This window comes from Numida meleagris, chromosome 1 (genome assembly GCF_002078875.1).
Source record: "Numida meleagris isolate 19003 breed g44 Domestic line chromosome 1, NumMel1.0, whole genome shotgun sequence".
Taxonomy (NCBI): Eukaryota; Metazoa; Chordata; class Aves; order Galliformes; family Numididae; genus Numida; species Numida meleagris.
Window position 1 is genome coordinate 174,880,621 of NC_034409.1, and position 60,948 is coordinate 174,941,568.

Below are 60,948 nucleotides of genomic sequence, written 5' to 3' on the forward strand. Positions count from 1 at the left end.
TGTTGAATCTCATCGGGTTCACGTGGGACCACTTTCCAAGTTTGTCCAGGTCCCTCTGGATGGCATCCCTTCCTTCTATTCTATCAACTGCACCACTCGGCTTCGTGTCATCAGCAAACTTGCCAAGGGTGCACTCAGTCCCACTCTTGAGAGATTGACATTGAATTGAGAGAAGACTAGTTGCACTGCCTTTCACCTACTGACACACTGGATAGAGAGACTGCTCCAGGACTGAACTCAAACTACTATGAAGAGTTGCTTAGGTACTTTCATAGCACAAAGTTCTCTTCAAACACACAAACTAAAACAGAAAAGCAGCGATATTAGTAAAAAAAAATTCAAAGTTTTACAGCAAGTAAAGGTAACTCAAACACTCAACAGGAGCACTTTGAGGACCTCTAATCTTCATTCTAAACTAAGAACAAACTGATGGAAAACACATGGAGGGGAGCTGAGGCATTACCTAAGCGACCCAGGATGGCATGACAGAACACTTCCTATACACTGACTTGGGCAAAACACCGAAGTGCTCACATCTAAACAAAAGCTGTAACATCAGTATACCCACACATGCCACATCCCCCCATCTCTCAGCTGTTGAAAATAAAGATGCAGAAACAACATAAAACTACCTTCTGGTGGGTAATAAAACATTCTTGTTTCAGAATTCTGGAAACGTTACTTATTAAATAGGACACAAAATAAAAAACATTACTAGCCTTACACATCATTTGTACACACAAACTAAAGAGCTTATGCAATTCAGACACTGTACATCAGAGTTTTGGACATAAAAAGTAAAAGTCAACATGCTTCAGAATAATCAAACTGTCACAGAATTTTCAACTCCATGATCCCAGTCTAGATAATGATTTTCATGAAAACTATTTTATGAAGAACAAAATAAGAATTACATTTAATCTTTTATGTTCCTGGTTACCACCTTCTGCATCTGTGACTCCTCAGATAGCTGAAAATAATTATAATCTTACTGTGTCCAACTCATTCGCACTGCTACAAAGAGGCTGCAACATTATTTGAAAATGTTACTATGAACAAAAGTGTAAGGAGTGCAAGTTTTGACTTGTTTGATGTTAAAAAGACAAGCTAAAGAAGGCTGATGCTTACGAACTGCATGCTGCAAAGTCAGATTTCTCTCAAAAAAGCACTAGGGTGTTACACCTTCATGCTGCCGTACAGCCAGTTTAGTGAGCCATTTACTATGGTTATAATAATAGCAGTTAAAGCTTCTTTTTTAAAAAGCAATGGTGCTACTAAAATCTAATTCCAGGAGACATGATACTTCTTCAGTCTGTCACTGAAGAAAGGCTAGTAAGCTACACAATTCCAAAAGAAGCTCTAGTTTAAGTAAATAGAGATGCAAGCTATAGGAGTGCCTGTAAGATTTCAGCTGTCTGAATTAAGAAACTACATCCATCAACAAAATAAAACAAAAAGTGAGATGATGTTGACACGATTAGCTCAATTGTCAGAGAAATATTTTCAATTTGAAATAATTAACACATGAATTACAGGCATACAGAAAGATACTTATAATTTGCTATTCAGAATATACAGGAGAAGAAAAGCAGTTTTAAGGAAGCCATCCAGACATTTTAAATTTTTTTTTTAATGTAGGAAGTGGAATTACCGATATATTTGTCACTAATTTATGCATTAATTTCAATAGCTCAAGCAACAGTATGGCCTATGCATTCAAGCAGTAACTGCATTTCTATGCCTCAGACTGCATCTGATCCAATCGGATGCATCTGTTCTCCTCCTTCAACTTTGACAGACGTCATTAAATGAAAAACAACGCTCACTTAATACTTGAATTAAAAAAAAAAACCAACCAACCTGCACTTAGACTTCCTGATGGTTTACTTGTTGTTCCAAACCCAAATGACGATGCTCCTGTGGCACTGCTTCCAAAGGCAGAGCTACTTCCAAATCCTAGCAGAACAGTAAAGACACACAACAAAAAAATTATAGGCACAGCAATTAAGGACATACACGTTTGGGGCAAGTATTCTAAAAACAAACATAACTCTAAGCATTATTTGGTAAAGAAATATTCCCAAGGCTACCGCCACAGGAGCATCTTATTCTCAACATAGCATTGCTTTCTATAAGAAAATAGTGTGAACAGGAAAGCTTTGGAGAAAAATATTTCCTTCAAAATACAAGATGGAATAAAACTAGCTATAAGTGATTATTAGTGAAGTATCTGAGTATACCACATTGCTAACGAATTGCTGTTAAATCAGCAAGAGAACAGTATAACAGATGAGCCAAAACTAAGAAAATGCAAACAAGTTTATGACTTCTATTACAGAAAGTCGTGATCTTCACCCACTACTCCAAGAGAAAAATTCCCTAGGCTTAAAAGAGAGCAGACTTCTCCTTGAGTTTACATTTAGCTCACTTCAGGGGTTATTTCATTCCCCCCCCTACTCTAAGCTTGAGGGTGATGAGCTTTACATAACAAAATAAGTTAGAATCTAGAATAGAAACATTATTTCATAATTTTTAATGGAAAGATCACCATAAAAAAGGGCAGCCACGAATGTTTAACTGTATTAAACTCATTCATTTTGCAATTCCTATTTACTATCTCAAACTATAAATTTCAGAATTTCAAACTGTGCTATTGGCATGAACTAACTTCAAGGTAAAGGAAAAGCAAGCTGATATTTGCAGTTTGAGATTAAGGACAGATCAATGGAAGAGAAATACAGAATATATTTTTTGCTGTCTTAAGAGATTATCAGAATGAGAACAGTATAGTCAAGGAAACGAGGCCCCCATGTTAAGTGCAACGTGTCAGGTAACGTACTTTACTGGAAATGGAATCTTTACCATTCCTTTCGCAAAACAATTTTTACATTTTTAAACTAGTAACGACTGGGTACTATCTGAGGCTGTGTTCCACAGTCTTCTGTAGTTTTTAAACCAAGTAGTTTTAATTTAATATAACAACAAATATCATTTAAATGCAAGGCATTTTATTTTGAATGATGCACCTTTTTTCTCCTATCTAGCCTGCAATAATCTACCAACGGACAGGTCTCTATCAGCAAATATTTCATGAAGCATTGGATCTATATGCTGCTTATCTTACATACTGAAGTGCAAAAGCCTGGATGCTTATTATTGACAAATTCATAAATATTTGTTTCCCAGACACAATGCAGTTTCAAGAATATGTTAAAAATTGTTCTGATTAAGAAAATTCCTTATGTCTGAAATATTTATTCTGCTCATTGCATTCCAAGCGCATTACTGCAGGACAGTTTGCATGTATTCCTTCATTCTTCTACAGTTGCTTCCGTGAGACAGCTTTCTTGATTTGTCAAAAGACCAAATCTTTACAAATTAACATAGAACAGATGAAATGCAAGCAATTGCATACTTGGTTTACGAGGAAGGCAAGGTAGGCCTCTAGTACTAAATTAGAAGCAGATGTTCACCAATTTAAAATAAAATGTTCTTTAATTTATATTGGTAGGATTGGTAAACACAAACAATCTTTAGCCTACAATCTCTGGCTCAAAAGTTTTATGGTTTTAAAGCATCTAAAACATTGCAGGAATAACAATAATCCAGAATTATTCTCCATTCAGCCCACTGCTTTTAGTTATTTCTCCTGTTTGTTGTCGCATAGACTTTCTTCTATCTGAGCTTAAATTCCAATGAGAAAACATACTGGTAGATTTAAAGATAATTTCAAGATAATCATTTAAGGTAAAACTGATATAATCTTCAAGTATTATGTATCACAGCCATTAAGCGTTTCCAATAGCCAGTGATGTTTATTATTTTAAATATGTTACAATAGCAGTTCTCATACTTTGAGAACACTCAAATGCAGGGATACAGAATGCAACTGCAGAAAGGACATAACAAGAAAAACCACAATACACCCTTTGTGCTCATCGTATGTGATTGTCTTTGCAGAGCTTACCCAAAAGCTTCAACAATCACTACTGTCTTTTGATTTGCATTGTAGGAACCCCTGACTGGTACAGGTAGGAATATTTGTACGCAAATATCACATTTCCAGTTGTAGTTCTACGGCTGAAAATGCACTACATTCAGATGAAAAGGTCTGTATATATTTTTCTTGCACGTCTCTTACTAGCACTATTAATCAACATTTTGAAAGTATTTTACCTCCTCACTTTCAAATGCCGCTTCGCTTTACAGCTTCATACTTTCTTTTCCCTACCTTACCACTGATGAACAGAGTTAACAGCTAGAGCAAACATTTCAACCAGCAGAATCCCAGAACTGCACTGTTTTCTAGCAGTCATATCTTACTCCAATCAGAAACTGGCACCCACAGTTAAGAGCTGTACGCAACAGGTGAAACATTTCTATGTATTACTTATAGCACATTTCCATGTGTTCACTTTCAAATACACAACAAATTAGGGCAAATTGTAGTTACAAAACGACGTTCTTGATTCACTTTCCTACAGCTCATGGAATGGCTTGGGTTGGAAGGGACCTCAAAGATCATCCAGCTACAACCCCCCTGCCGTGGGCAGAGTTGCCAACCAACTCCTGTGTGAGAACTTCAACCTGGGTTTTTACTACAATACAGCATTAGCCTTAGCTAACTCTTTCTGCAAGGCACAAAGAAGTTTGGGAAGTGCAGACTGCCAACTGTAAAGGTCTTGCCCCAAAACAGATCACCCTCTTGGTGGAGTTTAAGGTTTACAAGAGATTCAGATGTGCGGTATAATAGTTCAATGAAATATTAGAAAAGTTAAAGTGTACCTCCGAGGCTTGAAGAACCTAAGCCACTTGATTGCAAGCCAGTGCCAATACCTGAGCCGAATGGCGTTCCAAAACTAACTCCCAGAGATGGCTGTGGCCCTGGTATAAAAAAAATGAGAACAAACTTGCCTTACTCTTTCACAGTAAAGAGGTCCTTCATTTATTTAAGTACTTGACCATGTGAACATCACTGCTTTCATCAAATCCCATTAAGACCCCAAATTTTACCTTACCAAAACTCCTCACTTAACTGTCTGCCTTTATGTCCACCTGATAAAAATTTAAGAAAACACTGATCATAATGAGACGAAACTTGCCCCAAACTAGTAACATGACAATAGTACCATTTACCATTTCCAAAAGTTTCACCTTAAACTTTAATACTTGAATCAGTAATCAAAATCCTGACAGAACTATAGGTAACATGTTGCCACTTGTATTAATGGAATTGGAAAAGTGGTAACCTTCAAAGAACAAAAGAAATGACACTATTCTATTAATTTAATAAGTAGGAATCTTCAAAATTACTCAAGTATTCCATCCAAATTTAAAGAGAACACTAAGATAAAAAACAAGACAATGACTTTATTTTATTAAATTTATTGTTCATTATTTAAGCAAGTCAATTACACAGTAACATGACAATTCGATTTTTTTTCCACACAAGTGATAACTGAGTTCTGTTAAGCTCTGCTACATTACACCGTTCAGTAAGTTAAACTAGTCAAACCACCTGTTTTGATAAACATTTACAAAAGGCACAGTTTTGTGTACCTTAAGGAATTAGATACATTCAAAATTTCAGAGTTTGTCCCATAACTAAAAAAAGGTGACAGTGGTTTCCCTGCACACTCGCACTACGATGCAGGACTGTCACAAAACATTTTCACTCTGCCAAGATAACGTTTACAGCCTCAGTTCATTTCATTCTTCTTACCTTTTTTATAAACCATTGGGAATAAAGAGTCAACTTGCTAGCCCATTACTAACACATTTTAAAATAATTAATTCTGATAAATTAATATATTCTAACAGTTTTCACAGTACAATTTTATATTCCTGTCTTTTTCAAGCAGTTTTCAGTGCACTAGTCAGTTTCATCACAAAAATACAGTGCCAAACTCTTAATCCATAGACATTTGCACCTTTCCTCAAGACAGCCTTCTTTGTCTTTGAACACTCTTTATTTACTGTCTGTGAGAGTCATGATTTACTCAAATACTACTACAAAGATCCGATGATTAAGTCTTTTTCTTGAACAATTACTAAAGTTTGGGTTTAATTCCAAACATCCTTCTTAATACCACAGGACTTTCTGTAACTAATATTTAGCTCAAGTTTTAAATTGTTAAGTAGTTCAAGCTTTTTAAATCACGTTTTTGAAGCTCTCAATGGAAAAAATCACTTTGAATCAAGTGAAAGGCACTGTACATTAAAAAGAAACATTTTCGCAAGGAACACAATTCTTACGTGATCCAAGCTGAATGACATCTGCATACTCAAAAGTAGTGTTCAACTAAATTTTAAGAGCAACTAAAAGTTGTTCGCTTTCAGTCTCCGCTTGGCGGGGAATAGTTGGAAAACTCAAGCTAGTCTTTCCACTGAAGTCTACCAGATGCTTTAACTACAAATTTTCACAAATTCCAAACTAGAATTGTTTACATCCAGTTTAAATACTGATACATCTACCTAGCAGCTCTTAAAAAATAATAGTTTTCATCAATGAAAAGAAACCCTAAACAAGTCAGTCATCCATTAAACTAAAAGAAACCCCAAACACGTATCCAGTTCTTTCTCAAATAGAGTGCACAGATTTTCTATCTCAGTAGGAGGCACTGTTAGTGGAAGACCTTAAAACAAAGCGCTACAGTCTTCCAGCAAGGCTTTTATTCCCCCCTCCAAATGCAATATGCTTTTAAGAGCCGGTAAAAAACATTATCCTAAAACACCTCAGATTATATAAAACAGGATCACATCTCTTAGGCTAACAAGCTTTTCATTGAGCAATAGTATACGATATTTGTTGATTTTGTACCATAATGTGCTGAAGGCATCATCACTATTTAAAGTTCTTTTGAGTAAACAATTTTTCAATAGCAAAAAAACAGTAATAAAAGATTCCTCGATGCCAAAAGTACTAGCAAAAATTAGCACTTCCGGTTATTATATAGGTACGAGACAAATTCTTTAAAACATGTAACTTAACACTTCTATAACTTGCTATACTCGCCCTGTAGAGCATTTCAGTTTAATTAATTGGACCCACAACAGAGTCCAGACAGGTCAGTAAGATTTCCCAAGTGACATTCCGCGACTTTTAAATCACAGCTGGTCCTAACAGTGAACAAATTCAGTCTCACAACTTCAATCTGATTCTGACAAAGTAATACATTGACTAGATTTAATCAAGGTTAGTATCAAATTACACAATTAAAAAATTAAGTGCTATGAAGATTTGAGTATCATTTTCTATTAACTCTTTCAAGTCAAAACACAACAAAGTATGCTACACTTTGACCAACTCTGCACTTCACCAGTCAAGGAGAGAGTAACTAAGTTCTGGGGTTATTTTTTTTTTCTTGAAAGCAGAGGTAAGGTGAACTTGAAAAGCATTTCTTTAAGACAACTTAGTCTTGCCAGAAAAACATCAGTTTCAGTCTCGTGGATTTACAGCTCTTAGCTCGCTAGGCAGTAACTTCCATTAAAGTCTTTCATTTCAGACTCATTAATAGTAATAGGTAAACTAGCCACCATCATTTTAGCCTCCGTGCTGTTAAAAATTGCTCAGGGAAGATGCAAGTGGGGCTACAATAACTGCAGCTACTACTGCACAAAAGCATATACTACTATACAAAAGCATAACCAGCCCCACTGCTACCAAAAAATGTGCTCAGAGTAAAAGTGCTAAACCAGGGAGAAATGCTGCATGCAGAGAAGATAAATGTAATTTTAATAACTCTAGCTTCAATAGAACAGCACAAAAATTGTGCACAGTGAAGCACATCACAATCCTGGTATCTGAGTACCCATCCCAGTAGATCGCTGCGGTGCATCTTTGCAACCTTATTTCCATATGGCCAGGATCTACTGGCTTTGTTTCAATGAAACGTCAGACACGCCTTGACATACAGAGAAAACAGATGTGGTGCATATCAACCTCCAGGGACTGGGGAAACAGCCCCTGATCCCACAGATCCAGATTTAGATGTAGCTACTAAACCTTTGACTTCTGAACACAAATTTCAAATAAATTACCTTTTTCAGAGAAAGGACAGTAACAATAATTTAACCTTATGAAATAGACTTAACCATGTAAACATCAAATACTTTTTATGAAGAGACTAACCTTCCTGATCCCCCAATATTACAGTACCACACATTAGATTTTAAGTAAAAAACTAAATTTTCAAGTCCAGATTAATTGTTTTGCTTTATTTTTTTTTATCTTCAAAAACAGCAGCAGCTGGTCAGCAATTACACAGACCATCCCTATTCTCCATTCCATACACCTTACTTCATAATCTTCTCTTTCATAACCTTCTACTATCTCTCCTCTATCCCACTCTAAAGGATCTAAATCTTCCAAAGGAATACGCATGACTAACTTCCAGTGAACATTTATCAAATTTATAATACTAAGTTAAATCAAGCAAATATTTGCAGTTTTACTGCAGGAAATGGCACTGAAATTTTTTCCTCAGGCAAGGAAAAGGAAACTAAGAGGAAGCAATCTTCAAATATTTAAAGATTCCTGCAAAACCAAAATAATAGATTCTTCTTCTCCATTCAGAAGATCACAAGTAGTGATCTTAAGTTGAAGCTAAAAAGTTTCAGGTAAGGTGTTGAGAACAAATCAAGAACTGTCATCAGTAGTTTAGGAAGATGATGAAATGTTCCTTCACAGCAAGTTTCTAAGACTTGAAGATCTCTCTGGAACAGTTCAGACTTGCTTTTAAGCCAGACGGCAGGTAAGATGACCGCAAGTTCCATCTAACTCTATTTTCTATGAGATTTTAAGTATTCCAGAAGTGCCACTCAAAACATCATTCTAATTCTAGTTTGGTAACCTGGAGAACAAGTGTCAAGGAGGGCAACAGTATTTCAGCTGAAAAAGCAGTAAACTGAAGTTCTTGTCTACTTCTGTTGGCATGTGCAAGGTAAGTTTTGATGGCTTTGTGCTATCTGCACCAGTTTTGCAGTTGTTGCATTTTTTGGCTTTTGAGATACTGTCAAACAAAAACACCATAAAAATAAACAAACAAACCAACCTAATAAAAAAAACAAAACCAAAAACAACCAAAAACCCAAAGAAATGTTGTGCCCTTTTGCTCCATCCACTACTAAAGTAGTGCAAAAAAGCTTTGAGGTATAGTCACCTTACCTCACACGTGTTGATACACGTCAAGTCTGCATTTTGTTCATTCCTACTCCTATGAGAATATTCATGTCTTACCATCAGTGGCATCAAATTACTGAAGTTACTATCAATTATCTCAAAACAGGATCAAGAAAAGGAAATTTGAATCCCTTGTCACAATTCGTGAAAACACAAGTAAAAATTTAAATTCAGCGTCTCAATTATGCGACTTGCACACACAATCCTATAGTGACCACAGACAGTGTTAAAAAAACAAAAGAGACAAGGAGAAAGATGAAAGGAAAAGGAACTATTTTGGCAACATTCATATGAATGGTAGTGTGGAAGTCTAAAAGAAACAACCAGTGCAACTACATTACTTCATAATGCTTCTGTTTAAAAGCAGAATCTTTTGTTGGCATCGCTTCAACAGAACTTCCATGGATTAAGATAGCAGCAAAACCAGGAAGACCAAGGACCACAATAGAAATTTAGAATATAAACATTTCACAGCTTCCTTTCCTGCTGCATTCAAACTATTTTGACATCAGTGTCTTTTAAGCCAATCTCCTAGCTGTATCTATTGGCCAGGGCTGGAAGCACATTTTAGTTTCCTTCTATGGAGAGGACAAGGATCGTCTAATAACATATCAAACTCCTAGGGTAATTGCTGAGCAAGTCTCTTATCGAAATCTTTCGAAGTTTGACCACTGCTATAAGACAAGGGAGGGAGAAGAGTAGCTAATTTGACTTCCAGCACAAAGAGGTACACATGTTAAAAAAGAAGCATTAGAATTCAGCTAACTAAACTTCTCATAATTTGCCGATGCATGTTCAAGTAAAATTAAATGAAAGGATATTATTTCTGCCAAATAATTATAATACCCATTAAGTTCTCTATATTCAAGAATCCCTCTCTGAGAAGCATTGGTTAGGATACCGATGTCAATTAAGGTGCCATAAGTTACTTCTTTTGCTATACATACTAATTTTTTAATAGCAGCGGATCAGGTATTTCCTCTGCTTTAGTTTCCTCTTACACATACATGCACTACACAGAATCACCAATCCACTTTACTTTCTCTACTAATATTCACAACAGAACAGCCAGCAAAAACTACCCCCAACATCACCCTTACAAAGGGGTTGGCTATAAAACAATAAGCCAGGCACCCACACTCCTATCCTACAGATTTTTGTTCAACTATCCTTCCTGTTCTACAGCATTTTTCATTTTACAGTTCCAAAGTGCCATATAAAAATGCGTTATTCATTTTATACATGAAAAAGGTAATGTGTCTTTAGATATTCTCTCCTTACTGATTCTTAAATAATTTACTATAACCACACAATTCTGTAGAGAGGCTATGCTAAATGTATTCAGAGATGTTACTGAAGAGCAAAGACTCACATTCCAAGGGGGTAAATTAGAACAATACAGTAAATATCACTAATACAAATAAATCCACAAGTATCTGTTATATAATTATTGCTAAGTCTACCCTGCTTTTTTCTATTGGCTATGCATCAGTAACTTTACTCATCACAACGTTTAGAGTTTCAGTCTAACACAAAGGAAGACTGCATAGAAAATGTTACACAAATTTACTACTGTTGTAACACTAATAATCTATAACTTGAATGCACTCAGACCTGTAGCAGGCTGTTGCTGCTGAGTAAGTGTTGCAGCCATCGCAACGGCTGCTGCATTTGGTATGTTGCTGAAAGGGGTCGGTCCAGTGGTAACACGTGGCGCGCTCTGCCACTTCTTAGCTTCTGTTCGTCTTGCCTCAAACACATCCATGGCATCTCCCAGAAAGGTTTTCCTGTAGCCAAGGTATTGGTCTTTGAGCATCTGAAGGGATGGGGGAAGCCATTTTAGTTCAATACATTTGACAGAAAACCATAACTTACTACGAAAAGAAAGAAATCAAGTTGTACATATTTCCTTAAATTCCTCAAAAAGACCTGAAAGGATCTAGTCAAGTTAGAAACTCCATAGCTAAAAGTTTTTCTTTACTTCTATGCTGCAAAGTGGTTAAGTGTAGCAGAGGGACATTCTGAATGATATCAAAGTCTTTTGAAGTTGGTGTAAATCAACACAATTTGTTTTTTGACATTATACTATCTGACCTAAGGCAAAATACAGAAGCATTATTAGTTTATTACATGATATAACAACTTTCCTTCTGTGCTACCCTTATCGCATAAAGACATCTCTTGCTCTATTTCACTTCTGTCTTTTCTTTCTTGCATTTCCTTCTTAGTACAAGCTCAAAGAACATACCAGAATTTTAAGAATCATTCTTGCTTCTGATACATTTTGTTAGCTAAGTAACATACTGCATTTGCACTAAATCATTCTTTTGCTTTGGACTACCAAGTAGCCCAGATGTGTTCCTCTTTCCTCTCACCTTCAAGATCCCATCTTCTGTCACAATACCTCGCTTTGTCTTTTGAGACATTTCTACCTCTGTCGCAAATGAGGGAAACATGGAAACCTCAGATAACACAGAAAGACTAAATGGCTTCATTTAATGAACTGGTAAAATTTGCTTTCCATTTACAGAATATCCTGAAATACAATACGCTGACTAAAAACAAAACCAAACCCAGTAGATTTAACTGAATTTTATGGAAGACATACTATTTCCCAAGTTTCTGGCTAGGAATATGCTTGTTTCTGAGAAAAGTAACACATTTAACTTTAGTAAAAAAAAATTCTTACTCTGGATTTTAACAGCTGTCAGTCTGAATCTATCAGAAACAAAGATTTCTCTCGTGAGAAAAGATGCGTCTGGAACTTTGATGAGAGCTAATACAATGCCAGAGCTCACATAAATGCCATTAGATAACGCAGAGCATGCCCTAAGGCAGAATGATTTAATGAAGTTCTCCATCTGTATTGTGCCCAAGCACATTTTACTCTTCACTGAATCTAGATATAGAATGTATCTATGATAGAAATACAGTTATCAGCTAACTCTGCACAAAGAATTTTCAGGCCACATCATACAACAACTTCAGACCTTTGACGCAAAATATATATGCAAGCCAAAAAGCCTTCTGCAGACAAAGGAATGAGTTGTGGACATAGCTCTGCCTTCATGAATCATATTAGAGCCACTAAATGAGGCAGAGACAGCAGTTTCAAAACTGCTCCTCTCCTAGATCTAATAATTGATAAACCAAATCAGACTGTGTGAATGTCCTTCTGCAGTATGTTCATTTCCCTCATTTTTGAAGCTTTAGTTGTAGTTTTGTCTTCCAAAATATCAGCCATCACGCTCACGAGACTGGATCTCCCAAAAAGAAAGAAAAATCCTCCAAACAACCCCTTATTTTCAGGCAATAATAAAATAACCTCTTTCATACTGAATCAGGCTGACCAGTTACTTGAAGATATCATTGCTAATACTTGGATACTAATCCAGCTCCTCATATTAAAGAAAGATGTATCACCACACAGATCAGAACACAACTTAGGGCACACTCAGATCTCAGGAGCGATAAGCACAAAACATTTTAGGGATCCTTTTTGTTCCATTATGCTGAAATTATAAAAAAAGCTGATCTATTCTGTACCTGCTATCAAAATGAGTTAACCAGAGCACAAATACCTGATGGTAGGTAGCGGTAATCCAGTAAATATCCACGCTGACAGAAGCAACAAGATACAAAGAATTTAATTCCTACAAGAGCCTCAGCATTCCTTAACTTTTCCTTAAAGAAAATGTCTGGAAGCGTTTATAGAACTAGCAAAACTGTGCAGAATAAGCTTTGGAAGGAAAAAAAGGCAGAATTTTTACCTATTTAAAAAGCCACTTCGCAAAACCAAACACTTGTACTTTGTTGTTTCATTGTGTTAGAGGTTGTTTTTTCTTGTTACCATGAAGAGTTCTGATACTTACAGACTGTAAAACACTGACATTGTCAGTTCGTCCAGAACTGTAGCAAGAGACTTGAGCTGGAGCCTATGGTGGAAAACTCAAGCCTAACTAGGCTCCTCTGATGCCCTACTGCATTAGCAGTCGTCTTTATGTATGTACCAAAAACTTTCCATGAAAACCAGGTTGAAAAAAGACATTAAGCCAGAATACACTTTTCAACAACAGCCTTTATGTAAAAAAAAAAATCATGAGTATCTTCTTTTTCCTGTTACCTATTTGAGTAAGAGCATATGTAGATTGTTTTTGCTTGACATCAAGATGTCACTAAAGAGCACAACGTACCTGCATGAGCTAAAAAAAAATCAAGAACTAATTAACAATGAAAAAGAAATTACATGAAAAGTATTTTATAACTTAAGTGACTGCTCCAGTGCCACCATCACATAGGCAAGTGTTTCAAATTAGACTACAGCTGAATGAAAGTTACCCTTTTAATCCAAGCATATCAGACAACTGTTATTTTTTTAACTAGTAATTTAACAGAAAAAAGCATACTTGAAGATACAGTATCAGTTATTAACAACAACTCTTCAGTTCTTTCACTAAACGCAGAGGAACGCAAAGCAACATACCTTTACATTTTCATGTATGGACTGAAGTTGTGCTGCTAAAGCTACAAATGTTTGATAGATTTTCTGCATAGCCATAGACAAATCTGCAAAAGGCATATAAAATATTGGTAAATTACGACCTTACTTTCAGGAGAAAAGGTTTAGTGTTTATACTACAGCAAGAAGCCCCCTCTGAATCCATACAGAACAAAGTGCAAAAAGATCACATGAAAATAAATGAGAAACCCAGAATTTGTGATGTAAGACCTGTCTTCCTTCATATAGAAGGAATTTTTGAAGCACTAATTCTCAGGGCTCCAAACTTAATTTTGTAGGAAAAACCCTAAAACACAAATGCCCTACCAAAAACAAAAACAAGAAAACCAGAGAGTTAAATCAGACTTCCTCACATTTGCATATATTTTCTACTCTGAGTTAATCCAGTAGAGCGCTCAGTCATTTTGCAAAGAGACAACAGGAGTACAGAAACCTTACTTACATTTAAAAAAACATGATTAACAAGCATCACAGAAACTCTTTCCTTCTACTTACATCATAAACTGAGTGAATTAAACCAGTGGGACTTTGCTGCCTACATAAAGCCCTAGATTTCCAATATCCTACTTTCCACACATATGACATTGTTCTCAGTGTACCTCAACTATTGCAAGACGTTAGGATTAAAGATGAAATCTCAAAGGTTTGTGCAAAACAAGGTACTGACAAAAAATGCTTTTAGAAAAGCAGCACTGAATGCACCAAAATGAAGGATGAAAAAGTGATGTAGGGATCTTTCAATGAGATTAGATCAGCTTCATTTTTCTTGAAGGAGACATAAGCCATTGAAATCTGAAAAGTAGATGTCAAGTTCCAGAAGATGAGATTATTTGAGAACCAAAAGGATCTGCAACTCCACAAGGGAACTTCTCCATTATAACTTACAATTCTTTTTGGAAAAGAAAAGCTGTGGAGCTTTTGTATGTCATCCTGCAGGTACGTGGAGGCAGTGGGATCTAGGAATACTGCTTTCAGACCCTTTGGAAAGATGTGGCCGATTTACTGACACTGAACTCAAAGACACTTCGAAATTCAAGATATCCTGGGTCATAATTTCTGAGTACTCTTGTATGCTGAAAGGTAAACTGTCTACACATAGAATACGCTGCTGACTAGATGGGGTGACAACAGACCAGCACAGCACATCAGTGCTTGACCATGCAAACAGAGAACCTTTACACTGCAGCAAGATATTGCTGAAAACCTGTGGAAGATTGACTTGGGAAAACCTCTCATTGGAGATCTGGATAAAGTGACATGGCAGCGAAAAAGACTTAGTCTGCTTAGTCAAAACCAACTTGCTCCAAACTAATGAGAAGTTCTCATTTTGACCATGAGAGGTCAGAGCAGACACTAGTGTTGGTCTAGTCAGACAGTGCACTGCAAGACACGGGGTGCCAGATACCAGCCTAGCTAGATGTTGAAGGGATGGAGATGGGTGTCAGAGACGTTAATGCTCCCACTTTTATGCTTTGCCAGAATCATCCATCAAGCACAAAAGACTTATGGCAGAAAGATCACAGAACATCATTCCCAGAAGTCACCTTAATTCCCGACCTTGCCATTTTGATAGGATACTCTTTAGAAAGGAAAATTACATCCTAGAGTCAAATCAACTTCATCACTTCCCACACTCATGTACAATGGTGAAGCTGTTTTAGTATTTCCCACAGAAGAGGACCTTTGTTGCATTAAGACCTCATGTTAAAATAGCAGGTAGATACACAAGTCTCATTAATGGCAATGGAAGAAGGAAGGAATGTAGAAACCCAATGGAAAGGAATCAGATTTTCTCACTACTACATCAACCCCTAAGAACACTACACAAAGTGAAATAACGGTGGTCTGGAAGCAGAACAACAAAAAAAAAAAACAACAAAACACCAAACTAAAAGACCAGGAAATCATGGGCCAAATTAATGAAAGACTGAAGAACAGGGCGATTCCTCCGATGCATACGAGTTCATTAGGAATGTAAATAAGGAAAACAAGATGGCAAATGCATACACACTGCCAAAAAGGGGACCACAAAACTGGTGTTAAGTATTCACAAAACGTCTCAGATGTGCCCTGGCCCCATGGAGAGCCCTGAACTTCCATTCCCAATCCTAGCTCTTACATAGGAAAGACTCAGAAACCACTCTTGTGAAAGAAGAAAAGTCAGACAGAACACGAGTATAAGAATATAACACATTTCTTATCTTCCTAGTTTTCAGATGTACAGAAATTGTGATTTGTATTCCTAGGCACCTTTCAAAGTTTCCAAATGACACAAACCAAGCACACAAATGGCAACGCAGGAAGTGGATTCATTTTATGATGTTTAAAAGCTTTTACAAATTCAAGGTTACATTCCAAACCACAGAATTTATCTGAACACTTGCTTCTGTACATTAAACAAGAAAAATCAACAGTAATTAATCTCCTCTTCTGTTATTAAGCCTATTATAGGCACAATATTAACTTTCGTGTATGAAACATTTAAGTAGAAACATTTACCTTGTGGAGTTATATGGGAATTATTTGCTTGAGTAGCAAGATGATTTTCCAGTTCTTCTATTTGTTGCCTATACTGCTGCAGTTGTACTTCAAACTGCTCTACCAAGACTCTGAAGTAGCTAGGTGAGTAAAACAGTGAAGTTTAATCATCTGATTTTATTAATTTGCCACTATTTGAAAACAAACACACCACTGCATTAGCTGCCTATTTTCATTTTATTACTTGCTGCAGGTATGTTTTAATGACATTCTTGACATTCTTCTACTAGTAGAAGAGCAAGGACTATATTTCTCATGTCTATGAGATAAAATAAACACTGATTCTCTGAAGCATTCGGTACAGACATTACAAGAACAAAAATGTCATCTTAAAAAGTTACATTATTGCCCCCCCTTTTTTTTTTCAAGCAACAGTAACTCACTCTGCTGGGGCTGTGTTTTCATGCTGGAGACCAGGAGGAGTTTTCTGTGTTCTTAATGCTATTTCTGCATTCTTTAGCTCCTAAATAAATGAGAAAAAAATAATAAAATATAAGGTTCTGAATTAAGTGTTAAAAAAATTACAATTCTGCAGTTCATTCACAAATATAGGAAGAAAACATTTTGTAAGTTAAAACTATGATAGAATCTGACCAGAAATTCTTCAAATAATAGATTGGTGTGAGGTTGAAGAACTGCAAATATCAAAACGTTTAGAGAAGAAACAGGTAGCAGTACATCCTGAAAGCTTGCTGATCATCTAGATCTTTAAATATCACCTAGTCCAACCATCCTGCTATGGGCAGAGACTGTCATGGGTAAGGTTTGGATTCTGCCGTACTTCAAATATCCTGTTGATTTACTGAAGACTAAGTGAAAAAGAAATATAACAGTCAAATACAAGAAAGTAACGTGCCTAAAAGAAATAACAAAAGGTTATTTTGCCTTTAAAGACGACTTAATAGTGTGATAATGCTTCTTTTTCTATAGAAAAGATCCTTTTAAGCATGATGATTACACTAGACATTCTGTTTAATATTTCCTACTAACGCTATCATTAATCATTTCTCAGTGCCCGGTTCTGTTACTAATCGTAAGGAAGTAACATTACCAACAAGTCTTTTGCTTTCACAGCAAATAATAATAATTCCTTTCAAAATTTAGGAGCATATTTTCACTTTAGAATAAAATACACTTATAAAAAAGCAAGCAGTCTTGACAAGACAGATGAAAGAAAGAGTGACACAGAGCTTAAAGGCACAGGAACCAAAACTTGAGCTCACACTAGTCAGACAGTTAAGGTAAAGACCAGTGAACAGAGGTATCACTTCATTAAACACCAGACATAATTAGACAGTTCAGTCCCTAGTATTTTTTAATTTTTTTTTAAGTGATAAGAAGAAAACATACTTGCATCTCCACTGCTCCCAGAGTTCAGAAAGTCACTGCAAACAAATCTACACTAGCAGCTGAACATACAACTGAAATCAAATTACAGTAGGTGCATATTCCCTTCTGTTGCCTATGTTAAGTGGGGTGCTTTCCTGAATCAAGTTCCCCTTGCTGTTACACTTATTTGAAAATACTAACGTCACAGATTTCAGTCAGTTGCCTCCAGTAATTTCCAAAAAGATTGGAAGGGATTCAACTTTTCACTTTGTTTACAGCTGCTTCAGTTTGGATATCATGGAGTGTCCATGCCTTGACTGATAAAGGAAGGGTATATATCCTACAGGAAACAACGAGCATTCAAACTCTACTTAACAAAAAGTACGAGATACCTGCGCAGTTTCCATTTTCAGCTTGTCAATATTAAGAGTGTTTCTCTGTAATCCACTGGCAACTACAGAGAGAAGCTGTTTCAGAGCTTTAATATCCTCCTGTACTTTAAGCATTGCTTTAGATGACATTCTACTAATTTCTTCCTGAACTTGTTTTTGTTCTTTCACAAATTTCCTAGAGAAAGGAAAAAAAGGGGGTGATATGAAAGAATATACTCAATCTAAAGTATCCAAGTGTTTACTTTAGTTACATTATTTCAATAACAATGAAGTTAAATTTCCCAAAATCAAGTACCGAACAGTAATATTATGCAGTGTAGCATTAACTCTAATATGCTAATACTGTAAAAAAACCAGCAAAAACACAAGACTGCAATAGTAATTGTATAAACATGTTACACTGCACCCTGATAAAATCTACATGAAGTGATTACTACATTGAATTCACAAATACCATAACATACACAGCCTCTGACTAGACTATAACCTGCCTCCTTCCTGCTTGAGTCAAGGCCAGCCTGCAGTTCTCTTGACTCCATGCAAGGTCCATAGTGCATACATAAATAGAATCTGATACTACACATGCACAAGAGGCTTAATGCTCCCAGGGAGAGCTGGATCAGCTTCCAGGAGCATATTTCTTGGGCATGCCCATTTGTGGAGATGGGACTGAAAACTGAAGTGGCAAAACATAGCCCTAGACATCAGCCACTAGAGTTATTCACCTACTGTGATCCCATCATTAATCTGCTGACAGCCTCAGACTAATAAGTTATCCAGCACGCAGTCTGTACTAGTGCTTTTTGTTGTTGTTACAGAGCATTAACAGAATATAATACTTAGCAACACAACCGTCATAAATAAAAAAAAATAATACTTACTGTAGATTTTCTACATCTTGACAGATTACCGGAGGTAGATTTTCATCCTTTAGTGCTTTGCTGTCTCTACAAGAGACAATGCATGTTTAGATGGTGCTTCAATACTGCCAAGCATATTTACATGATTATTAAGTACCACTTTCAAGAGACCAATTACTCAATTTTGCACCTGTTGCATGCATGCAGCATCTAGGAATGGTTTGAATTAATGAACAGCCAGAGACTATGACAATATCTAATGACTTGGTGTAAATATTGCACACAATTTACAGAAACAATCTTTCAGGCTATGTGATCAGCTTATAGTGGAAAACAGATGAGCAGTAGGTAGTGTAATTTTCTCATCAAATGCAACAAAGCACCTTTACTAAGTGACCCATATTGCAAGAACTGGTTATTTACATTTAAGCCTTTTCAAAGATGAGAGACGTAGAAAAGGTAGCGTATCAGAAAACAGCTAAGCTTAAGATACTGAATGCAAAGAGAATCTGAACACTTACTCTGGCCTTGTTCCTGTTTTGTCACCTAGAAAATAAAAATTGTGGATGAGAAATAAAACTTAGAAGAATTGACAAAAAACTTTAATGAGATTTTTTTCCATTAAGAAATGATTAGTGCAATCTGCTCGATTTCTCTTGATAAGAGAAGATACTAGGCTAGCATATAAGAAAGAAGGTTTTAACTTATTCTCCTTCACAGATAAGTATCTTTTTAAGAACAATGATTTACCTGTTCAGGTGCTAATTTCTAGGCACAGAAATTAATGTAAAACATCTTGTGTCACTATACATGTCGCTTCAAATGCACGAGCAATTGCACTTACATAAGAAATCCGTCCCTGGATTTTCCTAGGAGTTCCACTATTGCACATTGTTCAGGAATAAATGTGATTTTACAGAACCAAAGGTGTTACTGTTTACCTACTATGTATAGACTCCAAACTAGACATCTGTGCATCTAGATGAGAAAATTAACCAAGATGCCAAACGCTTCTCTCGAACAACAGAAAGGAGCTGAGAGCAGTATCACAAGTACAGGCAAGCCATGACTATTCTAGTCACAGCCACGGGCAGTAGTTGCATCTCATATCATAGCAGTCCGCTAGGAAGCCTGCTCAGACTAAGAACCAGGCCGCTTCTTGAACTGGATGCCATTTAAATCCTCACAGCACCATCAAGCTAGAAGGTAGCCATGAAGGTAACATGAATGCCAGAACTTAGGCTGCACAAGCCAGTACTCCTGGCAGGAGAAGCTGCTTGTTTTAGAAGCAATTACTTAAACCACCTGCACTCTGTCATCCAGTACCAGAACCTAGAGTCTCACACTCACTCCCTACACCTTTTGCAAAACAAACAAACAAGAATCAACCAATGCCCCATCCCTCCTCCACTCAACCCAAACAAAACCAACAACCAAAGAGAAGCTGCACAAAACTGGGAAAAGAAAAAAAAAACAGGTAAATACCAGAATTCAGACTCCTTTCTCAGCTAACAGCCTAGGCAGTAAGGTAAGTTTACTTTGCTTTCTCAGTCACTAATTTTTCTAGCTGTACTTCGTCTGAACAGTATCTACAAAGTGAAAGACAGAGATCTGAAATCATACCTAACTACTTATCTGAGCATATGCTCTCTTTTTTTGGTCACACACAAAGAAAACTGATGTATAAGAATAGCTCCCAGCAGCCATCTGTAAAGAAATACTAGGCAGCCACTCAGTCTTGAGCAGAAAAATCTACTATAACCAATTCCAGAAGACAACATAAAGGTGCCTATCTGTCCTGAAGTTCCATGGGCAGTAATCTCCCAAGTACTTCTTTTTAGAAGCCACATCTCCTCCTTCCTTTTCTTCAGGAAGGAAGAAAGGTTAAAGCCATAAAACCATCACTCTCAAACCTCACTTAGCAGCTTCTCAGGTAGTTCTACAAGCAACTGGACCACCAAGAAACTAGTAGTGTAGAAGTAGGAATATTTGTCAAGTCTGCTTAAGTCAAATACTACCCATTACAAGAAACATTTCTAAATTAAATTCTCAATTTTGAAAAGTGAAAACTCAAACAGTGCTCTTCAGCATTTTCTATTGCTTTGTTAAACAATCTCTTTGCTCATCAGCCTGACAACAACAACCACACCCCCACACCCAGTTTCAGCACACAACAGGAAGTTGGGTAATCAGCTCCTTTGGGATTACATCCTAAGAACCGAGCAAAACAATGCTGAAGAAGTCCATGGTTCTCTAGGCCTCATTTTAAGACACTTGTATATTACTAAAGAGTTGTGCAATCCTAATATTACAGTAACAGAAGCCCCATGAGAACCTACAGATTGGAGCTTTTTCATCACTTTCAGCAATAAAGTAAAAAAAAAAAGAAAATCAGCATCATGCTGAGCACTCCAGTTTGGACAGCCAATATGCCATCCCTTCTGCAAGCATGAGGAGCTCCGTCTCCACAACTCTCATTCCTCTTTAAAGATGGCTTCATGAACCTTCTATTTTAGTTTTCATAATATCTGAATTCAGAAATTTCACATTTGGCTCTTGAATGAAATAGTTTTGCTTCTCCAGAGACAACAGGCATTTTATAATCAACTTTAGTTAAGATGCTTTAGATGTATAAAATCAAGGCAAATTAGTGAACATCCATGTGTCAATATTCAATAAGTATTCCCTTACTTGAGTACTTTGGAGCTACCTCAGAGTTAGGTTTTAATAATTCATTTCAACAGCCTAACGGAACCTAACAGATCCTCAGCACTAGAAATACAGCGTTGAAGAACAACAGGTGAACAACAGGACATCTTTATTCTGTAGGCTTTGAAGAGGAGGACAGAGGAGAAAAAATGAACTAAATGCATAAACCTCCACACCACAAGTTTAAGAACTGCTACTGTTGGAGAACACTGTTTTCAAATGAGAACTTTTTGTATCTACAATGCATTTCTTAAACATCTCTCTGCTCCCCATCTAGTGGCCAGTAGACCCAACTGTTAGGAAATCTGCCGTGGCTTTTCAATAAACAGCCCTATGAGTCTTTTACTCCTGGAAGGCCGCAGTGTTTTGAACCCTGGTTCTCTAGTATGAGGCTTGCTTATACTTATTTTAAAGGAAGTCATATTACACTTCATTTGCAACCAAGATTTTTTCCATACAATATTCACAGATGAAATTAACTGACATGCTTCATAAAAGCAAGAAGTTAAAACTGACAGCTTTGATTCCACATTCCGAACAGTGAAATAGCGTCTCTGCTGTAGCACTCAATTTTGTCAACAAATTACAGCATACATTATCAGCCATAAATATTTTAAAAACAAACTTACTCTTTTTATCTGAAGAACTACTAAAATCAATGCCACCAAGACCTTCATTAGCAGTACTTGAAGGAGCTGCAGTTGTCCCCAGCGTCAAGCTCAAAGCATTTTGCCCAAGTCCTATTAAGAAATCCAAACAGAATTTCTGCATTTAAAATGCTGATAGTAAACTAAAACCACAGACTACCTTGCTTGCAATTTCAGAGTCCATTAACTGCATTTGGATTAAGAAATGCAAACAAAAAACAGATTTTATCAAGTTCAATACAACTATACATGGTTTTTACGTGATTTCCTCACAATATTTGTGAGATAGTAGCTAACTTATCATTGGGATTTTGAACACCTTTCTGTTTCATTTTGTTTGAGAGCAGCACGTTCCCAACACTACAAGATATTCATTTTTCCTCTAGAACTGAAAGACAGGAAGTCAGTAAATAACTAAAGGGACAGTATTAAGTTAAAGATTTTATGCAGACCAAAAGCCATCAATGTAAGAAGCAATCAACTTCTCCACGGCTGAGTGAGATACTAAGACAACATCACGCTCTCTCGTTTACAGTCAACTTCCTTGAGTCAATTATTACAAAGATTTTTCTTGTATTTTCATTAAAAAAATAAGAACAAACAAATTTAAACATTAGGAAGAAGCAAATGACTTCAGATTACTTTCTATAGATGGCAACGGTTTCAAACTGTGATATTTAAACACTACTTTCACAGTGTTAAGATTATATGAAGTAAATCTTAGATTACAATTTAATACAACTACACAGTCTCAATATTTTGAGGCAGGAGAAGGAAAAAAAACAAGTCAACTTTTACCTGTTGCTGCTGTGCTTGTATTCTGGAAGAGTGAACCTCCTAAACCTGCTAAGGTCCCTCCCAAGGACAGGCCTGTGGAGGCAGTTGTAGTTGGAGCAGTTGTTCCACCTAAATTTAACGTAAAGCCACTAGTACCTGCAGAGAAAGAAAACCAACAAAAAACCCAGCTTCATGTAGACACTGCATTCAAATACATCTATAGGAAATCTGAAATAATTGAGTTATAAAGATGGTTTCAGTAATGAACTCAGCTATTGTTTTTTTCCCTGCAATTTTCTGAACAAACCTAACTGGAGACTTTCAAATTGTATGTGATTTTGTTTCACAATACTGTAAGCTTCATTAGTCTATCTGCAACTATAGCAAAATTCTGAGAGCTACCCAGAATGCCAGATAATCTAGAACTTTACACTGATTTTACAGCATGATGGATCTAACAACTACTACTGACTTTTTAAATGCTGAAATGTTTATGTTAAACATTAAAGTACTTCACTTCCAAGTGCAAGGTCCTGCGCCTGGGTCAGGGTAATCCCAAACACAGATACAGGTTGAGCGGAGAATGGCTTGAGAGCAGCCCTCAGGATTTGGGAGTGTCGCTGATGAGATTCAACATGAGTCAGCAATGTGTGCTTGCAGCCCAGAAGGCCAACCATGTCCTGGGTTGCATCAAAAGAAACGTGACCAGCAGGGTGAGGGAGGTGATTCTGCCCCTCTACTCTGCTCTCCTGAGACCCCACCTGGAGTATTGTGTCCAGATCTAGGGCCCCCAACACAAAGAAGGACACGGAGCTGTTGAAGCACATCCAGAGGAGGGCGACAAGGATGATCAGAGGGCTGGAGCACCTCCCCTATGAGGACAGACTGAGACACTGAGGCTCATCAGCGTGGAGAAGAGAAGGCTCCAAGGAGACCTTATAGCAGCCTTCCAGTACCTGAAGGGGGCCTACAGGAAAACTGGGGAGGGACTTTTTATAAGGGCAAGTAGCAATAGAACGAGGGGAAATGGCTTTGAACTGCAAGAGGGTAGATTTAGACTAGACATTAGGAAGAAATTCTTTACTGTAAGCATGGTGAGACTCTGGAATGGGTTGCCCAGAGAGGTTGTGGATGCCCCCTCTTCCGGATCCATTCATGACCAGGCTGGATGGGGCTTTGAGCAACCTGGCCTAGAGGGAAGTGTCCCTGTCTATAGCAGGGGGGTTGGAACTACATGATCTTAAAGGTCCCTTCCAACCCAAACCAGTCCATGATTCTACAATTCACATGAGGCAGATTAGAAAACAACAAACATCTCATTGTTAATTTAAGTCTTCTGGAATTAGCATCTCAGCTACAGCAGGAAAGGGCAGAATCAGACAAGGACCATTGGCATAAAGCAACAGAGTGTAGAAGGCACAAACAACTGTGTTTAAATATAGACTCCTAGGGTCAAGAAAAACTCCAGTCTCAATTATCATCATGCACGGTGCAGTTTAGGTGAGTTATAGTATGGTGGAATGTGTTGGACAGTACAAGAAACTACACGGGGAAAAAAAATCTCATCAACACTTCCAGTTAACTATTTCACACTACCTACAACATGTAGACATTTTTTAGCTACAGAACATGACAAATCAGCTGTTGCTACCTTCCTAAAGACTTGAATTACAGGCTATATTGCCGTCTATATAAACATAAACCTTGTGTGCATTAGGCCCCTCAAATTTAGAGCTAGTAAAACCCAATGAACCTTCTAACTAAAAGTACTACAAAATTATGTAAATACTAGAATAAGATAGAACATAGCACTGTTTTAGAATGAAGTTACATTGTAAAAACCAAGCAGAACATTTTCCTACCTGCTGCAGGAGTTGATGTTAGAGCAGAAGATAGTGACAGGCCACTCGCTGAGGTAGAAGTAATAGACAAAGCAAACGGCGTGGCTGAACCTGCAGGTTTGTTGAAGCCTAAACTAAAGCCTGTGGTAGCTGCTGATGTGGTGGCAGGTGTGCCTAAAAGAAATCCCAAAAATAATTATTTTTTGGATATTTTGAGAATGAGTATTTAATCTTATCTTCTAAGCGAGGTCTGTTTAACTGTCACTAGCATCACTGCATGAAAGATCACTTGCAGCCAATGAAGTACTTCCATAGCACCTTCAGATACATTTCAAAAGTATGTTTCCTCCAGAATTTCAAGTAATCTTGGAGTATAGATTCAAGAATCAAGAGGTAATTTAAAAGACTAAAATAAGAACTTCCACCAAACAGATCTGACTGAAAAATCCAAGTATTGGTAGATGGAGCTAGAGTGTCCAAATAGAGACAAAGTTCTCCCTTGGATGTGCATATCAGCATGGAAGCACTTTCAATTTGTGAACAAGAAAAACGTGCTGAGATGTTACTCCCTCCAACTTTGCCTCTGAACACTAGCAAAGTTAAACAAAGCTTCTACTTCCTGCTAATTTCATGGTAAGAATATGCCGTCTGTTCCAGAACATGTATTCCAAAGGAACAGAGGAGCGTACTTATACATACACACATCACAATAACAAGCATAAGAAAAACACACAGCAGTTATTGAGAATATGGTATCTGTTTTCAATGGCATTTCATTCAACCATTGAAAAGAATTAATATTCATATGCATAGTACTGACTGCCATATATGATTACACAGATTCTGGGTTAGCTGCTCCTCTCTTCTCCCATCCACTTCATTTGCTTCTGTAACCATTACCATTTTCTCCCAGTTAGCACAGCTTCCAAAGCTCTTGGACACGAGTCTGTCTTGTAGCAATACCACTGCCACCCTGACCCACACACTTCTGATTATGACAAGCTCAGTTGCTGGTGTTTCAACAACAACAAAACCACCTACATATTCCTGTATTTCTAACGATGCCTGAAAAACAGTCATTATATATGCATCAGAGAAACAAGAGAAATATGTTCTTAATATCCCTTCCCAGTTCAAACCTCTTTCCTCTTTTCTACTCGAGGGAATTAGCAAACAGATCTGTTCTCTCAAAGTGTCCATGAGAGAAATAAATTCTGTCCTAAGAATTCTTTGATAATAGATTCCACTTCTCTGCTGAACGACGGAACTCATCAGGAGATTTAAATGCAGGTCTAACATTGCAGGCTGCAAATTAACAGTGAGGAAAAAGCTTGCACAAATGTTAACCTTCTACATTATAACAACTAAACAGTTTTTCTTCTTTGCCTGTACATCATTAACATCCCAACGAGGTCCTTACCCAGTGTCAGTGCTGGAGCAATGGTTGTTGCTGTTCCTGCTTCAAGAAGAAAAACAGAGGAAGAACAGTGAGGACCACAAAGCAGTTATGTTACTAACAATCAAACAAAACACCGGAATAAATATTTACTACATATCTTATGTTACATTATGCAGCATCTTGTAAGCAAAGTAACACTGAAACCACTATTTGTAAACCCTGGCTACATAAATCAAAGTATAAAGCCTTCAAAACAAACACAATTTCTTCTTATAAGAATCCATCAACAGTGAAGCTGATGTGACATAACAGTACTAAATTTCAAATAACTGAAGGTAAACAAAAATATGAAGGCTGGTAATTCTATCAAGTATTTTTTTTTTTCAGCCATCTGACAGTACATAAAACGGATTTATAATACAATGAAGAGGACTACAAAGATTTGTGAAACGCTGTGCCTTAGATTATGATGACTACCCCACTGGAAATTTGAAGTGCTGAACACAGAGCTATGCAATTTCAGACTTTAAACAATTAGAAGATCAAAGCAATGATGCAAAGAGCCAAGACAGAAGTGATCCCAACACAGCAAGGCAGGCTTTTGGTCCACTGATGAGTTCATTTCTAACAGTGGAATCTCTCAGAACCAATCTATTTATTCATATAGATGCAGAAGAAAAGCATTCTTCAAATATATCGAAGCCAAAATACAATTCCTTTTTGTGCACAATTGCTGAAAAACAACTCAAGACTGAAAAGGTTCATTATTTTATACTCCAATTTTTAGAAGACTATGGACTTAAATAAAACAACGAATTTTTTTTTTTAATGTTGACAATACAAATAAACTCACTGATCCAAGACTGTTAACACTATTTCACAATGGTTTTAAATATTTTTTCAGATTAAAATATACCTCAATCTCAAATCACAGTTTTGAGTATCTTCAATGAAGAGGTAAATTGCAAAAAAAATTATATTTATACACAAAAATAATCAGGATTCAAGTGATGGCACAATTTACATATACACCCAGTTGCAGTTTTCTGGAAGGTGTATTTGTGTTTCTGCATCATTGGTACTGTATGCTTCTCAGTAACTTTTTAAACAGTTCAATTACATTGTTTTTTAAACTTTATTTATTAACAACGTGACATAATATTCTGACATACAGATCTGAGCTACTATGAGAAAAGAACATTACGATAACCCTGTTTTTGTGTGCATATGGTATGTGCCTTCGCCACTGCTTCACAATTCTGCTGTACAAGTTTTTTTCCTACCTGTACTGGTGCCTCCCAGCGTAAAGCCAGTGGCTGGTTTTGATCCAAAAAGTCCGCTCCCAAATCCCACGGAAGGAGCCGATGTAGTTGCTGTAGCAGTGGAAGAACCCAGAGTTCCAAAATTAAGTCCTCCTGTAGAGCTATACAAAAATAAGATCATTAACATTTATTAATTCTCAAAAGGAAAAATCCAAACCCCCTTATTCCTGCTTCCCCCACTATCATTCACCTCTCTGATTTGACAGAACACAGCTGACCAGAACATCCAGAGCTCACTCCAACCAAAGAGGAATCCACCTTCCCCTCTAGTACAGCTACCTAGATACTACTGCTACTGTGACACAGAGTTCAGCTGAATCCTTTGCTGAGCTGATACACCTGGCTAGACCAGCCAAAAACTTGCACTTCTCCGTCAGTTGCCTAATGATTTGCCCTGAACTACAGGAACAGGGGAACAAGTACTAGAGCCAGAACAAAGATAACAAACCTACAGGAATATCTTTTCAAAGCATGCGGCAAATACAGTTAGAAATGTCAAACAAGAAACCTCAAGCAGTGCTACTTCATTCTGAAATGGTAAGCATACAGATACGCATCTCTCATCACATCAGCAGCACAACTTTGTCGTGTCTTAGCAAGAAACAGGAACGAAAATGTTATCACTGCCTGTAAATGCAAACCACAGGTGACCAATACCCACATTTCAGGTATTTTCTAACAATACATTGCGCAATCCAATTATATAAATTAACTCCCAGAGCTATTTTCATAGCTAAGAGCTGGTAATTCTCATAGGGAAGATAAAGGAAAAAAAGGATAAACTCAGAGTCTAGCAATCTAAAGGAAAACATTTATTTATTTTGAGTAGCTACACACTGTAGAAATCTTGTGGCAAACACAGGACAAGCCTTATGTTTTGCAGTGAATGCATTAAGTTACTGCACAAAATACATGGGGAATACAATAATCACGGTTACCTCTAACATGTGAAATCACAGGTACTAGCAGCCACATGAACCTAAGACTACAAAATTTTGGTTCTTAACTGATGAAAAGTGATGTGAATGATTTCTCTATAGTAACTTCCTGCTCTCACCTGTGACCCTCTTGATAAACCAGCTTCAATTCCTTTAACTGAGACACTTGGCATAGAGTACAACAGCAGCAATGAAATGAAGCATAATTTAGACTTCAACGTAACCATCTTTACAGATTGTTTTAAGTTACAGATGTTTCATATCCTCTCTTTACTCCCTCAGCTCTTCTCTTTTGGTACAAGCACAGCTCCCGTGCCTAACAAATTAATCACAAGAGTTAATCCTTCAGAAGGCCATCACAGGTTTCTGCACTTTAAGTTTCAGAAATACCTACACAACTGATCCTGGCAAGTCCAGCAAAAAAGTGGTGCAAGTTCAAAACCTACGCGTGAGTCATCCTTAAAGGTAGGTAACTCAGGAAACAGAGACCAAGAAGTTCAGAAAGATAAAAGCCAACTAACTAACCCATTTCAAAGCTTTCACCTTTCTTTACTCTCAGAATTTTAAAATGTCTAATTGCAGCAGCCTAACTGTTGACCATCTTGGATATACAACATGGTGCTTCTCTCACTTGCAGAGAGCTTATGTTTCTCATCTTTTCCTAGTATAGAAAAGGATGATTTTTCAGCATGTCACTGCAAAAAGCTAAGGTGCAACATATGCAGCTCAGCAATATGGGGAAAACAAAAAAAAACAACAGGAAATACAGAGAAATTTAGAAATAAACTTTAACTAAGCCAAAACATAGAGACAAACCAACGGCAGTAAGGGAAAGCATGGACCACAGGGATTATTTACCACCTGCCCACAGATGGAAGGCATCACCTTGGCATGGTGGCTCCAAAGGAAAATCCTGACTTTGGAGCTAGAACAAATCACACAGTCCTTAAACTGGAAGGGACCTTACAGCCCATCCAGTTCCAACACATGCCACAGGCAGGTCTGCCACCCACCAGATCAGGCTGCTCAGGGGCCCATCTAATCTGGCCTTGAACACCTTCAGGGATGCAGCATCCACAACTTCCCTGAGCAACAAGTGCCTCACAAAGCACCGTACCTGGCTAAAGCTAGCTATGGAATACACTGATAAACAAAGAATTGGAACTGCTAGTGATCTAACACAGGAATTACACAGGCTGCCATACCACACTCTTTAAGACACAAGAATAAACTGTGACTGGTCACAGTGATCGCTAGTAACCTATGCTTAGACAACAGAATGAAGTCCCCTTCCCCCAACACCTGGCAACATTGCCTTAGGCCCTACTGAGAAGAGAATCACCTTCTTCTTAAAGCCTTAAACACATTTTCAAGTAAACCATCCCATAAGGATGCTCAAGATTCTTTTACTAACCATCCAACAGTAAAAAGGCCTCTTTTTCTGTGATACTTCCTGACCAAGAGCCCTAAAGACTCATCCTACCAGTAGAAATAAAGATATAAAAATGCAGAGTATCATGCTGATTGTTAATTAGCACTTTTTTCTTTGTTTACAGATTTTAAAAGTCAGGTAGAATAGTAAAAAAAATTAACACCTATAAAACATTTAAACGCTACAGGTAATTTGTACTAACCGGACCAACAAGACAAAAGAAATTCTCAATTATGGTAGCGCATTTAAAATAATAGTTTGGAATAAAAAAATATGGACCGATTCATTTTCCACATAGGAACTCAATATCAAATAGGCACGGAACAAAAGAATCTTTGAAAAATTATTTACAAAGCCCACAGAAGCTTTGGTGTAGGGGAAAAAAATAAAAACAAAAACATCACGAATCCGTGAGGATGGGACAATTAAGGTAACACAGAAGAGACATCTGAAGCCTTGGAAACACTTATGGGAGGGACAAACAGTAATAATGTCCTTTAGCCCATCGAATCATACAATGGCTTGGGTTGGAAGGGACCCCAAGGACCATCAAGTTTCAACGCCCCAGCCGAAGGCAGGGCCACCAACCTCCAGAAGATGCTCTAGGATGATGGAAGGGACCCTTAAAGGTGATCTAACTCAAACGACTATTAAGATGTCCTGTCCCCTTCCCACTGCTAACTCCTGCCAATGCTTGGGGGCGGGCATTCTGAAACATACCCGTTCCAGATGAGCATCCCGAGTAGCTCACTTACGTTACAGCAAAGTGTTTGGCACGATCAGATTTGGGAAGAGCTCCAAAGCTCCCCTGTAACAGTCCTAATATTCAACGGAACCACAGCAGCAAGATCAGAAGCAGCAGCATACACTAACACAACTGTACGTACATATACGAAAAAGAACAAAAAACTAGCCCTGGAACTTCGCTATTACTCTGAAACCCCTGCACACTAAGAGGGCCTTCAGCAGAGCCAGGCGCGGCTCAGCGCACAGGGCCGGAAGGAGCCCCGTGCCGAAGGGCCGCAGCACCCGGGGCCGAGCGGCCACCAGGGGCCCTTCCGCCGGCGGGGCCGGGGCTGCGGCCGCGTGGAGCAGCCGGAAAAGCGTCGAGAGACTCAAACGCGGGGCTGCCTGCCTCCCGCCCACCCCAAGCCCCACGCAGGCCGGGCTGGTAGGGGAGGCCGGCGGCTGAGCCCGGCCGATGGGGGTTGCGTGGAGAGGGCCGCGTTACCTCGGCGCGGTGGTGCCGAACGAGAACCCGCCGCCCCCGCCTCCTCCTCCAGCCCCGGCGGCGGCGGCCGTTGCGGAGCCCAGGGTCCCCGCGCCGAAGGAGAAGCCCGCAGACATGGCGGCGGCGGCGGGAACGGCGGCGGCGGCGAGCTGAGAGACGGCGTCAAGCGGCGGCAAGGTCCCGGCAGAGCGGCGGGGGCCTCCCGAAGCGCGGCGGTGCCCTCAGCGCCACATGGCGTCCCGCAGCGCCTCCGAACGCGAGGGGGGCAGCGACAGAACGCGCGGACACACGGCACGCTCCCTCCGCGCGCCCGCCGCAATGCACCACGGGATGGCGCCGCCGCGGCCGCCCGTCCTTAAAGCGACAGCGCCCCGCGGTCCCGCCGAGTGGGCGGCACTGCGCCTCGAGGATTGCGTGGGGCGTGGCCGGGCTGCTGCTCTCATGTCGGTGTAACAGGAAATGGGAGGAGTTAAGGTCATGATTTTAATAACCTGCGATGGCCTGCGGGTATCACCACTTGATCACTTGAAAACTCGACATTTAAGAAGTCAATAAAGTTCATTATGTATAAAATCTGTACACCGCACCATTTTTAATTGAGTTGACAACACGGCAAGGTAGTAGTCCATTGTTTAAGCTGCTTTATCATTTAATTACTGTACCAGGGCTATGCACGCTGGCACCCACACAGCAGTGAGGCGCATGACTCACAGCACCGTGTGCCTGTTACTTCAGTACAGCCTAAAACTAAAAATTCCCCTTTTGCCAGCAAGCATTATGCCAAAAAGGGCCTCTATCGGGGAGCTCCCCACCTGCAAGCCTCTGGCAGAAGGTTGAAGAGGAGGTTCAGGTTGGATATTAGGAAAAATTTCTTTCCAGAAAGAGTGATGAGGCACTGGCACAGGCTGCCCTGGGGGGCAGTGCAGTCACCATCCCTGCAGGTGTTCAAGAGCCGTGTGGGTATGGCACTGAGGGACGTGGTGAGTGGGCATGGTGGGGATGGGTTATGGTTGGACTAGATGATCTTTTCCAACCTTAATGATTCTTTGACGGCCTGCACTCCACATGAGGCCTGGGGAACCAGGGAATGATTATTTTTCCCCCAGTCTCCCTCACAGCAGCTGCCAGGAGCGGTTCTGCAGCCAGCACTGAGCTGCACAGCTCCTAGGACAACACCCTTGTTCCCTTCTTTCCCGACCCCAGCTCCCGCTAGGATCCCTGGAAGCAACACAGACCACACGCCACGAACAGACACCCCCCACCTCCACACAAGCACTCACGCCCCCTTCCCGCCCCCAATAAGGGACCACCTTCTGAAGGTGCATGCGCAGGAGGTGGTGAAGACGCGCTACGCACCCTCCCGCCGCGAGGGGGCGCTACAGGCAGCTAGGGTGGGCCCCGCCCCGCCCCTCCCCGCCCCGCCCCGCTCCGGAAGCGGCAGTAGGTGACGGCCGGCCCGGCCCGGCGGCAGCGCGTCCTGTTTCTAGTTGTGCGTTTGGGGCCGTCATGGAGCACATCCGCACCACCAAGGTACTACGGGCTCCCCGCCGGCACCGCGGGGGGAGTGACAGTGCTGCTGAAGCTGGCATGGTGTTTTGTGGGGGGGTACTGGGGCGCGTTCGGGCCCGTGACGTCCCTGCCCCTCCGGTGTGTGAGGGCGTTGGTGCCTCTCCCGCAGCCCTTATCGCTCTCCCTCCGCCTCCTGCCCGGTTTCAGAGCGGTCGGTGCCGCCGGGCCTCTCGGTCGGGCCTCTGGGAGGGTCGCAGCTTCCTGGGCTGAGCTGTCCCCTTTGTGGGGGCTCATCTTTTTTTTTTTTCTTTTTCCCCTTCTATTTTTGTCCCGTTGATTTCCTTTATAATGGAAAAAAAAGAGGGCTTATACCCATACATATACACCGGAGTTGTTTCCGAGTCGTATTTTAGCAGTGTGTTTCTTATCTTGCTCATCAGCCCAGACTGCCAGGTCTGCTGCGAGGACTGCCTTGTTCTCTGTGGTGCCTTGGGAGTTGCCAAGCAGGCAGTTTGTAGCCTGGCAGCCTGGCTGCAGTCTAGGTTCATGGGGTGTTTTACCACTTTCTCCACGTATTGAAGTCCAATAAGTTTATAACCAATATGAAGGAAATAGCTTTAAATTTTGAGGGAGTAATACCCGAGTTAAAACTTGATGCAAAATCTATATATCTTATTTCTTTTTATGTGTTCATATGCGTATATATAAAGCTATAGGTTGATCTCTAACAAAGCTACTCTAACACTTCTGTTAACTGGATTGAGATTTTTTTGCCTAATTGGCAGGTTGGGAATAAGGTTTCTTTATCAGCCTATTTACTTATAAACCTGTCACTCCTTATCTGGAAACTCGATATTCTATTATTACAGTCAGTAGTTAATTTCAAAATAAAAACTAGACTAGAAGTGAAAAATCTTAATGGTCTGAGTAGATGTTTAAGTTTCAAACCTGAATTTGAGACTATAAAGGCTGCGTGTCACTGATTTCTTTGAATCCAGTCATTGTTCTAGTGCATATTTGGTGCCTCTGCTGGGAAAATCCTTTATGGAGCAATGTAACTAGTTGAAGAGAGAAATAGGCACTGTATCCAAGTTGTAGGATACAGGACCTACAGTTGTTTCAGTTTATATATTTCATGTCTTTCCCCTCCCCCCCCAAAAAAAATCTGCTTTAAAATGATGGGTTTTATGGCTAAAAGTAATGTGACTGCTTGATTATAATTGTCATGCTTGCTTAATTTTTTTATAAGCTAATGGTTTCTCGGATATCCAGGTGGTTTCAAATACATGTATGCTAGTTTGTAATAATTGTGATTATTGCAGTTATAGGAGGCACAGTTACTAAAGTCCAGCCTCTGCACTAGATGCCATACAAGGTCCGTGCATGTGTAGGTGTGAGTTGGACTCCATTCTGACTGCTGGGAGATGAATGTGCTTTTTCTAATGTGACTTCTCTTCACAACTTTTTGATGGCTTTTGCTGAAGCAGTAAGCTTGAAATAACAGTGCAGCCTTGCACAAGTGAACTGCTGTGCAGGGAAGCTGTTGTCCCTCAGAGAAGGTGATGAAATAGGTTTTACTCCATCTCCCTTTTGTTTTGTGGAAATGCTGAAATTGTCTTTGAACTGGTGGCACAAATTCCTGGCAGAACAGAAAGCTGGGCTTTTCATGGAGTTGAACTGTCCAAGAGATTATGTTGAGCAAGGAAGCGAGGTCAACTTAAAAATCACTTCTGTCTGCAAATTTTATTCTCAGGTAATAACAAATGAAGAACAGTTTGCGATGGGTCACAAGTAGTTGAGGGGAAAATGAGAATTGTGGTTTTGCAATGGAGCTTTAGAGTTGAAGTGTCTTTAAAAAATATTTTAAAATGTAGTGAAAAGGACTGGAATTTCTTCAGTCAAATCTGTTTGTGGACTCGAAGTCAAATCTGCTAGTGCAAATACCGATGGCTTTTCCAGTGGAGGAGGAATTTTGACTTAGCTTGACCACTAAATCCCAACCGTGAGTCTGCAAGGCTGAGACTTGAGTGGTGAAGGGGGCAGCTCCATCTGACTTGAGGGAATATTGTACTGAGTGGTAATAAGTCTTTGAATGATACAGTGTATTTTTGTCTCATTAAGTGGTATAATGTGGTTCTTCAGCATCTGTAATGCAAGTCTTCGGAGAGAATTTGAGCTTTGCTTTTTGTACTAATTCGTCTGTTACATTGAAACATTTCTTCATTTTTTGTCTTTGATCTGTAACTCCTAGTCCTGACAAGCTATGTGCTTATTCTCTTTCACAGGAATTGGGTTATGGTATCGTGGTATCTGAGTATAAGTTATCTGTATCACTGACTTGTTAGTGCTGTTACTGCCAGAATATTACTTCTGCCTCCTTAAGTGAACTTTGTTTGCAAATGTGCTAAAACTCTATAGCTGTCTTCAGTATCTTATGAATCCATTATCTCCAAAACTGGACAAAGGATTTGCAGAGCTTTACAGTTAAAGAAAAGCAAGCATGTCCCTGAAACAGGTGTGTGCTTATCTAGCTGAGTACCCATTAAATTTGGCTGTGTCAGGTTTAACTGAGCATACCATCTATGGAGACTGTTTCTAAAATACACTGTATCTGTCTGTAAGCAAAGTACACCTAGAATTTGGCTTTCAGAGTTTGAAGACTTTGAGGAGATGGAGTACTAATGCTGTCCTCGCATAACTAGAGAATAGCTGTTTTGTTATACGGAGGGAAAGAAAACTTTGCATGTTTGGATTCTGTGGCTTTTATTACTGTAACACAACCGCAGCAATTTCTGTGCACTTGTCAGTTTGCTGGGGAGTGCAGTGCAGATCTGCTGACAATAATTTCCACGTTTGCACTCTACTATATTGATTATGGTGCTCTGTGTCTGAGAACTAGTACATTGCTGATTACAGCATAACATGTTTGGAGGTACAGATATATGCTACTTCCTTTTTTTCTTTTTTTTTTTTTTTTTTTTTTTTTTTTTGCCTTCTAGAGCTAGAATATTGTAGTAGCAGGGGCTGCGAGCTGATGCTTGCATTTCCTGCATCCTCTTTTGGATGCTTTGCATGGATTTTTTTAATTGTTTTTTAATTTTCAAAAAGAAAGTTAGACTTCGTTAGATCAGAAGGAATAACTGAAGTGAAGAGGCAATTTTTTTTAGTGATTTGTGTGTATTTTTAGAAGGTAATGAAGTTTGTACCTATAAAATGAGACCTGCCTAACATCAGCGCTGTAGATGTGAACTTGGGTGTGGGTGCTGATCTTGCTGACTGAAAGCCATTGGAGTTCTGTCAAGAGTGTAATGCAGTGGCATCAAGCTTCGGGCTTTAAATTGGTGCTAATGAGCCACTGCTGCCAAGAAATGCAGGAATGCATAGAGATAAGCCATTCACCACACTCCTTTCCTGTTGTTGCATACACGGAAGCATGTAATGGTTGCCTTAAACAAAGCAAATGAGCCAGTAAAGTTATGAGCACTGGATAAGATGAAGGCTATTTGAAAATTGCTTTGCTTTGAAACAGTGCTGATGGAATACCAGGAGAGGAAATCTGTCTTTGGAAGATTCAAACTTGAAGGCTCTTTGTTTCAAATTTGGGCATGGTCCCTGCATTTCTGGGAGATATTTTTCTATTTCTAATATAATGTTTGCATTTCAATTTAGTTGTGAGGAAAAGTTGTAATTGAGACTTCTAAAGTTGGGAATGATATAAGCAACGGTAGAGAAGTCAGGAGAGCATGATTTTATAGCTGTGATGAGGATACAGCCAGCCATTTGGAGAAGTAGTGTGTATCTGAGATGAGCTGTTAATACAGAGCTGATACGTGAATCACAAAAAATTGTCAATGTGTGAGATTGTGTAGGTTGCTCCTACAAAATACAGCATTTAGAAATTCAGCTGTTTTTTTTTTTTTTTTTCTTTAAGAAAAACCTAATACCTTGGTCTCTTTTTACTAGCACATAACCTTAGCAGCTAAGTATTAAGTTTTGCTTTCTGCCACATTTTTCTACAGGTAGAGCACGTGAGATTACTGGATAGGTTCAGCACCAGCAATAAGTCTCTGACGGGAACTCTGTACCTTACAGCAACTCATCTGTTGTTCATAGATGCAAACCGGAGAGAGACTTGGGTAAGGATAACAAGTGGCCATGGCTCAGAAGCATGGGCTTTTTGGATGCATTTGTTCTTCCTAAACATTGACTCTGCTTACTAAAATGTTTATCTAAGTTTAATTCTTCCCTGTGCTCTCCTTGTTTATGGTGTCATAGTAGCTTAACTTAGATTGTACTCTTGCATGACGCTTTTGCAGTTGAAATCGTGTAATGTTAAAAATAATTTTCGTATTTCCAAGTTGCTGTTGTTTCTTCTCTATAGCCTTCACTTGTGTTGTTGACCAAATGTGTAGCGTGTTTGTTTTGTTTTCTTTAACATCTGACTTGCACTGAAGTTCAGAGGTGGTGTGGGAGATGATAGGTAACTAGAGCTTCAGGGTTAAAGCTTCTGTATTACCTTTATCATATCAGATCCTGCCTAGGTTAAACAAGACAGCAAAATCCAAAGAGCTAGGTTTGGTGACCTTGTACACTTTTTCAGAGGGCTGTTCATCTTCAGAATGAAAGAATTCTGAAGGGATTGCAGCTCCTTGATGACTGTGACCAATACTGTACAGGCAAAGTACAGTAACTCCCACTAGCTTTTCTTCCCGGTTCCCTGATGGCACACGTGTGCGTCAAGTTCTGGCTTCCACTGTAGCACAGCTACCTGAGGTCATTGCCCTACACTCTGTACTTCTCCAGGGTGAAATCTCATTTCGCTGGGCATGCATTGCAGTTTTTTTCTGCAGGTGAAATTTCTTACACGTAGGCATGTACCTTGGTTATCTGGTGTTTTCAAGAAAAAATAGCTTTTTCAGTGATATATTCTTGGATACAATGTACAATTTTGTTTGTCGTTACTATTAATCGTTATCCTTTAATATGAAAGGAGCTGCTGGAGAGAACTTGACGCAAAACCTTGTTTGTATCTGCTTCTCCTCTGCTTTAAAGGTCTTACTTCAAGGATATTAAACCTGTACTTTGAATATTGCATTTACGCAATGATAATGCAACTATCAAGTATAATTATTATAATGTCTCTCTTTGGTGTATATTATCTTTATAAATGTATATTTGGCAGCGTAGTTTTCAGATAACTAATTCTGATCAATATTTATGAGGAGATGATTGCTTTGGCGAAGGAATTGAAATGCTGCTGAGAACATCTTGTTCAGATGAGGTAATGTTTCTGTGGCTTTCTTCCCAGGATTGAGCAGTTGTTAGTTTCTCATGCATTTCCCAAACTTTCTGTAGGTTTACCACAGATAACCATTACTGTGGCAGTCTTCTGTTAAAGTAGTTGAAAGTCCCTTAGCTAAGATTGTCACATCTACATCAACACAATGGATAATAGTACAGGAGAGGTTTCTCTTATCCCTGTGAGCAGTCTGAAGTTGTACTCTTGGCTTGAATGTTAGAAAACTGATGTAAGTAAACGACTGATGCACAAAATATTAAATGTTAATTGCACTGACAGGCAAACACAATGCTAAATATAGTAATTCTAACATCTTCACTATCTCCTGTATGTTGTTAGTTTCCCTGACTTATTTCACAATTCTGTGAAGCACAAGGAAGCATGCTCCTTTAGATCTATTAAAGAAAAAAAATATATAAAAAGTCAGACAACTTTCATCCAGTGAGGTGGGGTCCAAATAAGCTGTTCAGTTAGTAGAGCTATAGAAATTACCCCAGTGGAGTTCTACTTCTGGATTTCTGCGTTTAGAAGGGTATGTGTTACTTCTCCTTTGTTTTGTTTCTTTTTGTATTTTAATGTGAGGTGACACTTCAAAATATGAGGAAAGAATGCCAGAATTGGATTATTCTAAATGTATTTTTATAGTTAGAAGATTGACAAATCTAATAAAAATCCATATACAGTGGAGTTTAGTCTCTCTTAAGTCTGATCTTGAATGTAGTATGCTGTTCTCATTTTTCACCAGCATGCTTACGCTGAGTTCTTATATGCCCTAGATATTACATCATCACATTGCTGCAGTGGAAAAACTTCCCTTGACTACTTCTGGCTGCCCCCTTGTCATCCAGTGTAAGAACTTCAGAATAGTCCACTTTGTTGTTCCCAGGGAGAGGGATTGTCACGACATTTATAACTCCTTACTTCAGCTGTCAAGAACAGGTGAGACTTCTAACTGTAACAGACTTTGTGATATATGCCTGGGTAATAAGTTAATGAGAAAAATTCCATGTACGGTTTTCTTTTTTTGAGAAATGTACATTAAAACAAGTTTGATTTGTAAAAGAATGTTATTAATGAAGTATTAATCTGTGCACAAATTCAGAAACTATTGTGTTTTCTGGCTTTTGTAGCTCACTGATGTTGTCCAAGAGAATGAGAGGTTCCAGTAGATTCTGTATTTCAAGTATTGTCATTAGAATTATGAATATAAATACATACAGACTCTTTAAATTGATGGTTCCATAGGTTAAATGCTACTGAACAAATACTAATTTGTTACAAATTTAATGCAACTTAAAAAAAAAAAAAAAAAAAGCTGAAGTTTTGATGCTAAAATAATACTATCAATTTAGTTTCAATAGAAACTCCTGTCACTTAGTGTGGCCTTCTGTGGTTCTTCATATTTAGAACAATGTAAAATGCTGTCATACATAACGTCAATAGTGTATTAGAAAAATGTAAGAAAATATTTTGAAAGCTTTTTCAGTTTAAAGAAGACTTTAACATTGCTTCTAATGTTCAGTAGATTTACATTTGTTTTCTTACCTCTAAAGACGATGTCTTTTCTTTCAGCTCTTGTGAAGCTTTTTCTAATAATTTGCCATTATGTTAGTGTTCATTTTGTGACTTTTGCCTTGCTCTAATGAGTGCACGAATGTCCCAGCCTGTCTCTGGCACAGGGTGCCCGGAGAGGCTCTGAAGGTGTTGGATGGTGGCCCTGGGCAGCATGGTTGAGTGGGAGGTGTTCCTGCCCATGTTGGGGGGAGCTGGAACTGGACGAGTTTTAAGGCCCCTCCCAACCTAAATCATTCCTTGATTCTTCTTCAATTCAAGTTTTAAGCTTTGCCAACTGTGCTGCCTTTTCTACCTACACATTTCTGGGGACAGCTCATTACTTGGTCTTATTTTTCTTCACCTTTTAGCAAAATATGAAGAACTGTATGCCTTCTCCTATAATCCAAAGCAAAATGAATCTGAGCAAGTCAAAGGTTGGCAGCTTATTGATCTAGCAGAAGAATATAAGAGAATGGGAGTGCCAAATGATTACTGGCAGTTGTCTGATGCAAATCGTGATTATAAGGTAAGGGTTGTAGTGGAAAAAATGTTCTGTTCTGCATCTGTTTTTTTTCTTTATTCTCTAGCTCTGGTCCAATAGAAGGCACTCTAGTACTATGAATTCCCTTGGCTTGCAGCACAAGCAAAGAACTTACAGGTGGAAAGACTTAACTCCTTAATCAGTAGTCAGTCTCACAACTCTCTAAAGTTTATTTTAAAAGGCCTCACTCAGAGTATGTGTGCATGGATGCATACGTTCTTCGGAATTGTTTGAGTAGACTTAATTGTTTGAAGCCCAGCCCCAGCAATTCAGGTGCTCTGCAGTTTTGCTCTCCTCTCTTAACTGAGAGGGACACTACTTTAGGATCTGCAGTGCTGGATATGGTAGATAATGGCTCTTGTGGTACAGCTGCTTCTCAGAATAGATTTTGTCTTTCTTTGTAGTTTGCAACTTTAAAAAAAAACACAAAACAATGGGAATAGCTTCAATATCTTACTTGGAACACGTTCTCAACAGTTCTACCAAAAAAATTGAATTCTTAAGGTGAATGCTAATATAGCAGCGCTTTTCAGCAGTAATTGGATGTCTATTTGAACTCAATTCATACCTTTTTATCTGTGTTTTCTCCTTGGAGATGCTTGCGTGTATATAGAGAATTATGTTGGAGTTTTCCCTTTCTTTTCCCTTATCTGCTCTCCAACTGGGTGCAATAAAACTAGTGTAGGATTTTGTATCTAATGACAGATCTGTGCCCTGTGCATATACATATGTTTAGAAAGTATCTGTATCTTTCAGATCTGTGAAACCTATCCTAGAGAGCTTTATGTTCCCAGAACTGCAAGCAAGCCCATAATCGTTGGTAGCTCCAAGTTCAGAAGCAAAGGAAGATTCCCAGTGTTGTCCTATTATCATAAAGATAAAAAGGTATAGTCTGTTTTCCTCTTAATGCAAATGCTCTGAAAAGTATTTCTCAACATTTGCTGGTAGTTCAGAGTAAGCAAGCAAGCAAGTCCACTGACTTGAATTAGAACAGTATAACTCATGATAACCTTAAGTAGGGTTGACATTAGTAGTGTCTAATAAGATGCTGAATTAAGCTAAGCCAGTTTAAAAGAAATCCTTCAGTAATCAGTTCAATCTATTAAAGCTTTCGGAAACTGACCTTAAGACCATCTGAAGATAGATTTTTGTCAAGTTCTTGATAAATGGAGAGTAAAATCTGTTATGTCAAAGTGGGCAAGGGGAAAGAAAACCTTCCAAAGAATATAATTTATCCATTGAGGAGTAATTTGCAAGGGGAGAAGAGAGCTAGGGAGTGAAAAACAAGATTTTGCAAGGTTTGGTAGGCAGTGGTGTGGAGCAACTTCTGCCCGTCTCTAGATAGGTGTATCTTTGAGGGGAGAGCAGGATTGTCACCTTGGTGAGTTGAAGAATTTTTGAACGATAAATATTGAACTAGGGCATACATTTGAAGATGATTACTAATTGGAAAATGTGCCCGATACCCTCACAAAGGCAATAGACTGTGAAAAATAACACGGTGAAGAGTACATTGGACTGTAACATATACTTGCAACAATAAAACCATACATAATGTAGTAAAACTGACTAATTTTTCATATCAAGAGTAATTTGCTTTATTAAGGTACTGAAGTTCTTCTTTCTATTTTTTTAGCCTATACTTTTTTGGGTTTTTGTCGTTAAACTTCATTACGTAAACTAGTACCTTGTCCCCATGGATAGGCCTGGAAAAAATGTTTTGGTAAAACTTTAGATTTAAATTTTAGGCTCTGTCTGTTTTAAAGTCTGCGGGTTAGAATACCTGTGCTTTTTTTCAGTTTCAGTATGGTTTTGTCAAAGAAAGTTGTTTAGATATCATCTTAAACTTATGGGAAGTGTTTTCAACTACTTCAGCTATCTTGTTTCCTATTGTAGGCTGCAATTTGCAGATGCAGCCAACCTCTCTCAGGCTTCAGTGCCAGGTGCCTGGAAGATGAGCACATGTTGCAAGCAATCAGTAAAGCAAATCCTTCAAATCGCTACATGTATGTTATGGACACCAGGCCAAAGGTACGTAGGTCTGCAGGCTAGCCTCTTTTCCTGCACATTAGAAAAGTGCTGAGATAACTCTTAATCTTTCCAAGTTGCACATTAAATATGGCTTTGTTGGCTATTCCTTAAAGGTAAAGATAAAAATCAGTAGTCAGGTGATTAAGAAATTGCTTTCTTAAATAAGTCAAAGCGCACGTACATGATCAAGTTGATGGTTGAACTTGAGCTTAAAGGTCTTCTCCAAGTGAAATAACTCTATGTAGGTCACTCCATAAGTAATGCTTAGGTCACTCCAAAAGTAATGCTTCATATTTATTTCCATGGAATCTACAACAGATAGAAAGAGAACAATAACACTCAGCTACAAAATACTATTTTTCAGCATAGGCACCACTGTTAGCTATGCATTTTTGCCAGTGATAAACAAGAGCCTGCATGCTGCACTTATTTTTATTTTTTTTTTAAAATAAAATCTGCATGGCTATCTGGAACATGGCTTGTTTTTAACACTGTTACCACTGCTGAAACATGCTGCCCGCTGCCTCACTGTGCTTATATCCACTGTTTGATTTCTAGAAATGTTCAGCAAAGGTCAGTGAAGTCAGTGAATACAATTTTTTTCTTGTGGAGAAATTCCATAACACACCTTGCTTCATATGCACTTTCATGTCAGGCACCATTTTGTCAAGCTGCCCTTCTGCTGCCATCTGTGTCACAGCAATAAAATATAACATATATTTGTGGGAAGATTCAACTTCTACTGCCATACCTCCAATGTCTGCCTATGATGTCATGGGCCAACATAATAAAGTAGGAGGCATTACTTTTGGAGCAGCCCGTGTGTGATTCAATAATTCAGAGTGTGTTAGTGAATTTTTAAGGGGGTGCATTTAAAATATACTTAAAACGCAGATAAGAAATGAATAGTCAGAGTGAGATCCAAGCTGTTTTAACTGCTAGGAATGACATTTTCTTTAGGCTTATTGCTCGGAACACAGAGGAGAGAATTGGAAAATCTCAAATGAATTGTTCAGATTGAACTTAGACTATGCTTTCTGTGTCCTATGCCTTTCTTATACTTGAATGCTTAACAAACTGTTAATTTTCTAGACATGATTCATAGTATGTGCTCTTGTGTGTTTTTTGCCCAGTGCATTCCACCAAAATTGCATGATTTTAGTTCCTAATTTGACATTTTGTTTTGAGTGCTGATTTTCAATATTCTGATTTTGTTCTTGTCAGCTTAATGCAATGGCAAACAGAGCTGCTGGGAAGGGCTATGAAAATGAAGACAACTACTCTAACATTAGATTCCAGTTTGTTGGAATTGAAAATATTCATGTAATGAGATCCAGCTTACAAAAACTTTTGGAAGGTATGTTCTAACTGTACTATAATAGTGTATGTGAAAATAAAGTACGTCAGAAAATACTTATTGAATAATAGCTTAAACTGTGTTGAGATTTCAGTATTTTATCCAAAGCTTCACGTTTAGCACCAGCTGTGTTCTGCTCTGGTAGTGAACTACCTTAGACCTTTACTGTTAAACTGTAAACCCCAAGAATGGTGTTACTTTGAAGAAAGAGCTGAGTAGCACATATGTCGAGTGAACTTAATTACTGTATCAGTGGCTTATGGGAAAGACTTCTCTTTTCCAAGCATATGTGCTTATATACATACAGGTACGTGGATATATATACACACACTATTTTACATACGTATATATGTGCATCTGTGTTTATAGAACACTAATTGTTGAAGGAGCACTTACTTATGCAGAACTCGCAATAACTGTGTGGTCTGCACAAGACTTGAACTCTTTGTCTTGGCAAACCACTCCTGTGCTTGTAGGTGCATCTTACAGAATGTTTGATAGAAGGGGGAAGAATGCCAAGTGACCCAGTTCACAGTATGGTGAAAGCAGTGAGGCAGAAATCTATGTTAGTGGTATTTTTCCAATTAGTTCCTTTAATGTTTTACTAAGGTAAACAGCTGAAAAGAAATCTAAGACACTTGGTGGAATATTAATGCTGTGATTACAGTACAGTGGCAGAAGTCAGACTTACATATGTGACTAATAGTATATATAGAAGCGCTTGCCTTCTAGAATTACGCTTATATTTCCAGCCATGGGGAAGGCTTACACTTGCCTCTCTAGATGAAGATATTCTGGCTGTGTTGGTCAAGAATTTTTACAGGCCAGTGGTGTGGTCTTACTTCATTTTCATTGAGCCTGTATCTGCTGCTAACCTATTTCTCAGGCATTCTATGTGAAATTCTGCTTGAGCTTTGATTATGTATTTCTGTGGGTTATTCCTGCATATACTTTATTGAAGGGAAAGATGAGAAAGATGAGCAGTGTGAGCCTGAACTTCAGTTGGTTGGTTTTGGTTTTTTTTTTAAGTATGGGGGTAATATCTATTTCTCTTGCAAATCTCTTCTTCAGTTCCAGAGAACTAGCTCATACATCTTGGTTTATTTTAAGATACCTGCTCCTGCGTAATGAAGTGATGCACAAGTGTATGCATCACAATAAAGCTTTAGACTTTGTGTTTCCACTTGATTGATCCTACCAACAGATCCTTACCATATATTTTTCTTTAATAATACGTTTCCTTAAGGATGGAATATCTTTTGCATTTTAACTTGTGTGGAGAATTGGTTTATGTAAATTGAACAACAAAAAAAATAGTAATGTCTCAACAGTTCTATAATTGTTCTCTAAATCAGGTTTTGGGGTAAATGGACACAGTCATTCCAGCTCTGTTCAGCTGGTATAATTCAGTAGGGTTTTGCTGAATGCTGGTCTGTAAGTAGATGTTTTTTCTAGTTTGTTGTCGCAGATTCCTTCATTTGTGTTTGTTCCCAAACACACTTTGCAGTAAGAGCTTGTTTGCTAAATCACTTCACTTTTGAACATTGCTGTCTTTGGCCCTTCAGACTTTCTCTGAGATACAGTAGATCTAAAGGTGAGCGATTCTTGAAGTGAGGTGTTTTCAGGTTGTAAAAAGCCCTACATAACAGCAATAAGACAAATGATCAGAAATCTATGATGTCTTGGATTGTTTAATCTAGTTGCTGTTGTTGCTAGCAGTTGTTTCTGTGAATACCTTAAACTCTGCTTTTAATGTAGGAGTAGTAGAGGTAAAACACTTCCTGACAGTTTTTTGTTACTGGTGATTGTACCAAGTTCCTAGCCAAAAGAGTTTTAATCTGAATTGCACGATTAATCTTCTCAACTAAATCTTGTTGACTGTCTTTTAGTAGCTTACTTTTTTTTAACAGGGAAATTTAAAACCTGAAGCTAGGCAAAATAATGGAGTAGCTGTGCTGGATTTCCTCTACACTTTCAAATGCTGTTCCTAGTGTGAGGATGCTGTTGCTGGTTACCTCTTGAAATACTGGAAGGGGAAGAGAAGAAGGATATGGAATTACACCTTCCAGGGAAAGTAAGGAATATGCATCTTCAGTGGTAGGAAGGACTTGGAAAACTTAGAGAGGCATGCAGTAAGTAACCTAACAGAAATACAATGTTGGTAAGGTGATCAGGAGGGAAATGCTGTGAGAAAGGTCGATAACTTCAAATGTGGAAAACACCATTTAACTTCTGTGTGTGACCTTTCTTCTAGATATGCTGAAACGAATGTTCTCTAATCAGCAATGTGATACCAATGACCCTATTCTTTCAAATCTTTGTAACTGGGACTGTACTCGGTTTTATTTATAACAAACAACTGTTCTTCTTTCAGCGTGTTTCTGATCCTAAGCTCTTTGTCTGCCTGGCTTCCTTCATAATCTAAGGAAAGGGCTGAGAAGACATTTGTTTGCAAATGGAATATAAGACAGTATATTTGGCAATGTCTTTCTCTAATGGAGCACATTGGGGGGCTTTGCAGTCTGTTCTTCTGATTCAGCTGCTGCTTTAAAGGCCCTGTATGCAATGGAACAAAACTTCTCTAAAATAGCCTTCTTGAGTGTGGACGTGATGACTGTTCCCGTAATGGGCATGCTGTCCATCTCTATAACACTAAGCAAAGATTCTTTGCATAGACTGTGTCTGTTCTATCAAACAAAAAATTGACCTTTGTATTCATTTGAAAATATACTAATACATGTCTGAAAAGTTTGAATTCAGATAAGCAAAAAGGTATTGCTTAAGTCAAGAAACAACATTTCTGCAGCAAATATTGGAGGGAAAATAGTAGCCATTATGATCTGCTGCATATATATGTTGATGGTAGAATTGTATTAACCAAGGTTTTTGAAAGTTACATGAAGTGTGGTGGGGTGCAGTGATTCTTTGTTTTAAAATGACCTGTCTTACCCCACCGTGCTTCAGTCACAAGGTTCTGACTGCAGGATCCCGTCACCTTGTGACGCCAGTGCTGCCTGAGTATAAGGACAAATGTAATGGAACAATGTAGTCCTTCAGGCCTACGTGCATGCAGGGCATGTCTTTATGATGGGATCCCTATAGCCAAAAATATCTTAGAGTAGTTATTGTGAAGTAGCTAGCAACTTAATGGTGCCAAAAACAATCTTTGACTTTTTTGGGAAACTTAAGGGAGTGGAAATGATTGTTTAGCACAAAGGTGTTAACGCAATTTCTTCATTTCACCCCTTAGTAGTATAAAATGTCTGTGATAATTCATAGAAATAGAAAATTAATAATTGGTTCTTTGCATATGTTTTTTTATTTTTGCCCTGAGTTATAAAATGATAGAAGTCTAGAAACAAAAGATACCAGACAAAGTATTTCTACCAAGCTGAAAATGTTGATCAAAAGCTGGTTTTGACAGAATTATCTGGGTGAAAGCAAATTGAGGGCTGGAAACCTGTTTATTTTGTAGCTGACAGCTTAGGCTTTAAGCCTTAAGCTGCAGAATGTAGGGGTGCAAAGTCATGAATAATGCCTCTAGGTATTGCCTTCTCTGTCCAGTCTGTTCCCTGCAGATGTTTGGCTTTCCAGATTTTGGGGGGCATGTTTTTACTTTCACCTAGAGCGGTGGACCTGCTTATGTACTGTTGTGGTTTCACAGGTATAAGGAACACAGGTAGAGAGAGTTCTTCACAAACTGTTAGTGTCAGCAACTTGAAAGTATCAGGTAGTTCTCGGATTCCTCCGTGCTGTCATGTGGAGGATCTTTCAGAAGCAAAACTTTTACCTAATTATACTACTTGATTTTTTCGAAGACCAGAGAAAACTGGCACAGCTTTTGCTGATTTTACTGACGTTTACAGGCTGCCCTTTAAAATTAGGTCTTGTATCCAGGGGAATCTGTGTTTTGTTATTTCATTGTACTATGCTTTGCTAGCTCTTTTTTTGTAGTTAAGGAAGACCTATGGGCTTTAGAAAAAACGCGGCATTACTTGGAAACTTACTATTCCTTGGAAACTTATCTTTGCTATAATATTCAGCAGCATCTAGCATTATGAGTCCTCCTGAGCAATAGGGAGTATACCAAAACTTGTGTAACTGGAAGCTAAAAAACATGTAGCGTGAATGCATGAAAGCTCCAGAAGGCAGTGTTTTGTTGGGTATTTTCTGAGAACTTAGAGTCTTTGTTACATCAGGTTGCTTGTGTGAATATGGAACTGCATCACAGAATGACTTGGTTAATTTTGTCCTTGACTTTCCCTGCTGACTCATTTCCTCCCATATTCAGAGATAAAGGTTATTTTATAGCTGTTATATGAGTATCTCCGCTGCTAACTTTCAGCTACAGCATCATCTTGTTTTTAATTTGGGATAATAAATAGCCAGGCAGAAAATAGCTTTCTGCTGTGGCAGGTATTTTTGTAGATTCCAATTTCAGGTATTATCTCTAAGAATCACACACAGATGAAGGTGTATCAGTTGGTAAATTCCACCACCCCCCAAATTCCTTCTGTTTAGTAGTGCTTAGATAATATGTAACTGTGAGGTGATGTTTGAAACCATGTGTCAAAGGGCTAGTGAAAAATCAGTTTCTACATTTGGTAGATGCTTGATGTCCTACCAGAAGTAGGTCGTCTGTCTCATTTCTGAACTGGAAGCATCCCTGTGAGAAATTTTCTAGTGTACCTCTATACCTCTTGGTGCTATACTGCAAGGCAGCTTGTCTTTAATTTGAGTTCTTATCTGCTGCCTTGGTTGGTCTTACTGTTGTGGGATCAAAGTACACCATGGGAGAACAGTAAAGATCAGTTGGTATTGTAGTACCTAAGTTCTGGAGGCAGACAAAATCTGTGTGGTTTTCAGTGCATCGCCTTCTCCTTGTACTGTGCTCACTTGGATCTCCTTCGTTGAGAGGAGGGGATGATAAAACCCTTTCTGACTGCTTGAAACTGTATATGTTGTTCGGCTGCAGTTACTTCGTTAGTAATATTAATAATTTTAAGTATTTCTGGTAAGCTTTTTGGCACGTGTGTCACTTTTCTTGGTAGGACAAAGGTTATAGCTCCCTGTTGGGGATAACCAATGTATTTACTTTGAATGGTTTGTTAGACATAAATGAAGATCTTACTCTCATCACTTGTCATGGCTCATAGTTCTGTGGAGTAGAGTTTTGGATGGAAAACATACTTCGTACTGCCTTTCTCTTAATCATACGAGTGTGGTGGTTTTCTAAAAGAGGTGCCAAATCAACTTAGAACGTAGAAAAATAATTTTGTACTGCTGAATGGACTTTTTCCATTGCAGGACGTCGGACCTGCAACTGCTTACAGCTTTCTAACCTTTTGTTTTCTTTCAGTCAGTGGCACAAAGGGGTTGTCTGTCAATGACTTCTTGTCTGGTTTGGAGAATTCTGGATGGCTGCGTCATATCAAAGCTGTGTTGGATGCTGCTGTATTCCTAGTCAAGGTAATTTGTATGCTGCTTTTGTTTGAGGGCAGGTTGACATGCTATAATATTGTATAAAATATAAAACTCTGCAAATACAGTTTCTTTTCTTCACAGAGAGGCAATTGCTTGAAATACATGCATCTGATACTCAGTTTTAAATCCCACATGATTCTTTGTGGTTGGAGATTCTAAATATGCTAGTTAATGTTTAGGGATTTTTATTTTTTTAAGGCTGTTTGTTCAGCATAATGGGAGATGAAGGGATTCTTTCAGGTATTTATGTAACCAATTTGAAGGTAGAGCAAACTTTTACTGTACTCTGCCCCTCGAGTCCCATTTTTCAGTAACTGCAAAGAAGACAAATTGGTAATGCGACTTCATTTAGAAAGAAAATGAGACTGATTTTAAAGAATTTAAAGGAGCAGTTGTCTTTGCCAGGCACCTATGACATTGAGGGCTCAATGTGAAGGGAGGAAAAAAAAAACAAACAGGGTTTTTTTTCTACCTGAAATAGCAAAAGATACCTTTGTTAAAAACGGATGCTTCTCCGAAAGATCAGATGATCCTAACATATCTGGGTAAACAAGACTTAAACTCTTAGCTGAACCCACTGGCTGCTTCCTGGTCCTTAACTTTTTGTTTGTTTTAAAACTCTTTGGTCTGTAATGCGTAGTGAACTTCTTTCTTAGCGTTAACTGTGGGGATCTTTCCAGTTTTATAAGGGGAATCATTGTAGATGTTCATGTTACCTTTAGCAAAGAAGATGGTAGAATTTCCTTTCTTTAATAGGGAGTTTGCTGCATTTCAGTGCAGAGATCCCTAGATTTCTGGTAGTAGCTAATACCTTTTCCCATAGTATTTTTTTTGCTGTGTTAAATAAAACAGACTGTGCTGTGAGTTTTGCATAAATACAGCTTCTGTATGTATTTGCTAAGTTACGTCTGAACAATGTAAGCAACAGAGCATTCCCTAAGGAAACAAATGTTTTGCAGGCAATAGCGGTTGAGAGCGCAAGTGTGTTAGTGCACTGCTCCGATGGCTGGGATAGGACGTCCCAAGTTTGTTCCCTTGGAGCTCTCTTACTAGATTCCTATTACAGAACAATCAAGGGGTTCATGGTAAGTAAGCAGTAGTATTGTTGAATTGTTCCTTGGTAAATCAAAGAATGTGAAATGTTTGTGTGGCAGTGAACAGCGTAACTGTACTGGTGTTTGTTTTTTATAATTACAAATATAAAATCATATTTGCAGGATTTGCTTTAGAAATAGTTTACTGTGGGGAAGCATTATGCATTTGAAATAACCTAAAAGACTGAAATACAAATAGCAGATTGTTTTGGGCACCCTGTAGGATGTAATAACTGCCTCTTCAATCTAAAATATCAAAAAAGCTTACCTATGAAATACAAGGATTCTGAAGTGCTTATAAGATAGATATACTAAATTCTAGCAGCTATGCATTTTGTTATTAGTCCCAAATCAATATCACTAAAATCTAAATATGACATCCCCTCCACGCAGCTGAATAGAGACCTGAGCATATTTTAGCAACCTTAAGTACTTCACCTCCCTCCAGAGAGGAATAAAGGGTTTTTGTGTGGTTATTTAAAATTTCAGAGTAGGAGGATCAGCTGTGTCTCTGACATGGCGTGGCGTTATGGAAACACTTCAGTTGACTTGCAAGTTGTATTCTGTGTATGCACTACAACCGAACTGCCACAAATAACACAAGCCACAAAAGCTAGAGTGAGAAGGAATTGGTGGATAAACTACTCATGGCCAGCGGGAATGTCTGTCATCTTCAAGGACCTCATCTAATCATTTATTTTATTGATATTTAGTCCTCGCTTTTGATTAGAATTTTTGGGAAACGTTCTGCAATGAGCAATCAGTCCTCTGCTCTTGTTAGTGCTTGATATTACAACTGGAGTGAGAAAACAAGCTAGTGGTGATAGCAGCAATTTTACTGCTATAAAATGTTAAGATGATATTGTGTGATTTTATGGAAATTTTAATAGCGAGAGTGCAATAGAAAATTTTTTCCATACATAGCAGTTCATTTTTTGTAAATTGATAATTCACTTATGTGAATCCATTTAGGTGAAACTGCAGCATTTGTATGCTTAAAGTGAATCTGTTTTAACAGTAGTTTCCTGATGGTCAGCTTGTTAAGCTCTTTTTACCAGTTGTAGACATGTGACTTGCAAATCTCATGGAAAGAAAAAATCTTCCAGGAAAAAGAAGGAACTGTGAAGTGATAAATAATTGCTCCTACTGTAGTTAAATTGAGTCAGGTTTAAAATACGGTACATTCACAACCTGTGAGGTTAATTCTGTAGATGCAAGACTTAAAAAAAAAAATCTAATGCAAAATTTTACTTTTTTTTTTTTACCCTCTAGGTCTTGATAGAGAAAGACTGGATTTCTTTCGGGCACAAGTTCTCTGACAGGTAGCTTGCTCTTCCAATGTAGAGAAATGTATACAGTGAACCAAGTGACAAATATTACAACAAAAAAAAATCACAACATTCTGCTGTAATATTTGGGCACGTGAAAAGGAAAAAACTGTTTGTGTGTGTTAAACTCCTGTTTTGTTGCTAGTAAACTTGCAGTGAGTAAGCTATTTTCAGCAGACATTACACGTTGTGTATTGTTATTTAATTAAATACCTACTGAGTAGCTGTTTTATTACTGGCATAAGTTTCTAATGTTGCTGGTGCCTTGCTCTTAGATTCTTGAATTTCCATATATCCTTACTTGTGATAATGAAATAACTCTTATTGTTTTAGTTCTGTGTGATCAGAGCAAGTTAAAAACAGAGTTCTTTGTATCATCAGGTGTTGAACTGTCCCAGTTCTCAAAGTTAGGTCTTAAATCACCAAATCAGGAGTTGTGTCAAATTAACATGCTGTAGTTTAAAAAAAAAAAAAAAAAAAGGAAAGAAAAAAAGAAACCTGTAGTTGCACTTGTTCTCAATTGCTAACTTAAACCAGTGTATCTGTACATGCTGTCTCTTCCAGGTGCTGTCAGTTGGATGGTGATCCAAAAGAGATCTCACCAGTGTTCACTCAGTTTTTAGAGAGCGTGTGGAATCTGACTGAGCAGTTCCCACAAGCCTTTGAGTACAATGAAGCTTTCCTCCTTCAGATCCATGAACATGTCCACTCGTGCCAGTTTGGAAACTTCCTTGGAAATTGCCAAAAAGAGCGAGAAGAACTGAAGTAAGCAGATCTATTGTGTCTGTTTGTTCTGGCAGAATAGGAACTCCTGTGAATCTTCTCTATTGTAGTCTAAATTGAAGTACACTGGCAGGATAGGAAGTGATGTTGAAGTGCGTTGAAGAACAGCAGTGCTTTTCATGCTTTTGCATGCTGAATGCTTTCCCCATAACTGTGGGAGAAAAAATTCCTTGCCCTTCCTTTGTAGGGGAAGTCAAGGTATCTTTCTCCCTCTTTTTTTCCTAAAAATGGGTATGCTTAAGTTGGAAGCATCCCCTCATTTCCCTCCCCTTGTCTGTTTTCAGGCAACTTGAGAATTGTTTCCCTTTTCAAATGATAATTAGTCTTGGAAGTATTGATAGGATGTCTCTATGCTTTCAGTTGGAAAACTTCTGGAAAGTTTTCAACAGCTCATTTTTGTCTTTAAGTATTTAAATAGCATTTATTGCAATGAGGCAGAACTTGCACAGCATAAGCACTGTTTCTTCTATAACTGATGATTTTGTCCAACGTTAACATATGATAGGGATAAGTTAGTTTTACTTATAAATTTTGAATTAAAATACTTTTAACTCTTTCTTCTAACTTATTTAAAGAATAATCAAAGATGGATTTACTGTGTTGAATAGCTTCTGTTTTTGACTTATAGTCAGTGTCTTGATTTTGATCTCTTGTTGCCTTAAGGTTAAAAGAGAAGACGTATTCCCTGTGGCCTTTCCTTCTAGATGAACAAAAGAAATACCAGAATCCTCTGTATAATCCAAATTTTTCTCCAAATCTAACTCTTTTGGAGCCTAATACAGTGTCATTCAATTTCAAGTAAGTTAGAACTAAGTACAGTATTTTTCTTCAATTTTATTTATATTACACATAGTTAAAACTGTCTGCTACATGCAGGTTTTGGAGAAATATGTACCATCAGTTTGATCGAAGCATGCATCCCAGGCAGTCTGTGTTTGATCTCATCATGAACATGAGTGAACAAAATAAACAACTGGAGGAAGACATTAAACAACTGGAAGCTGTAAGTCTTACAAAATAATTGTATTTACTTGCGGTTTGTTCTTCAAATTCATGTATAAAGCCTGTAGTAATGCTGCTAGCTTTTAATTGAATGTTACCGTTCTATGTCCCAGTACTTGCTCTACACAGTGTTGAATTCACCTTTTGCTGTATGCTTCTATGCTCTTAAATATATAATATAGTTCTTTGGTAAGGCAAAATAAATTGTAGAACTGCTTCTACTACCAAACTAAAACTGGAGATGGTTTAGTATAAGTTAATTTTGTGGAACTTAGCTTAGATGATAGGCACTCATTATAGCCGCAAGCTGTGCTGCTAAACTAAGTAGACTAAAAATGTTTCATTTCAGTTGTAGCTACTAAAACAGGAAGCCCTAATTATTGTCCTTCTTATCTTCATATGCAGATGCATAGAGGTTTAAGTCACCTTATTTATGGGATATATACATTGGATTTACTCTTCTCTTTAAGTAAGCATTACAGAGACCAGGTTTCTGTGACTGCTGGTCTACTACAGTAACCAGTCAGGAAGGACTGAACAGAACATCTCACCTGATTCTGCTGTGGATTAATGAGTGGTGTATAACTGATGCTTTGTTATGCCACTTAAAGTGCTAAACTTGAAAACAGTTTCACTTAAGAAACTCAAAACTTTTCTAACGTATGTGCAGTGGAATTGCCAGGTCATGGCCTGAACCAATGGTTGAGCACCTTGTGAGAAGGCATGGCTAACCCAAGGAGCTCAGGTGCAAGCAATGTACCTGAGTGATTGGAAGGGGTGGACCCTGGGTCTGCACCTCCTCATCCTCAATTAAGGAGTAGCAGCTGAGGGAGCAGCATCTCTCCAGATAGAAATAGCATTCCTCTCAAGCCATCGCCAGTGAAGGAAGGGGTGAGCTAGTTTTTCTTCTTTGTCATCTCCTATTGCTCTATAACGCTTGTATCCCAGCAGAAGGCACTGTCATTGCCTTCTTTTGCTATGCAGTACGTAATTAGGGTTGTATTTCTTTTTGTTGCTAGAAATGATAATGCTTACCTCCTGCATATTGTGTTGTGTGCGGGGGAGAATGTTTTTATGAAACTAATTCTGCCCTAATATAATGAATTCAGGTCTCTTAAGATCAACTCTATTTCAAGTCTTAGTAATCTATTTAAAATATGTTATATAACTGATGAAGCAAAGTGAAAATTTAGGATGAAGTGGGATGCAAAATAAGGAAGAGGAAAATTCAGAACAGAGTCTTCATTTTTCTGGAATCTTGTTGAAAGGTGTGAACTTCACATGGGCATTTCTCACCTGAATGAATTTAAAATATTTTTGTAGACATTCTTGCTGCTGTCTCCATCTTCAAAAAAGTTTGTGTTAGAGACAGTGAAGTCTTCTGGACTCAGTCTAGGTTGTAATGGAGCATGAAGACATCAACAAGAAGAAAAAACTTAACTATTTCAAACTCCCAGTTATGGGTGAGACAGTTTGAATTAAAAAAAAAAAAAAAAGCCAGATCTTCCCTCTTCTCTTGCACTGTGCTTTCAGAGTAGGTCTTTTTTCTATCTACTTTCTAGTTAAGTCTTATAGGAAGTTTTTAGGAAGGATATAAGGGCTTATGACACTGCTTTTTCTCTCTATAAGAGACTCCTTTTCTGCTGCAAGCTCCCTGCTTGCTGTTAGTATTGAGGCTTCTGTCTGTACTCCAAAATGTATTCCTGTCCTAATAGCAACCAGACAAGGGGCAAGCCTGAAAGAATTTCTCCTTCACTGTGAGCTAACAAGCAACCTTCTCTCTTCTGCTCAGCTGCTGTTTGTGCTTGTAGTGTCTGTTGTAAACTGTAGAAAAATGTTGGTTTACCCAGTGGCTTAACACTTATCTAGTTACATATGTAATCAAGGGTGTATAATAAAGGGTTCTGCGGAAGTTGAGTTGGTGAGCAAAAGAAGTGGATTAATTTGCATTCACATCAGAATGTGATCAGTGGTGCTCACTGTTAGTAACTATTCTCTATTTCAGAAAATAAAGCAGAAAAATGGGCAGTCAGATGTAGCCCTTCTGAAGGAGCATCGGCAGTCTGCTCACCCTGCACCTGTGGCACTGAAAACCCCTCCGTGCTTCAAGAAGGACCAGCCTCTGATCCCCTTGAATGATGCTGTGAGAACTATAGAGGGCAGCAACACAGCAGACAATCGCTACAGTGAATTCATGGAAGAGCTTTCAAAAGCCGAGCCTGCTATTGTCAGCTTGGAGTACGGAGTGGCCAGGATGACCTGTTGAAATCTGGCACAGTGCTCCTCTGCTCTGGACTGGCTGAGTTAAAAGATGGATTGTTTTTGAGGATGGGCCTGTGCTGCATGACCAAAACGTGATTTGTATATCGGCAAGTTTTGTTGATGTAGACTAGAACAGCATGCTAGTTGTCAGGTGTTTGCTGTTCTTTATATGCATAAAAAAGGTGTAGTTGCCTCTATTTCTTTTCAGATACCCTTGGTAAGTAGTGACTAAAAATCAAGGAGTGGTATGGTTGGTATGTCTTTGGACTTGAGTCAGTTTGCACTAAATTAAAATGGTAATCTTACTTTATTTGGTGTAGGAAAACACAGGCGGTCTTTCACAAATTGATTTTATCTGGGTGAGAAAACTTGAACTTTCTATTCTGGGAACTGAAGCTATGTGTGCATACATCACATGGTAAAATCATGTATACTCCTGCTAAATGTCACCCGGTACCATCATTCAATATATTAAGTGCCATGGAAAAGCATAATATATTTCAAATCATAAATTGTTGGCCTTAAACCTGTCAGATCAGTGATATTGGTGTCTGTGACTACTGCAGTCCATAACCTGATTCTGTTTACGCTGTATTTGCTCAAAGTGTTCTTTCCTTAAAACAGGATTGAATATGGGGAATGAAGCATGCCTAAGCTGGCGTAGCCTTTCAGCAAATAGCTATATGAATGTTAACTTATTACTGAAGATTGTTCTTTCTTCCAGTTCCTCTATTGTTTAAAGTAATGGTAGATTGGCCCGATTTTGTTCTCTGGCAGTCAGTAGATTGAGCATAATTGAAGCCACAGGTCATGTGTTTGATCTTGAATGTTTTGATTTGTAGCAAGTACTTCTCTGTAGAAGAAAGAGAGTAAAACACATCAGAAAAAACTTGGCCAATATCTGAATGAAACTTGACTATTCAGACTGCTTAACTGTGTGCTGTGCAGTTGTCCAAGATCCAAGAACGGAAGCGGGAATCTTGGATGTGTCTCTGACGTTGCTCCCAAGTACAAAAAAAGTCTTCAATTTGTGTGTCTGAAGTTCGTGAGAAACTGAGTGCCTCATAATAAACCTTTCTTTAAGAGGAAACTCTAGTTACTAGGCTCCCTCTTACCTTGTGAAAACCTGTCCAACCTGTGCATTTTCAAGCAATTGAAATACATATTCATACATATCTGGAGATATGTGGTTAGGCACACTTCATCTAGCAGAATATAGTGGACTTCCTGACATGTAAGGGGGGGCGGGGGTGGAAGGAAAACCTGCCGTATGTAAACGTAAATCTGTCTGTAGCCTTCTAGTAAGGGAGAAGGTTTCTGTCAACTTCTATCTTATGATTGATTTTTTGAGCAGGTGACAGAACAGGGAAGTATGTCAATGCCCAGATCTTTAGTGGATGTACAAAAAACTTTGGGTATTAAGGTCTCTCGATTAATCCCCTGGTTGTTTATCTTTTGGATTTAAATCCTTTTTAGTTACGTGTGAAAACAAGTTTATTCTCGTCCTAATCCCTGAAGTCTCTTCTATTAAAATTACTTGACATAATTGGCAGTTGTCCCCTTGGCACGGGATTAGGTGCAGGACTCATTAATAGGACTGGTGTTGGTGGTGGTTGAGTTGCACTTGTGAAGTTGTGTGGGTGAAGTTAACTCTGACCCCTGTATTTGGTGAGTATAAGTCACTGTTTCACTATCTTGTTTTCTAGAAGTCTATAAATGTAAATAAAGGTACATAAGTCTTTTTATTCTCCAAGAGATGGTCATATCTAAGCTACCTTATCCATGTTTTGATTTTTTTCTACCACAGTTTTGATTTTCACATTTGCACGGTGGTGCCTTACAGGGTTACAGTGAGAGGTTTCTGTGCCTTGTTAGTTGTTGTCTGCCCTTCACCTTCTGTATCGGCTCGATTCTCTGGTTTTCCTTTGAAAAACATCTCGTATGTTAAGCTTATGTTGTATCACACTAGTGAAACAAGCATCACTGACAATATAGGCAAGTGGTATCAATTTGTAATGTTTAATATTTAGCTGCTCTTATGTGCCATGTACATTTTCATATTTATTGTTTAGAGTTTATGGACTCAAAAGATTATATTAAGCTTTTTTGAAAATGCTGTTGTATGTGGTTTTTCCTTTATGAGCCATCTGAGTATACCCCTGTATATAAGGCTTTTTAAAAGATAATCTTTCAGTACTGTTAAAGCGATCTTATTTCAGTCTTCAGGCCTTTTTCACTGGAAGAGGTCACTTAGAGAAAACAGCTGGGATGCCTTTTTATATCAGAAATCGAGGTAGACATATTAAGTTAGCCTTAAAAGGCATAAAAACTGTTTCTTCACCAAAAAAAAAATACAGTACTTCCTGGATCAAAGTATTTTGCTCCAGTCAGTATGTGATAGTTACGTAAGGTGGTTGCACAGAGCAGCCTCCAACAGCTCTGCCGGCTCAGCCCCCAGGGTCAGCAGTGTGAGAAGGTCCTGCAGGGAGGCAGCTGTCTGTTCTCCTTTGCTGCCCAGGCTCAAGCCAAAGCTACCTTACAGCACACGGACCTGTGGCGAAGGAAATAGATGGCAGCAAAGCGAGCTCCGGCGCGGAGCTTGGCAGGGTGGCCAGCACTCAGCAGGGCTGTGCTGTGTCCTCAGGAAATCAGCTGAGGGCTGTGGCAGGAGCATTCCGAGAGGAGAAGGAATTTTGATTTGTAGTGAAGGGGATGAGTTTGTCTTTATCACGGACATCTTGTTTCAGGAGCGATTACGGTACAAAAAGATGCCCCGCACAGCTCAGGATTGTTTCCAGAGGCGTCTCTAACTTTGTAGCTGCTGCACTGACCAAGTGGGAATACGATGGCCCAGACAGAAACTTGCTGTGGCTGATTCTGCTTCATTGGCTGCGTGAACTTGGCACCTGTTGATTCTGTGCTTCATTATAAGAAGGTCATGGTAAAGCCTTTTTTTTTTTTTTAGGTTTTTTTCCTCTCTCTAATCAGAACACTACTGAGGAGAGATTGCACTTCTAACTGACAAGCTGGTAGCCTCACCTGAGCAACTAAAGCTGTCTTTATGTTATACTTCAGGCAACTTCAGATATGTATGTCACTAGTACAGAAAGAGTTCAGGTTATTTTTGTATGGTTGCCTATTGTCACAATGTATTCTTTCAATACAAGTTTAAATATCCAACTGGTCTGTTTTGTAGGACAACTGCCAAATCAGCGGACTACGAAATTAATTAAGCAACGCTACACTGAGCCTGTGCATTTTCCACGCACCCAATTACTAGTGACCTAAATGGAGGGCAAAAGCCTGAAGTCTAGAGCTCGCTTAGAGAAGCGGTCCTTCCATAAAGCTGCACGTCTCTATCTTATGTGGAACATATGTCCTAAAATAATGTCGGATAGGGTAAAAGCTATTATGAATCAAGCTGCAACAGTGTGGCGTGCTTCTTACTCATTGTAAGCACGCTGGAGAAGGCCTTTCAGGGAAGGGGGATGTGTTTCTCTGTAGCTGCCTTTCAGGGAAGGGGGATGTGTTTCTCTGTAGCTGCTGTTTTCTGGAGGCCTTTTATTAAACAGTAATACCCAGCCGAGCTCTGGGAACTTGCCGCTCCTGTTCTGGTAAAGCTAACACACAATGAAAATGCGTTGTTGCAGTCCCTGAGCTCCCTTACAAAAGAGGGGAAGTGGGGCTGGCATGGCTTGATTTAACTACTAACCTCTTGAGGAAATTACTTAAGTGACTTAAATTCTGGGTTAAAATAGCACAGGACCCATGCTGTTAGCACCTCTCTTTGAAGTTCTGCCCTGCTGTTGAGCAAGTGTAGTTGATTTAAATCTAGTTGATTTAAAGATGACCCAAATTCAGGCTCGGTCACTCCTCCCTGCTGCTGGTAGTTGATTCAGCATTTGGTCAGAACCTAAAGCCTGCTCTTAAGACTCAGTATTTAGTAGCTGTTGGTTCTAAGCCTGTAGCTGGTTGTAAACAGCAGTCATGAAACCTGCTTTACCCTTTAGATTAGATCTTTATACCTGGCTGGTCTGCTTTGATCGCTTCCACCATTTATGCTGCATTGTTCTTTAAGCACTGCTTGGTATGGTGCTTGATGCATCTTTCAGATAGAACAGACTCCTTAACATGTCAAAAACCTGAAAGTGCTGCAGTTTTCCTCCAGTACTCTGAAAGTTTGGCTCAGCCTCAGTGAGCAGTGTGGGTGTGCTGATGTTTGGTCGAGTTGGCTTGACCTGCCTACATGTTAAGCAGCATTCAAAATCAATTCAACGATGCAGCTTCTGCGTGCACAGCAGGCTGAAAGGGAAGGATGCGGTCAGCCCTGCTGTGAGCCCATAGCAGGGAGCGGCACCCTGCTGGGACGCTGCTTGCAAAAAGCAGAAGCAGTAGAGCTGTTCTGATGGCCAGCAGCATCAGGGGTATGAAGGGGAAGGTCAGGGCTGCACTTCTTGGTCAGTTTCCAGGTTCCGATGAATTAAAAAAAAACATTCTGGTAAACATAGCTGAGTAATTCCATGCTGGCATCAAATGCTAGAATAGATATACATCTACTTCTAGTAGTTAATGGCATGGTAGTGATTTTGAAATTGGAGTGTAGCGTTTCATTTAATCTTGTTTAGAGTTTAACTCTTGAGGTCAGCTATGTGCTGTTTGCATTTAAGTGGGATTACAAGCTTTGACATATACTGTAACATCTTTCCTATCTTACTGGCAATGTTGGCGTGTACGCACCTCGTGCTTCGTGTCTCTGCACATCTCTGGCGAGTAGGCAGCCTTTGTGAAGTGCATCCCAGGCTGCCCCACAGCAGCATTCCTCGATACCTGGCGTTCTGTTTGCACCCACCCACGCTGGCTTGCTCGCTTTGTCTTCCTGTTGCTCTTCAGTCTTACCATTTACCCTCGCAAGCTGTTGAAACCCCTTGACAAACAACTTTCCGTCAAAGAAAGCGGGTTGGTTTTTCTGGCTCTCAGGGATTTTTACCCCTGAACTAGCAAACTTGAAAAATACTGCTTGTTTTCCCTTCCAGGGCTTCTGAGTGCCTCCTCACTTCCGCGGTCAGTTCACTTATGGCATTTTACCTTCAGACCTGGCTACTAAAAGAAATCATTTAAATGCTGGATGTGGCAAGGGGAAGGAAAACTCCTTTCATTGCGATGTGTCTGGAAGGCCCGGCTGTCTTAAAGATTGTTTATTGCTCTGTAAAAGTCATTTATCTGTGTGCTGGGGTGACGCTTGGCGTATATTCATGGAGAAACTTCAGTAAATGGAATTTTGTAATGAACATGTTATTTGTACATGTTTTTGAAAATCCATAAAGCTTAAAATAAAATGATCTTAGTACTGCCAATCTAACTGAGCATTAAGCAGTCCCTTTATAATAGCAGTGTAGACTTTAAATCTATTGAATAAAAGTTAGTGTTAGAGGTGAAACATCTGGTACAGACCTTGGAGTACTGAAATGACTCTGCCTAGTAATTAGTTTCTTGAATGAAGGTTTTGGAGACTAGTGTAGAGCCAATAATACAGAAGGAAGCTATGGTGCTGCTCTTTAATTATAGACACTATTCTGTGCTCAACCTTGG

The 60,948-nt window shown here is 38.8% G+C and overlaps 2 protein-coding genes across 6 annotated transcripts in view; one reads left to right on the top strand and one right to left on the bottom strand.

Annotated features, from left to right (window-relative positions):
• Positions 1-31,504, bottom strand: part of NUP58 (nucleoporin 58) — a 39,912-nt gene extending 8,408 nt beyond the window's left edge. The window contains exons 1-15 of one of the 4 annotated variants that reach the window (XM_021379198.1): positions 31,116-31,504; positions 27,476-27,615; positions 26,214-26,252; positions 24,815-24,967; positions 22,974-23,108; positions 22,158-22,268; positions 19,341-19,365; positions 18,841-18,906; positions 17,960-18,134; positions 16,622-16,701; positions 16,200-16,318; positions 13,665-13,747; positions 10,796-10,997; positions 4,786-4,884; positions 1,861-1,956 (exon numbers count right to left, since the gene is read on the bottom strand). In XM_021379198.1, coding sequence (XP_021234873.1) covers positions 1,861-1,956; positions 4,786-4,884; positions 10,796-10,997; positions 13,665-13,747; positions 16,200-16,318; positions 16,622-16,701; positions 17,960-18,134; positions 18,841-18,906; positions 19,341-19,365; positions 22,158-22,268; positions 22,974-23,108; positions 24,815-24,967; positions 26,214-26,252; positions 27,476-27,615; positions 31,116-31,231 — 1,639 coding nt within the window. In that variant the 5' untranslated portion in view covers positions 31,232-31,504. The remainder of the gene's footprint in view (positions 1-1,860; positions 1,957-4,785; positions 4,885-10,795; positions 10,998-13,664; positions 13,748-16,199; positions 16,319-16,621; positions 16,702-17,959; positions 18,135-18,840; positions 18,907-19,340; positions 19,366-22,157; positions 22,269-22,973; positions 23,109-24,814; positions 24,968-26,213; positions 26,253-27,475; positions 27,616-31,115) is intronic. The other 3 variants (XM_021379191.1, XM_021379183.1, XM_021379204.1) reach the window with 3 other exon arrangements.
• Positions 32,523-60,718, top strand: MTMR6 (myotubularin related protein 6). 2 transcript variants are annotated; one of them, XM_021379218.1, is made up of 14 exons: positions 32,523-32,645; positions 36,644-36,760; positions 38,700-38,862; positions 39,846-40,003; positions 40,775-40,903; positions 41,915-42,049; positions 43,274-43,406; positions 48,766-48,875; positions 49,850-49,975; positions 51,257-51,306; positions 51,877-52,077; positions 52,759-52,893; positions 52,972-53,098; positions 55,103-60,718. In XM_021379218.1, exons 1-14 carry the CDS (start codon positions 32,622-32,624, stop codon positions 55,361-55,363), a joined length of 1,869 nt encoding a protein of 622 aa, XP_021234893.1. In that variant the 5' UTR covers positions 32,523-32,621; the 3' UTR covers positions 55,364-60,718. The 2 variants fall into 2 exon arrangements, with proteins under 2 accessions (XP_021234893.1, XP_021234902.1); XM_021379227.1 differs by lacking the exon at positions 55,103-60,718 and adding an exon at positions 53,768-53,988.

Coding starts and splice junctions, on each gene's coding strand:
- MTMR6 (XM_021379218.1), top strand. CDS start 32,622: ATGGAGCACATCCGCACCACCAAG. Junction 36,761..38,699: donor CAAACCGGAGAGAGACTTGG/GTAAGGATAACA, acceptor TATATGCCCTAG/ATATTACATCATCACATTGC. Junction 43,407..48,765: donor CTTACAAAAACTTTTGGAAG/GTATGTTCTAAC, acceptor GTTTTCTTTCAG/TCAGTGGCACAAAGGGGTTG.